This window comes from Neoarius graeffei, chromosome 7 (assembly GCF_027579695.1).
Source record: "Neoarius graeffei isolate fNeoGra1 chromosome 7, fNeoGra1.pri, whole genome shotgun sequence".
In the NCBI taxonomy this organism is placed as follows: domain Eukaryota; kingdom Metazoa; phylum Chordata; class Actinopteri; order Siluriformes; family Ariidae; genus Neoarius; species Neoarius graeffei.
The window spans coordinates 78,138,461-78,208,085 of record NC_083575.1 but is presented as its reverse complement, the minus strand read 5'-3'; the positions used below and the strand labels follow the sequence as shown (position 1 = coordinate 78,208,085).

The following is a 69,625-nucleotide window of genomic DNA, read 5'->3' as shown; positions in this document are numbered from 1 at the left end:
CTGATTCATGAGTCTGCTTCCTGGTTTGGATCCATTTATCAGTGTTTTTAATAAAACTCCCAAAACCTACATTTGCATCCATCTCGACTCAGTCTTCTGACACTGCTGTGTTGAGCACAAAATAAGAAAAGAGGAAAAGAATGAGGAAAAATATTTACTTGGGTCTCCCTTTTTCTTTAAAGCTATACTGCCTTTCAGATTTTTCAAGTTTAGGTCATTAAAAGAATTTTCCCTGACACCCAATTATTTTTGTTTAGTGGACTGAAAGCTACTAAATTCAAATCACAGACTTCCAATTTTATTAGGCTTTTTACTAGAACAATTAATGAATTTAGGACCACATGGCCCTAAATTCGCCGCTATTTTTTTCTGCTTCACCGTGACCCAATTCAAGATACTATGTCATGCATCATGTGGTGGGCTTTCCCCATTCACGCAAGGCATTGTGGGATACAAATTTGTAACAGAAGAGAAAACTGGAAGACATAAGTGTGCGAATGAAACATTAAAGATTGACTACAGTAACGGAAAGCGAGAGGAAAAGACGTTATGTTGCTAAGGAAAGGAAACGCAGGACCAAACTAATAAATATTGGCAGTCAGCGAGCACCTTGGTGTGATCAACTGTTTGTTTAGCGACAGAATGCTACAACTCTCAGTGCACAGTCAAAGTAAACCTGTAGATGGCAGTAATGCAACACTGGATGCCAGCTGCCATGAAACCCAAAAGAAGAAGGAAAAGAAGAAGAAGAAGCAGGCAAACCTTCGCATGCGCACACCGGACTTCCCCTGTCTGCCTGACTGCGCGAAGCAAGCGATTTCATGCACATAATTTGCGAGGGAATCCCCTCAAATTAAATAACTTCCCAGCTGCACAATGGCCTGGGTTTTTTTTAGATATTGCAGAAATAAACATATATCACAATGACCAAATTTCAGAGGGAACTAAATTTAACTGATTTTATGAAATTGAAAGGCAGTATATCTTTAAGTACATCCCAGATAAGGATTCTGGTGCAAATATGCTTGAATTTAGACATACTCTATAAGGGTCTAATGAAAAATTAACTAAAGGTGTTCTTAAGCAAGCGTATTTAAGATCTTTACAGCAATTAATTTACTCTCATTAATTTCACTATGGTATCTAACTACCCAAAACATGTCCAAATTAGCCAGCAAGGTTTCAGACAATTTTAGGCAGACTGACTTAGGCCCTGTCCACACGGCAACGGATTCAGGTGACTCCGATACAATTGCTTATCGTTTAGGCCTGGCGTCCACACGGCACCGGCGTTTTGGGTGCCCAAAACGCAATCTTTTTGAGAACGGGTTCCAGAGTGGAAAGATCTGGCAACGTTGCCGTTGTGAAGTCGTCTGGATGAGTAAAACGGATTTGTTTACGATGACGTCACAACCACATGACTGTGAGTGCTTCACGCCGGGTAGAAGTGTAACGAATATCACCAGGAAAAAGCCTTACAGAGCACTAGTGAGAGTGAAACACGAGCTTAGATATTATTATTATTATTATTATGTTCAGTGTTAGTTCACAGTAGTAATGCAAGAAGCAGAATAGTGACAGTAATAGTGAAGCAAAAACATGCAATTGTACAAACACTGCAGCTCTACAGCAAAATATTCATTTATGAAATGGTCTGATTCTTAACACCAGTAGTGCCAATGATCTTCTCATTGTGATGCGAGTTGTCAACAAATCCTATAACTTGGTTCATGAAACGCGCTTACAAAATATTTTCACTGTGAATATTTATTGTGTAATGGTGCAAAGTGAGAGAGAGAGAGTCAATCCCGCCAGCAAAAATAGAGAAAAAAAGAGCAATCTCACCTCTTCAGATGTGGGTTTAAGTCCTACAATACATTCCTCAAAAAGGGCGTAGAGGAGCAAATTAATCATTATTTAATTAGCATTCAATTTATTCCGGACCATTAAAGACACCGCCTTCCGTGTAGAATCATAGGTCATCCTCGCCGCCATTTTGGAGAGGTCAAAGCGGAGAATAAAGATTAGCTGCGTTTAACTGTACCAACAGGTTTGCCATCCAAACGAGATCACATGAGATTACCTTTCACAGGTGAGACTGGAAAAATACTTTTCATTGTATTTGGTCATTATAATGTAATTTTACAAACAGATTTTCCTGACTTTGTGGCTAATATGCATCCTTACTTCTTCTATTGTTCTGGTGTCTCCGAAGGGACCGTCTTACAGCGCCCCTAGAGGTGTGGCATGTGTATTGCATCGTTTTCAGCAAGCGTTGCGTTGCCATATGGACCTGATATTTTACTGATTGTTGCCCATTTGGACGCGATATATTTTTAAATAACATCTCGTTGCCGTTGTCGTGTGGATGTAGCCTTAGGCTACATCCACACGACAACGGCAACGAGATGTTATTTAAAAATATATCGCGTCCAAATGGGCAACAATCAGTAAAATATCAGGTCCATATGGCAACGCAACGCTTGCTGAAAACGATGCAATACACATGCCACACCTCTAGGGGCGCTGTAAGACGGTCCCTTCGGAGACACCAGAACAATAGAAGAAGTAACGACGCATGCGCATAAACTATTATGCGCAAGACTTCATATCAGCCACAAAGTCAGGAAAATCTGTTTGTAAAATTACATTATAATGACCAAATACAATGAAAAGTATTTTTCCAGTCTCACCTGTGAAAGGTAATCCCATGTGATCTCGTTTGGACAGAAAACCTGTTGGTACAGTTAAACGCAGCTAATCTTTATTCTCCACTTTGACCTTTCCAAAATGGCGGCGAGGATGACGTATGATTCTACGTGGAAGGCGGCGTCTTCAATGGTCCGGAATAAAGTGAATGACACACATTGATGGAATTAATTTGTTGTTTCTCACCTGTGAAAGGTAATCCCATATGATCTCGTTTGGACGGTAAACCTGTTGGTACAGTTAAACGCAGCTAATCTTTATTCTCCGCTTTGACCTCTCCAATATCACGGCGAGGATGACGTATGATTCTACGCAGAAGGCGGCGTCTTTAATGGTCCGGAATAAATTGGATTAATTTGCTCCTCTACGCCCTTTTTAAGGAATGTATTGTCGGACTTAAATCAACATCTGAAGAGGTGAGATCGCTCCTTTTTTCCCCTATTTTTGCTGGCGGGATTGCACCATTACACAATAAATATTCACAGTGAAAATATTTTGTAAGCGCGTTTCATGAACCAAGTTATAGGATTTGTTGACAACTCGCATCGCAATGAGAAGATCATTGGCACTACTGGTGTTAAGAATCAGACCATTTCATAAATGAATATTTTGCTGTAGAGCTGCAGTGTTTGTACAATTGCATGTTTTTGCTTCACTATTACTGTCACTATTCTGCTTCTTGCATTACTACTGTGAACTAACACTGAACATAATAATAATAATAATAATAATAATAATAATAATAATAATATCCAAGCTCGTGTTTCACTCTCACTAGTGCTCTGTAAGGCTTTTTCCTGGTGATATCCTGGTGATATTCGTTACACTTCTACCTGGCGTGAAGCACTCACAGTCATGTGGTTGTGACGTCATCGTAAACAAATCCGTTCTACTCATCCAGACGACTTCACAACGGCAATGTTGCCAGATCTTTCCACTCTGGAACCCGTTCTCAAAAAGATTGCGTTTTGGGCACCCAAAACGCCGGTGCCGTGTGGACGCCAGGCCTAAACGATAAGCAATTGTATCGGAGCCACCTGAATCCGTTGCCGTGTGGACAGGGCCTTAATGTACCATTGCATTTTATACATCCACCTCCATGCCAACAGATTATTTGGAAGGTGTTAGGTTTATTATTATGTAGGTTTATAAATAATTGTAAACATTTATTCTTGACCAAGAAGCCAGCAGTTTATTTGTCACAAAATTATATTCTTGATCGTAAGGCTTAAAGGATTTATTTCTGTTCAGTTAAAATGACCTTCTGTCTCAGCTAAGACATTGTTTTGGGAACATTTTGTTTATGTTTGATATGAAATGTGTATTATTGATCAGAGATGTGTTTGGATAACGCCAAGGTCTGCAATGATATCACACACAACTACAGCTGCACAGAGAGTTAAGACTTTAAATATCTTTATATTTTTGGTATCCTTTGTTGTTTTGGACTGTTGCATATATTATGTGTTAGATTTAAAGCCATAATTTAAGTTAGTTTATAGCTAGGATTGTGATTTAAGATTGTTAGAGGTAATCAGATTCTTTAATGTTGAATCTGAAGTTAAAATGATTGAATGTTGGATTTGATTGTTAGATCTAAGATGCATTTAGTGATTTAAGTTAGTTTTATAGTTTTAAGTTGGTTTTATAATTACAGAATATAATTAGGATTGTTAAGACTTCATGATTCTAATGTTAAGAATGTTTGACCTTTCTCTGGTGAAGTAGCATTTCTTTGTTTTTCCAGACATATTCTTATGACTTTTTCACATGACTGTCTTTGTTTAAGTTGGTTCTTATTCTTTGTTTACTTCCTTATAACATATCTTTGTTTACTACATATTGCTGAATCAAGATGTAATTTGTTGACTTAGCCCAAGACACACATTCATGTGTTAAGAATTATGATTTTAATATTTTAGCTTTTTCATCGTTTAGCTTTTAGATTCTTTAAAACTATTTCTGTTTAAATTGGCATGTAATTTCTGTTTCTTTGACTAGACTTTGTAGACTAGATATATTATCTGTGTTTAAAAATTCCATCACCATCTTAAGTTCATAGTGCCCTGACCTGAAGACTTTTTAAATCTGTTTGTACCTTGCTATCATGTCATATCATCAGAAATATGTCATTATGTTATGATTTACACACACACATACATTTGAACATTCCATCAGAACAATGATGTAATTAAAATGTGACCTGCTCATACACACACACACACACACACACACACACACACACACACACACACACACACACACACAAATAGACATAGATATCAAAATGATGTCATTTATACACAGATAACACTCACATATAATAACCCTCTGTATTCTTGTCTAATTGGGGAACTTGCGAATAAAGATGTGAACTACATTGGGGTTCCTGTCTTTCTTTGCGACTGACCCCCAGACGTCTGGGTGGTACGAGGGCGGTGGTCCCGAGAAGTAAGTTGACCTTTCTGACTGGGTTTGAACCTAACAGAAGGTATACCAGAAAAAAGGCTTTTCTGTCAGTTAACCACAAGCATAAGCACCCGAAGTTTGTGAAATGCTACGACAACTTGTTTGAACACTTTATTAAAATTTTATTAAAACTTTATTAAACTGGTGTCTCTCATCTGGCATTGATGAAACAATGCAACTGCATCAGCATTACAGTGAAAACTAATATCATGTTTACAAATCATTTTACTCCGAGGTTGCATCCATAGGGAAAAAAAAGAAAGCAGTGACCCTAAAACAGAACCTTGTGGAAGATGTTGTGGAACACCAACATTTACTTTAGCATGCATAGAGAAATCACCATTTATATCTGCAAACTGATAACAATCAGTCAAATAAGACCTGAGCCAGAAGATGGTCGTTCCCTTAATTCCAACAACATTTTCTAGTCTATCAAGGAAAGTAATATGATCAATGGTGGCAAAAGCTGCATTAAGGTCAAGCAACAGAAGCATGGAGACACAATCCTGATGAGAGGCCAGGTCATTTACTACTTTAATCAGCACTGTCTCAGTACTATGATGAGGCTTAAATCCTGATTGATAAATTTCAAGAATGTTCTTCTTATGCAGGTATGAGCATAACTGCTGTGCTACAACCTTTTCTAAGATCAGTATGAGTATAAAGCAACTGTCATATAATAACAAAATATGACAGTTACAAATCATTATACAGCTTAAAGATCCATGCGTCCTTGTCATTTTTGCCATTAATCTGGAAATAAGTGTTTCCATACTAGGGTACAAAATAACTTTTATACTGTCTGGCACGGATTAAAAAAAGTTTTAGTACATGGCTACTTGGAATTGTGACTTGATTGCATTGCAGATACTGAGATATGCCCGCCATTTTTTAAGTAATAAGGTTTTAAAAAATTAACAAAATAACGTGGGATTGAGCTGAAGAGTTTACTGTATAAATTTGTAGGTCCTAACTTAAGCTTTTTCACTTGTGACACGAATGCAGTGAAAAGCAAGCTAGGCGAGTCCTGCTGGATTTTAACAGGGCAGGAACTCTGTGCATCGACATAATAACATACTGTGTTCTCAGACTGCACTGTAGACTACATGTAAAGGGTGTGTGCCATCCTTTTATGTTTATAGTATCAGTAACACACATGTTCACAAGCCAAAATGATAAGATTCTGCAGCAGGCTTACTGCATACACACGTCAGCTGTCTGTCTACTGCTCGTATTCATTAATAGGGTATCCCTGTACTCACTATACCCTGTGTATGTACATGGTACCGTACACGTGCCATTTTGGGGGTGAGCCTCACTTTGATTTTTATGACAGCAGTTGGATAGATCTGTGTGAGATGTTGATCTTTGCAACGGCTCTGAAGAAAATCTGCTTGAAATCCACTGAGTCTTGGGAACTAAGACTTATTACAGGACTTGTTCACATGCAACTTACACAATCATTGTATCGTTTTCTCAGTTTATTAGACTCAGGAGCTCAGATTGCAGTTCTGGCTTTGTATTACAGACATGCAACTCTTGCAATCTTTGTTTATAGTTATCTCGATATTAAAGCTAGACAGCCTTTTGATTTCATAAAATCGGTGAAATTTAGTTCCCTCTGAAATTTGGTCATTGTGATACATGTTTATTCCTGTAATATCTCACAAAATATCAGGCCATTCTGTGGCTGGGAAGTTATTTAATTTGAGGGGATTCCATAGCAAATAATGTGCATGAAATCACTCGCTTCACGCAGTCAAGCAGACAGAGGAAATGCACAGGTTTACCTTGACCGTGCACTAACAGTTACATCATTTTGTCGCTAAACGAACAGCTGATCACACCGAGGTGCTCTCTGACCACCGATATTTATTAGTTTGGTCCCGTGTTTCCTTCCCTTCGCAACATAACATTTTTTCTTCTCGCTTTCCGTTACTGTAGTCGGTCTTCCACATTTCATTTGCACACTCACATCCTCCATTTTTCTCTTCTGTTTCAAATTTGCATCCCACAATGCCTTGCGCAAACGGGGAAAGCCCACTGCATGATGCATGACGTAGTCTTGAATTGGGTCATGGTGAAGCAGGCAAAAATAGCGCAGAATTTAGGGCCATGTGGCCCTAAATTCATTAATTGTTCTCATCTCATCTCATTATCTCTAGCCGCTTTATCCTGTTCTACAGGGTCGCAGGCAAGCTGGAGCCTATCCCAGCTGACTATGGGCGAAAGGCGGGGTACACCCTGGACAAGTCGCCAGGTCATCACAGGGCTGACACATAGACACAGACAACCATTCACACCTATGGTCAATTTATGGCCCTTTTCCACTACCCTTTTTCAGCTCACTTCAGCTTGCTTCAGCTCACTTCAGCCCGACACGGCTCGCGTTTCGACTACCAAAAAACAGCACGACTCAGCTCGCTTCAGCCCTGCTTAGCCCCTAAAACTCGCACCGTTTTGGAGTGGGGCTGAAGCGAGCCAAACCGTGCCGAGTGAGGCTGGGGGCGTGAGCAGACACTCCCCTGTGCACTGATTGGTGAGGAGGAGTGTCCTCACATGCCCACACACGCCCCGCGAGCACGCTGGGATCTGTAAACACCGCAAACCCGGAAGAAGGAGAATTATGAGAATTATGAAGCCTTATGCGCCTCGCCTCATCTATACGCTCTTGCCAGTATCTGTTGGCGTTGTCGGTGACAACAAGCCACAGAACCAAGACCAGCAACACTAACGACTCCATGTCCTCCATGTTTATTGTTTACTATTCGGGTCGTGAGACTACTGCTTAAAAGCTCACTGATGTCACTGTTTGCGCTGCTTAACGACATCACGTGACGTCCACCCACTTTCGCTAACTCCACCCAATGTGTCCACCCACTTCCAGCCAGCACGGTTCAGCGCGGTTGTAGTCGAAATGCAACTTTAGAGTCGCCAGTTAACCTAACCTGCATGTCTTTGGACTGTGGGGGAAACCGGAGCACCCGTGTTAGGACTAGGACTGTTTTGGCCTCTAGAGGCCGCTGTTATTTCCTTTTCATGTCGTGTTTATTTTGGCCTCTAGAGGCCGCCACTGTTCCTGTGTTTTGTGTTTGTGTTAATTGCCTAATTATCTTCACCTGTGTCCTTAATTAGTTTGTCTATTTATACCCCTGAGTTCAGTCCTCTTGTCACGGAGTCTTTGTGCTGTTATGTTTATCTCCAGTTTCCTTTGTACTGTGTTTTTTGATCTTCTTAGCTTTTGAATTTTTGCACTTTGCTTTTCTTTTGGATTATACTCTTTGGTTTTTTTTTTTGTCTTTTGTTTTGCCCTGTATATAGTGTATATAGTTTAAATAAACCTTTTGATTCTTTTTCTACTTCCGCCTCACGCCTCTGCATTTGAGTCATCCCCCTGGTGGCCTAGTGGGGGTTTGCTGGATTATCACACCAACGAACCAGGTTCGAATCCCAGCAAAACCCTAACAGAAAGACTCCGTCATGACCGACTCAGCAGAGGCTGCTTCAACTGTCTACCCGGCCAACCTTCAGGGAATTATGGCAGCTTTGACACGCTTCGGAGCGACCATGGACGCTCATGGACGTACGCTCACCAGCCAACGTGAGGCCCTCGCTCGCCACGAGGAACTGCTTCAGCAAATTGGGAAAACCCTGGCACAGCTGACATCTCTGCCTGCATCTCCTGCTCCTGATCCAGTTCCTGCTCCTGATCCAGCTCCCACTCCTGCTCCAGTGCCTCCTGCAATGCTGCCTTCACCTCGCGAACCCAGCCTTCCTGCACCACAGAGGTATGACGGCAAGCACAGTGAGTGCCGAGAGTTCCTTACCCAGTGTCAACTCACCTTTGAGCTTCAGCCTACCACCTACACTACGGATCGCCGCAAGATTGCCTTTGTGATCACCTTATTAGCTGGTAAGGCGCGAGCCTGGGCTACTGCTATCTGGCAAAGACAGGGACCTGAGTGCTTTGATTTCCAGCTGTTTTCTGAAGAGATGCTTCGGGTCTTCGATCAGGCAGACATCAGTACCGACGCAGCCCGAAAGCTCATGTCCATCCGGCAAGGAGGAAGCGTCGCAGATTACGCCATCTCGTTCCGAACACTCGCAGCAGTAAGTGGATGGAACGAGACTGCCCTGGTGTCAGCCTTCCACCATGGTCTGTCTGACCCCATCAAGGACGGTCTGGCCTCTATTGGATGCCCAAGTGACCTCGAAACCCTCATCTCACATGCTATTCGTCTGGACAACAGGATGAGAGAACGCCACCAAGCCTTGAGCCCCCCCAGCCTCCCTACCTCTACCTGGAGACCGTCTACCTCCTTCAGTGACTGTCCAGAACCCATGCAAGTGGGTCGTACTCGCCTCTCCGCATCTGAGAGGGAGCGCAGAAGGAGGGACAAGTGCTGCATCTACTGTGGCAAGCCTGGTCACTTCCGAGCATCATGTCCCGAACTCTTGGGAAAAGGACCACCCCGTCCAGCCGAGGGAGGGTTGTGACGGGGCCTACCCTCTCTCCCGGACTCCCTGGCCAAGGAATCTACATCCCGGTCTCCATCTCCTGGGGTGAGTCTGTCCACTCTTGTCAAGCTTTGATAGACTCAGGGGCGGCTGGGAACTTTATGGATATTCACTTCGCCCAAAGCATCAATATTCCGACTGCACCTCTTGAAGTCCCACTGTCTGTGTCTGCCCTCGATGGCCAAGCGTTAGGTGATGGAAGAGTCACCCAAGTTACTTCTCCAGTTTTCCTCCAGTCTCAAGGTCACAAGGAAGAAATATCCCTGCACCTGATTCCTTCACCTGAGTTCCCAGTTATTCTAGGCCTTCCTTGGCTTACTCGCCACAACCCTCGCATAGACTGGGTAACAAGCCAGGTTGTGGAATGGGGCCCTGCATGCCATGCCTCTTGTCTGCTCTCTAGCTCTCCTGTGTCTCCTGCCGAGCCCCCTGATCTCACCGAGTTATCTCAAGTTCCCACAGAGTACTGGGATCTCAAGGAGGTGTTCAGCAAGAGCAGGGCCGCCGTTCTTCCTCCGCACCGGGCCTACGACTGTGCCATCGACTTGCTCCCTGGGACTACCCCTCCTCGTGGCAGACTGTTTTCACTCTCTCAGCCAGAACGCAAGGCCATGGAGGAATACCTCAAAGATGCCCTGGTCTCTGGGTTTATTCGACCCTCCACTTCACCTGCTGGAGCCGGCTTCTTCTTTGTCGGCAAGAAGGATGGGGGGCTCCGACCATGTATTGATTACAGGGGCCTGAATAAGATCACTGTGCGCAACCGATATCCCCTTCCGCTGATGTCCACAGCTTTCGACCTGCTCCAAGGCGCCACCGTCTTCACCAAGTTGGACCTACGGAACGCATACCACCTCATCCGTATCCGACAGGGAGACGAGTGGAAGACTGCCTTTAACACCCCGTCTGGGCACTACGAATACCAGGTGATGCCCTTCGGACTCACCAACGCACCAGCTGTTTTTCAGGCCCTAATCAACGACGTCTTAAGGGACATGATTAACCTATACGTTTTTGTCTACCTCGACGACATCCTTATCTTTTCCAAGACCGTGCAGGAGCACCGCCACCATGTCCGCCAGGTTCTCCAGAGGCTGCTACAGAACAATCTGTTCGCCAAGGCCCAGAAATGCGAATTTCATGTTCCCGAGGTCTCCTTTCTGGGATTTATTGTACGGACAGGCCAACTCCAAATGGACCCTGCCAAGACCCTGGCCGTCCGGGATTGGCCTACTCCCAAGTCCGTTAAGGAGGTTCAGCGGTTCTTAGGATTCGCTAACTTCTACCGCAAGTTCATCAGGAACTTCAGTTCTGTGGCAGCACCCATGTCAGACCTCACCAAAGGGACAGGTGGATCTTATGGCTGGTCTCCTCAGGCAGAAAAGGCGTTCAAAGACCTCAAGGACCGCTTCTGCATGGCACCCATTCTGGTTCTCCCGGACACCTCCCAACCATTCATCGTGGAGGTGGACGCCTCGGACAGTGGTGTCGGCGCGGTGCTCTCTCAACGTTCGGAAGGAAAGCTGCACCCCTGCGCTTACTTCTCCCACCGCCTGAGTCCTGCTGAGTCCCGGTACGATGTGGGGGATCGAGAACTGCTAGCGGTCAAACTGGCCCTTGAGGAGTGGAGGCACTGGCTGGAGGGAGCACAACATCCATTCCTGGTTTGGACTGACCACAAGAACCTGGAGTACCTCCAGCAAGCCAAGAGACTGAACCCTCGACAGGCTAGGTGGGCCCTGTTTTTCAGTCGGTTTGACTTCACCCTCTCATACAGACCTCCAGAACCAACCAGACTCAGGCCAACCGCCATAGAAGACCTGCACACGCTTTCCGCCCTGGGCAGCGTGTTTGGCTGTCCACTAAGGACCTTCCACTGTGGGTGGAGAACCGCAAGCTTGCTCCTCGCTACATTGGCCCCTTCAAGGTGGTGCGCAGGGTGAACCCTGTCTCCTACCGGCTCCAGTTGCCCCGGACTCTGAGGATCAACCCCACTTTCCATGTTTCCCTGTTACGGCCCGTACTGACGTCTACGTATGCCCCTGCCCCTAGGAACCCCCCACCCCCCCGCATCTTCCAGGGGCAGACTGTGTTCACTGTGAATCGCCTGCTTGACTCCCGCCGGGTCCGCGGCGGGTTGCAATATCTGGTGGACTGGGAGGGCTATGGTCCTGAGGAGCGCTGCTGGGTTCCTGCTCGGGATGTCCTTGATAAAGAACTATGTCGGGACTTCCATTCGGCCCATCCGGATCGCCCTGGGAACGTCAGGAGACGCTCCTAGAGGGGGGGGTCCTGTTAGGACTAGGACTGTTTTGGCCTCTAGAGGCCGCTGTTATTTCCTTTTCATGTCGTGTTTATTTTGGCCTCTAGAGGCCGCCACTGTTCCTGTGTTTTGTGTTTGTGTTAATTGCCTAATTATCTTCACCTGTGTCCTTAATTAGTTTGTCTATTTATACCCCTGAGTTCAGTCCTCTTGTCACGGAGTCTTTGTGCTGTTATGTTTATCTCCAGTTTCCTTTGTACTGTGTTTTTTGATCTTCTTAGCTTTTGAATTTTTGCACTTTGCTTTTCTTTTGGATTATACTCTTTGGTTTTTTTTTTTGTCTTTTGTTTTGCCCTGTATATAGTGTATATAGTTTAAATAAACCTTTTGATTCTTTTTCTACTTCCGCCTCACGCCTCTGCATTTGAGTCATCCCCCTGGTGGCCTAGTGGGGGTTTGCTGGATTATCACACCAACGAACCAGGTTCGAATCCCAGCAAAACCCTAACAACCCGGAGGAAACCCACGCGGACAACATGCAAACTCCACACAGAAAGGCCCTCGCCGACCACAGGGCTCAAACCCGGACCTTCTTGCTGTGAGGCGACAGCGCTAACCACTACACCACCGTGCTGCCCCATTAATTGTTCTATTAGGGAAAAAACTAATAAAATTGGAAGTCTGTAATTCAAATTCAGTAGCTTTTGGTCCACTAAACAGAAATAATTGGGTGTCAGGGAAAATTCTTTTTATGACCTAAACTTGAAAAATCTGACAGGCAAGCTACCTTTAAGCTCTGTCTGAAGTGGCCACTTACATTCCCTCAGTTTACCTGGGTATATTCAATGTTTTGTTCATTGAATGTCCTGAGCAGGAGCTCGGATTGCAGTTGCTAAAACAATAATAATTTATTGATATAAGGTGTTTTGTGGTCAATGTACAACACTGTAGTGCATCATGTGGTAATGCATAAACCAAAATATACACATCAAATAAAAACATATAAACAAAATAAAACAGTCACAATGTATCACTGTCTGTTTTAACATAAATCCTAGCTCACACATTTACATAAGCAACATATTTTGTACACCAACAGTAACATTTAACACTACATACACATGTTAGCAACAACATACCTTCCGCGACCGAGTACTAGTAGTGCTAATTAGCCGACATGCTAGCTATTTATTAGAAGAAAGAAGAAACCTTTATTTGTCACATGCACACTTCAAGCACAGTGAAATTCATCCTTTGCATTTAACCCATCTGAAGCAGTGAACACGCACACACACCCAGAGCAGTGGGCAGCCATACAACAGCACCCAGGGAGCAGTCAGGGGTTAAGTACCTTGCTCAAGGGCACTTCAGCCCAAGGCCACCCCATGTTACTGCATGTCTTTGGACTGTGGGGAAAACCGGAGCACCCGGAGGAAACCCACGCTGACAACATACAAACTCCACACAGAAAGGCCCCTGCCAGCCACTGGGCTTGAACCCAGAACCTTCTTGCTGTGAGGCGACAGTGCTAACCACTACACCACTGTGCCTACAAACTGTCTCTACACAATCTTTACGCTCTTAGGTAACAGATTTAAGCCTATTAATTTGAGTAGCTGACCTGCAAAATATGGTATTAAACTAGTTTACTGATGTTGCTCTTTATTGTGTTTTCACAGAGCTGGTCATTACTAACAGATCACCCCACTCCGGTCTGAGCAGCAATCAGAAACAGTGGCATTACTACCACCTGCTGGCTAACATGCGCAACTACACTCTACACCACATTTACAAACAAACAGAGCTACTAGTAAACACATGAAACACCGGAAAATAATAAACTAAAAATAAAAAAAATTATTGCTGAACTTGAACTTAACTGGAATGCTTGAAAATTAAACAGACCCCTATTTATACATCCTACAATGACAATGCAACTTTCATAAATATTACCGTATATCAGTTGTAATTATGTTCTATGCATGTACAGTACCTGCAACTTTGACAATATAACTTTCAGTGAGCTATAAAATGGTTTTGAAAGTTTATACTTTTAAAACATTTTGATATGGTAATTTTCTTTAAGAGATTTCATTTACACCATGTCTCTAAGAGCTCAAAATGCATCTCTGGGCATTTAAAAACTGCAGAGCTTCTGGGGGCCTCTGGTGACCCCGGGCCCCCCAGCCTTACTGGGTTGATCCCCCCTTCCCATTTTCCTGGATCTGCCCCACCTGTCTTACAACTTTCCAATAACAATGATGACAAATTATTTTTCTGGCAACAGGGTTGTACTTTAAATGTATTTACAGTAAGGTACTGTAATATCTTAAATAGTAATATCATAGATAGTAGTAGTATATAATAACACATAATCCTGTACATTTGGCTGATGGTAAAAAAAAAAGGCAACTTATAATTGAAGCAGTGTAGCTCATTTTGATTAACCATTGAATCTATGTGAGTTAGTTGTAGTGGCAGCATTAGTATTAATGCTTTGCGTTACAGATCAGCAGGTTGTGTGTTCAAATCCCTGTACTGCCAAATTGGTATGTTATTAGTTATAAATAATCATGCAGTATAGCACATGGCTTTATAATGAATAGTTACACTTGCATTATTACATGGTTATATGTTATGAAGGAATTATAGCACAATATTAGGACTTCATAATGCATTATTAGAGTTTTTACAATGCTTACTGCTTACAACTTACAAAGTATTTTAAGCACACATATTGATTTATGAATATAGGTTTTATAGAAAGTTTAGGTGTGAATGTGAGTGTGAATGGTTGTCTGTGTCTATGTATCAGCCCTGTGATGACCTGGCGACTTGTCCAGGGTGTACCCCACCTTTTGCCCGTAGTCAGCTGGGATAGGCTCCAGCTTGCCTGCAACCCTGTAGAACAGGATAAAGCGGCTAGAGATAATGAGATGAGATGAAGTAATAAATTGCTATATAACCAATGTAGATTTCTAACACTACTAATAGTTATTCATAAAAATAACCAAATGGGAACAATTATTAGCCATTAATAATAATTTTTCAATAATAAGGTCAAGGTAAAACTCACGATTTTTTTTACACAGTTCTCTCTGTATGTGTGTATGTGTAATTCGAGAGATTATTAGTCTCATCTCATTATCTCTAGCCGCTTTATCCTGTTCTACAGGGTCACAGGCAAGCTGGAGCCTATCCCAGCTGACTACGGGCGAAAGGCGGGGTACACCCTGGACAAGTCGCCAGGTCATCACAGGACTGACACATAGACACAGACAACCATTCACACTCACATTCACACCTACGGTCAATTTAGAGTCACCAGTTAACCTAACCTGCATGTCTTTGGACTGTGGGGGAAACCGGAGCACCCAGAGGAAACCCATGCGGACACGGGGAGAACATGCAAACTCCGCACAGAAAGGCCCTCGCTGGCCACGGGGCTCGAACCCGGACCTTCTTGCTGTGAGGTGACAGCGCTAACCACTACACCACTGTGCCGCCCAGAGATTATTACTATATGTTTTTATTGTTTAAATTTGTTCAGTAGCTGGTGCTATGCCTGCAGTAAATAAATTTTTTTCATGTTGACTGCAAAAAGTTGTGACATAAGCAGTGCCTTAGGTATGCAGTAACTCCACCCCATCATTCATTCGTGCACTGGCAGGTTTCAGGTGAGTTTACATTCCTTTTCGCTCTCTGAATTTTTACATTTTGTCATGACTGCATTTAGTTTTGTACTGTACATATTCAAAATACACAGAAATCATATAAAAATCAAAATACAGTATTTAATATCCTTTAAATGGTAACTTAAATGCAAAGAATGGTTTACTCAGTCATGCTATGGTGTTGAATATAATGCAGATTTTTGTCAGACAATAAAAATATATTTTTCCTTTTGTTTCAGAAGTGTATTGCTAAATTATATATTTTTAAGTTCCGGCCCACAAATTAGATTATACAAGCAACAAGAGTTCAAGAGCGCTAAGATTTAATATAACAGCACTGGTACATTTTACTGTTTGTATCATTTCACTTGTCGGTGTTTGTTACACGAAATGAGCTCAGTTTGAGCAATAGCTTGTTGCATTAAAATCAATACTACACTTACTACAGTTTGTGCATTGTATTGCCATATACAACCTTCTCTCCAGCTGTGGCTTCTTTGGGAACTATTTTTAGTGATGTCACTTAATAATAATAAAACTTTATTTGCCAGGTATGTGAACACACACGAGGAATTTGACTCCGGTTTCACTTAGCTCTCTTAGTACAAACAGATAAAAAGCATAGACAAAAACAAAAAGCTATGTACATGTAGAAGGGTAAACAGAATAGAATAGAATGGAATAGAATGCCTTTAGCTCCGGTTTCCCCCACAGTCCAAAGACATGCAGGTTAGGTTAACTGGTGACTCTAAATTGACCGTAGGTGTGAATGTGAGTGTGAATGGTTGTCTGTGTCTATGTGTCAGCCCTGTGATGACCTGGCGACTTGTCCAGGGTGTACTCCGCCTTTCGCCCGTAGTCGGCTGGGATAGGCTCCAGCTTGCCTGCGACCCTGTAGAACAGGATAAAGCGGCTAGAGATAATGAGATGAGATGAGATGAGATGAGATGAGATGAGAATGCCTTTATTGTCACTATACCCATGTATAATGAGATTAAAAGCAACTCCAACAACAGTGCAAACAGCGTGTAGAGAAGAAGAAAAAAAAAGGTGAGGGTGTAAGGTGCACAGTCATGAGGCGTATGTGTTGTGTTTCACGTTATGGAGTGAGGTATTGCACATTATAAATTATTGCACGAAGAGAGTCACATTATAAAATAAAATATTGCACATTATGAGGTATTGCACAGGGGGGTTAGACAATAAAGTCAGAGCATATATGTATAGACAGTATAGTGCAAGGATGAATTAGTAAATATAAATATACAGTGTGCACAGAATGACGGTATGAGTGTGCAGATACAGTGGTGCTTGAAAGTTTGTAAACCCTTTAGAATTTTCTATATTTCTGCATAAATATGACCTAAAACATCATTAGATTTTCACACAAGTCCTAAAAGTAGATAAAGAGAACCCAGTTAAACAAATGAGACAAAAATATTATACTTGGTCATTTATTTATTGAGGAAAATGATCCAATATTACATATCTGTGAGTGGCAAAAGTATGTGAACCTCTAGGATTAGCAGTTAATTTGAAGGTGAAATTAGAGTCAGATGTTTTCAATCAATGGGATGACAATCAGGTGTGAGTGGGCACCCTGTTTTATTTAAAGAACAGGGATCTATCAAAGTCTGATCTTCATAACACATGTTTGTGGAAGTGTATCATGGCATGAACAAAGGAGATTTCTGAGGACCTCAGAAAAAGTGTTGTTGGTGCTCATCAGGCTGGAAAAGGTTACAAAACCATCTCTAAAGAGTTTGGACTCCACCAATCCAGAGCAAGGCATGTAATAGTCGGCGAGGTCACAAAGGACCCCAGGGTAACTTCTCAGCAACTGAAGACCTCTCTCACATTGGCTAATGTTGATGTTCATGAGTCCACCATCAGGAGAACACTGAACAACAATGGTGTGCATGGCAGGGTTGCAAGGAGAAAGCCACTACTCTCCAAAAAGAACATTGCTGCTCGTCTGCAGTTTGCTAAAGATCATGTGGACGGGCCAGAAGGCTTTTGGAAAAATGTTTTGTGGACAGATGAGACCAAAATAGAACCTTTTGGTTTAAATGAGAAGCATTATGTTTGGAGAAAGGAAAACACTGCATTCCAGCATAAGAACCTTATCCCATCTGTGAAACATGGTGGTGGTAGTATCATGGTTTGGGCCTTTTTCATTGCATCTGGGCCAGGATGGCTTGCCATCATTGATGGAACAATGAATTCTGAATAATACCAGCGAATTCTAATGGAAAATGTCAGGACATCTGTCCATGAACTGAATCTCAAGGGAAGGTGGGTCATACAGCAAGACAATGACCCTAAGCACACAAGTGGTTCTACCAAAGAATGGTTAAAGAAGAATAAAGTTAATGCTTTGGAATGGCCAAGTCAAAGTCCTGACCTTAATCCAATCGAAATGCTGTGGAAGGACCTGAAGCGAGCAGTTCATGTGAGGAAACCCACCAACATCCCAGAGTTGAAGCTGTTCTGTATGGAGCAATGGGCTAAAATTCCTCCAAGCCGGTGTGCAGGACTGATCAACAGTTACCGGAAATGTTTAGTTGCAGTCATTGCTGCACAAAGGGGTCACACCAGATACTGAAAGCAAAGGTTCACATACTTTTGCCACTCACAGATATGTAATATTGGATCATTTTCCTCCATAAATAAATGACCAAGTATAATATTTTTGTCTCATTTGTTTAACTGGGCTCTCTTTATCTACTTTTAGGACTTGTGTGAAAATCTGATGATGTTTTAGGTCATATTTATGCAGAAATGTAGAAAATTCTAAAGGGTTCACAAACTTTCAAGCACCACTGTATTTCACAGTTGATGTTACTGATATTTGAGTCTGGTTTTAGCTGTTCATCACAGAGACAGCCTGAGGGAAAAAACTGTTCTTGTGTCTGGTTGTTTTTGCATACAGTGTTCTGTAGCGTCTCCCAGAGGGGAGAAGCTTAAACAATTTGTGACCAGGGTGTGATGGGTCTGCAAAGATGTTACCTGCCTGTTTCCTGACTCTGGACAGGTACAGGTCTTGGATGGAGGGCAGGCTGACACCAATAATTTTCTCTGCAGACCTTATTGTCCGTTGCAGTCTGTTCTTGTCCTGTTTGGTGACCGATCCAAACCAAACAGTGATGGAAGAGCAGAGAACAGACTGAATGATGGCAGAATAGAATTGTGTCAGCAGCTCCTTAGACAAGTCGAGCTTCCTGAGCTGGCACAGAAAGTACAACCTCTGCTGGGCCTTTTTGATGATGGTGATTGTGTTGGTCTCCCACTTCAAGTCCTGGGAGATTGTGGAACTCAGAAACCTGAAGGTTTCAACAGCAGTCACAATGTTGTTGGTGATGGTGATGGGCAGCAGGGTGGGGGTGGGGGGGGCTCCTCCTAAAGTCCACTGTCATCGCCACAGTTTTGAGCGTGTTCAGCTCCAGATTGTTCTGACTGCACCAACAGACCAGCCGTTCAACCTCCCGTCTGTATGCAGCGTCACCGTCTCGGATGAGGCCGATGACCGTTGTGTCGTCTGCAAATTTCAGGAGTTTAACAGACGGGTCTCTTGAGGTGCAGTCATTGGTGTAAAGGGGGAAGAGCAGTGGGGAGAGCACACACCCCTGGGGGGCGTCAGTGCTGATAGTCCGGGTGCTGGATGTGATGCTCCCCAGCCTCACCTGCTGCTTTCTGTCAGTCAGGAAGTTTATTTCCACTGACAGGTGGAGGAGGGCACAGTGAGCTGGGTGTGAAGGATATCTGGAACGATGGTGTTGAACGCCGAACTGAAGTTCATGAACAGGATCCTGGCGTACGTCCCTGCAGAGTCAAGGTGTTGCAGGATGTAGTGCAGTCCCATATTGATTGCATCATCCGCTGACCTGTTTGCCCGGTAGACAAACTGCAGGGGGTTCAGCAGGGGGTCTGTGATGTCCTTCAGGTGTGACAACACCAGTCTCTCAAAGGACTTCATGACTACAGATGTGAGAGCTACAGGCCTGTAGTCATTCAGTCCTGTGATGGTGGTTTTCTTGGGAACCAGGATTATGAGTACTTGATTACTTGAGGTAATGAGAATGAGTATCACTAAATGGGAAAAAAGTAAAATGCACCCACTAAAGTCACTGTTGGTGGTTAACAAAATTGCACCTGTTCATTGTGTGAAGTTATTTTTTATGTGTCACCGTTGCTTGACACAGTGTGATTTTGTGTTATGAAGTTTGCATGATGCCATGTCATGCCTGTTCATTGTGTGAAATTATGAATATTCTTATTTTTAAACATACAGTTGAGTGTCACTATTGCTTGGCTCAGTGGCATGTGGTGTTACATCTAAAACTAAATAAAAAAGGAAACACAAAATAAAAAGTAAAATGCACCCATAAAGTCATTGTTGGTGATAAATTGTCACATTCATCTCATTATCTTAGGTGTAGCAGTGGGTTTAAAAACAGGCTGATGAATATATGGACTAGTTCAATGAGGACTTATTGTTGAGTCTCTAAAATAGTCATTGAATTAAGTGACTTTTGTAGGTAAAATTAGGTGTTTAACAACCTGTTAAAAATACACCAGAATGCAGGAAATGGCATCTAATTAATTAAAAATTTTATGGGGGAGGACCCCCAGACCCCCCGCCAGTGTGTCCCTCCCACATTAAAAATGCTTCTGACGCCCTTGGTCGTACTGAATACATCAGTACAGCTATGAAAACTGTCTGTTTGTGCTAGCTGTCTTATTTACACTGTCTTTGTTGTTTGCACTTTATGTTTTTTGTGTAATCTATAGTCTGCAATGTTTGCACTCGCTGCACTCATGCACTTATGTCGTTATCTCATCTCATTATCTCTAGCCGCTTTATCCTTCTACAGGGTCGCAGGCAAGCTGGAGCCTATCCCAGCTGACTATGGGCGAAAGGCGGGGTACATCCTGGACAAGTCGCCAGGTCATCACAGGGCTGACACATAGACACAGACAACCATTCACACTCACATTCACACCTACGGTCAATTTAGAGTCACCAGTTAACCTAACCTGCATGTCTTTGGACTGTGGGGGAAACCGGAGCACCCGGAGGAAACCCACGCGGACACGGGGAGAACATGCAAACTCCACACAGAAAGGCCCTCGCCGGCCCCGGGGCTCAAACCCAGGACCTTCTTGCTGTGAGGCGACAGCGCTAACCACTACACCACTATGCCGTCCCTTATGTCGTTATATGTATGATATTTGCAGTCCTGTGATGTTTAATATAGTACCATGGTCCTGGAGAAATTATGTTTCGTTTTAACTGTGTACTGTACCAACAGTATATGGTTAAAATGACAACAAAAAAGGCCTTGACCTTGATTATTTATGGCCAAATCACAGCCATGTTGATAGTCAGTATAACAGCACTTTTGCTGGTGCAAGAAATCTTTGACTAAGTTATGCTTTTCTATGATGTAATGCAGATTTTTGTTAGACAATCAATAAATAATGTATAAGTCACTGCTCTATAGTTAGAGCAGTGAAATCTGAATGCTATCTCAGATAACATTTTTTTCCTTCTTTTTTTCTTTCTATAACTCATTATGAGTCAACAGCACCTTCAATTTTGTTGTACCTTTGGAAAAGTGACAATGACAATAAAGACTTATATTTGAATTTAACATCTGGTGGTGTTTGTTTAACTTCCTTAACGATTGTGTTTGAACAGCCTGAAGACAGAAATTTCCTGGAAGTGGAGCTCAAAGTAAAAGGTAAAACTGCTGATCCAATTTTGTTCATGTAATACTGGCAGGGCTGTTACACCATTTACCTCTAACTGTATAGCTTGTATTATAAGTAGGCAACTGTATGGACTACTTCATTTCACGTGAGTGTACATTACATTAATTTACGTACATGCCTATATGGTATTATGTATATTTTCATTTAAAGACCTTTGTCTAAGCTAGAAAAAAATGTGAGGAAAGCAGTACATGGCCCAACATTTATTTCTACATCATACTTGCCAACCCTCCCGATTTTGGCGGGAGGCTCCTGATTTTAACCTCCATCTCTCGCCTCCCGATCATATTTGTTAAAAACTGGATAATCTCCCAGTTTTGGGAAATCCCTATCACCAAGTTAAAAATACTCCCGATTATGTCCAATCAGAATCATATGAGAAACACTGCTGACGTCAACTGATTTTTAATCAATCAACGAACAGAATGACAGTCACTTCCGTAATGTAGGATTCACCCAGGCTGTCCGACATTTTTTACAAGCAGTCATTCATCATGGCCACTAAACCCAATACCAAACGGCAAAAATATGAATGCAAATACCAGGTTGCATGGGAGAATGAATTTCCATGGATAAGCAAATGTTCGACCAGCCAATTACACATTTTAAGGTAAAGACACCTTATATCAGAATATGATGGACATTTGAGTGTGAAATTAAACTAGTCTTCCATACCATTTCAGAAACAAACTGTACAACTTCTAAAGTGTTTAGTGAAATTTTGCATGACTGAGAATTTGTTTGGTGAGTGTATTTGAATAGTGTGGTAGTGTCTTAGTGCTATTTTGAATTTATGTTTGAAAGTTTTAAGTGAAAGTTTACAAGTGAATTACCTGGAAAGTGATTGATTTTGATAGTTTTGAGGTTTTAAGTGAAAGATTACTAGTAAGTGTATTTTGGTAGTACTAAAATTTTGCATTCGAGTGAATTTCTTTGTGGAGTATATTTTGGTAGTATGGTAGTATTTATAGTGCCATTTTTAAATTTTGTTTGAAAACTTTCAGTCAAAGTTTGCAAATGAGCAAATTCCTTTGACGCATTCCGATAGGATTTGGATAGTATCTAGTGCTTTTTAAAAATTCTGTTGGAAAGTGTTTAGTGAGAGAGATGCATTTTAGTAGTACTAAAACAGTGCAGTATTTATTTAATTGAGTTGTTACTATTTTGGTTAAATCTTATTAAAATGTAATTTATATATGATATTATAGTTCTCTGTATTTTTACATGAGCTTACAGAAGGAAAACACATTTGATGCAATCCAATAATACTTTCATTCACTGTGACTATTTTAAGAAATTATAAACATTCTTCTAAAGCATCACTTGTGTTATTTTCTGTGGGTCTCTGTATGTATACAATATTCAGGAATGAGATTTTTCAGCTAAAACTCTGATTTAAGACTTCCCTTTCATTATTATTATATTAAAATTCAAGACGAGTATTATTTCAGATGTTTCACTCTGAGCTCTCTCATGCCTGATACATGAATCCCATAACCTATAGTAATTGATAGAACAATATCAACAATTCAAAAACTCTTTAATTGTATGAATTTCAAATGGTTTGCAATTAATTGGGATTCGCTGTTTTTATCGTTTCAACCGCGCATCATACCCTCGTCCAATTGAAAATGTCGTTCACGCACTTTTCTCCCCCATGAGAATTTTGAAAAGTTGGCAAGTATGCTACATTGAATACAAAACTGGAGTTTTGTTGTGAAAGAAGGTTATTTTTAAAGCAGGATTCATGTCATAACATGTAAGGAAGTTTTTAAGACCGATGTTTCATTAGATTTAAGTGTACTACTGTATGACCAAAGGACACTGATTCAGTATCATCTGTGGTCCTTGTGCAGTTTTCTCTGGGGAAGCATAGTCTTTATTTTTCATTTGCATTCACCAATACCATGTGTTTACATGCATTATAATATATTTAAGAACCAATACATCCTACCTCATACCCATCCCTGAATAGGCTCTGGATCCACCACAACCATGACCAGGATAAACTGGTTACTGAAGAGGAATTAATTAATTAATTACACAATACATTTCTGTTGTGTAAGGGAATTCAATTAATTAATCAAATTGATTGACTGATCAATCATGGTGCCTCAACCTCCTTCAGCTATATGAAGCAGTTCTCTATGGACTATGAAATGAAATGTACAGTTTCCATGTAATGAAACTGTAGATTTCACTTAAAACAGTTATATCTGTTGCTTCTGTCCAAGAATCTGTTCATGATGTTTATGATAGACCATTATATCTGACCTCCTTAAATGTTATATTTTTGCTGGATTTATTCTGGTTTATCTGCTCAAATAATCAAACCTCCATTGAAGTCTTTGAGTCTTATTGCAGAGTTAGATGTATATAATTCTGTGCCTGTTGTGGAAGTCTGAAAGTAGGCAAAAATACTCGTCTCGTCTCGTCTTCTTCCGCTTTATCCGGGACCGGGTCGCGGAGGCAGCAGTCTAAGCATGGAAGCCCAAACTTCCCTTTCCCCAGACACCTCGGCCAGCTCCTCGGGAAGAACACCGAGGCGTTCCCAGGCCAGCCGAGAGACATAGTCCCTCCAGCGTGTCCTGGGTCTTCCCTGGGGCCTCCCCCCGGGGGGACATGCCTGGAACACCTCCCCAGGGAGGTGTCCAGGAGGCATCCGAAAAAGATGCCCTAGCCACCTCAGCTGATTCCTCTCGATGTGGAGGAGCAGCGGCTCTACTCCGAGCTCCTCCCGAGTGACTGTGCTTCTCACCCTATCTCTAAGGGAGCGCCCAGCCACCCTGCGAAGGAAACTCATTTCGGCCGCTTGTATCCGCAATCTTGTTCTTTCAGTCATTACCCAAAGCTCATGACCATAAGTGAGAGTCGGAACGTAGATCAACCAGTAAATTGAGAGCTTCGCCTTTTGGCTCAGCTCCTTCACCACAACGGACCGGTAAAGCGACCGCATCACTGCGGAGGCTGCACCGATCCGCCTGTCGATCTCACGCTCCATCCTTCCCTCACTCATGAACAAGATCCCGAGATACTTAAACTCCTCCACTTGAGGCAGGACTTCTCCACCAACCTGGAGAGGGCAAGCCACCCTTTTCCGGTCGAGAACCATGGCCTCGGACTTGGAGGTGCTGATTCTCATCCCAGCCGCTTCACACTCGACTGCAAACCGCCCCAGTGCATATTGAAGGTCCTGGTTTGAAGAAGCCAACAGGACAACATCATCCGCAAAAAGCAGAGATGAAATCCTGTGGTTCCCAAACAGGATTCCTTCCGGCCCCTGGCTGCGCCTAGAAATTCTGTCCATAAAAATTATGAACAGAACTGGTGACAAAGGGCAGCCCTGCTGGAGTCCAACATGCACTGGGAACAGGTCTGACTTACTGCCGGCAATGCGAACCAGACTCCTGCTCCGTTCGTACAGGGACCGGACAGCCCTTAGCAAAGAGCCCCAAACCCCATACTCCCGAAGCACCCCCCATAGAATACCATGGGGGACACAGTCGAATGCCTTCTCCAGATCCACAAAGCACATGTGGACTGGTTGGGCAAACTCCCATGAACCCTCGAGCACCCTATGAAGGGTATAGAGCTGGTCCAGTGTTCCACGACCAGGACGAAAACCGCATTGTTCCTCCTGAATCCGAGGTTCGACTATTGGTCAAATTCTCCTCTCCAGTACCCTGGAGTAAACCTTCCCCGGGAGGCTGAGAAGTGTGATTCCCCTATAATTGGAGCACACTCTCCGGTCCCCTTTCTTAAAAAGAGGGACCACCACCCCAGTCTGCCACTCCAGAGGCACTGTCCCTGACCACCACGCGATGTTGCAGAGGTGTGTCAACCAAGACAGCCCCACAACATCCAGAGACTTGAGATACTCAGGGCGGATCTCATCCACCCCGGTGCCTTGCCACCGAGGAGCTTGCAAACCACCTCAGTGACTTCGGCTTGGGTAATGGACAAGTCCACCTCTGAGTCATCAGCCTCAGTCTCCTCAATGGAAGACACAATGGTGGGATTGAGGAGATCCTCAAAGTATTCCTTCCACCGCCCGACAATGTCCCCAGTGGAGGTCAACAGCTCCCCACCCGCACTGTAAACAGTGTTGGCAGAGTACTGCTTCCCCCTCCTGAGGCGCCGGACGGTTTGCCAGAATTTCTTCGAGGCCGACCAATAGTCCTTCTCCATGGCCTCCCCGAACTCCTCCCAGTTCCGAGTTTTTGCCTCCGCAACTGCCCGAGCTGCAGCACGCCTGGCCTGCCGATACCCGTCAGCTGCCTCAGGAGTCCCGGAGATCAACATGGCCCGATAGGACTCCTTCTTCAGCTTGATGGCATCCCTTATTACTGGTGTCCACCACCGGGTTCGGGGATTGCCGCCACGACAGGCACCGGAGACCTTGCGGCCACAGCTCCAAACAGCTGCGTCCACAATGGAGGCAGAGAACATGGTCCACTCAGACTCAATGTCCCCTGCCTCCCTCGGAAGCTGGGAAAAGCTCTCCAGGAGGTGGGAGTTAAAGACCTCCCCAACAGAGTGCTCGGTCAGACGTTCCCAGCAGACCCTCACCATACGTTTGTGCCTGCCAGGTCTGTCCAGCTTCCTCCTCCGCCAGTGGATCCAACTCACCACCAGGTGGTGATCAGTTGACACCTCAGCCCCTCTCTTCACCCAAGTGTCCAAGACATAGGGCCGGAGATCAGATGAAATGACAACAAAGTCTATCATTGACCTCCGACCTAAGGTGTCCTGGTGCCACGTGCACTTATGGACACCCCTATGCTCGAACATGGTGTTCGTTATGGACAAACTGTGACTAGCACAGAAGTCCAATAACAAAACACCACTCGGGTTCAGATCGGGGAGGCCGTTCCTCCCAACCACGCCCCTCCAGGTGTCACTGTCATCGCCCACGTGAGCATTGAAGTCCCCCAGTAGCACAATGGAGTCCCCAGTCTGAGCACCCCTCAGTACCTCTCCCAGGGACTCCAAGAAGGCCGGATACTCTATACTGCTATTCGGCTCGTAGGCACAAACAACAGCAAGAGCCCTCTCCCCAATCCGAAGGCACAGAGAGGCGACCCTCTCGTTCACTGAGGTAAACTCCAACACATGGCGGCTGAGCTGGGGAGCTATAAGCAAGCCCACACCAGCCCGCCGCCGCTCACCATGGGCGACTCCAGAGAAGTGGAGAGTCCAGCCCCTCTCGAGGAGCTGGGTTCCAGAGCCCAAGCTGTGCGTGGAGGTGAGCCCGACTATCTCTAGCCGGTACCTCTCAACCTCCCACACAAGCTCAGACTCTTTCCCCCGCAGCGAAGTGACATTCCATGTCCCAACAGCTAGCCACTGTGTCCGGGGATCAGGTCGTCGAGGCCCCTGCCTTCGACTGCCACCCAATCCACACTGCACCAGTCCCCTACTGCTACCTCTGTGGGTGGTGAACCCACAGGAGGTCGGGCCCACATCACCTCTTCGGGCTAAGCCCAGCCGGGCCCCATGGGCAAAGGCCCGGCCACCAAGCACTCACAAACGAGCCCCAACCCCAGGCCTGGCTCCAGGGTGGGGCCCCAGCTGCGCCATACCGGGCGAGGTCACGGTCCTCGATGGTTTCTCCATAAGGGAGGCAAAAATACACTTTCATGAAAAAAGTTACCTTGAAGCACCTTTATTGTATAAAACAACTTGAGCACTGAGTAATACCCAGGCTATACACTCATCATCTCTAGCCGCTTTATCCTGTTCTACAGGGTCGCAGGCAAGCTGGAGCCTATCCCAGCTGACTACAGGCGAAAGGCGGGGTACACCCTGGACAAGTCACCAGGTTGGGGCTGACACATAGACATAGACAACCATTCACACCTACGGTCAATTTAGAGTCACCAGTTAACCTAACCTGCATGTCTTTGGACTGTGGGGGAAACTGGAGCACCCGGAGGAAACCCACGCGGACACGGGGAGAACATGCAAACTCCACACAGAAAGGCCCTCGCCGACCACGGGGCTCGAACCCGGACCTTCTTGCTGTGAGGCGACAGCGCTAACCACTACACCACCATGCCGCCCCAGGCTATACACTGGAGGTCTAAATTTCTACCTTTAGCTTTTGTGTCCCACTATGAGGGACCCACTCTAGGACTGCCCCAAAACAAAATGGCAGCTCCTATTAAAATAATTGAAAAAGGACTTCTCTTTGTTTGAACACAGACTTATGATTGGCTGCCCAATACATGCTTCTCATTGGTGAAAACATACCTTCTATTAGCTTCAAAAGAAAACAGACCTGCTCATATTTCTTACTGTATGACATTTTAAGGGTTTTACAATGAATGACAAATCTGTGTTTGCACACGAAATGCACGTACAACAATAACAATCAGTGGTGAAGAACACAAGATGGTTATACAAACATGTGCACGTGCACGTGCACGCACACACACACACATACACACACACAAGATACTTTAAATATTTCAACTCAGAAATTGTTCTTAGGCTCAGCTTAATGGAGACTGTTGTCAAAAAACCTCCTAAGTATAATATAAATTCAGGGTAAATAATACAACAATTTCACCATGATCTTAGAAAAATAATTGTCACAAACTAATGCAGTTGTGTGTATGTGTCAGGCCCGTAAAATAATTTCACATCTTGTATTTAAAAAATTATATGATGTGCTTTTGATTGTGAGCAGAATTAATTCACCAATGGCGTACAAGATGGACCACAAGAGGCGAGGTTTGGCGTTAATCTTCAACCAGGAAAACTTTAGCTCTTCCCTGAAACGCCGTGGCACAAATAAAGACAGAGACAATCTCACAGAAAGGTGCACACTCACAAACATTAAAAGAAATATGATCATTTCATCATTAGAAAAAAAACGATTGAGTAGATACCTGTTTTCTTTGCACACGTAAATATTTCAGGTGTCCTGAAAGTCTCTGGTAAATTGTTCTTTTATTTTGAAATCAGACCATGAATTTTCTAATTCAGATTTGAAAGCCAGATTTGTAAATCCCCCTAATTCTATATATTTTTGTACTGTGTTTAAAATTGCATGTCTATGCTGTTTTTCTTTGAAAATACTATAGCTTTAAAATCAAAGTACATAAAATTACCATCTCTTTACATCTTTGGCTACTTTCCATTTTTATTTCAGATTTCAAGTCTTAGGGTTTGAAGTAAACACTCACAATGACAAAACTAAGAAGGAGGTGCTAGTGGAATTACGTAAAGGTACAATTCTCAAACTCCATCATGTTTTTGAAAACTGATTTGTTTTCTGTAAATGTTGTCATATCAACATTAATAACTTTTAACCACAGCTGCTGCAGCCAACCATGCAGATGCCGACTGCTTTGTCTGCATTTTCTTGACTCATGGGAAAGAAAAGAAAATTTCCGTCTTCGATGATGACATTGATATTAAGGATATAACAGATCTGTTCAGAGGAGATCAGTGCAAGAGCCTTGTCGGGAAGCCCAAGATCTTCATCTTTCAGGTAAGTGTGATGTCACTCAACAACAACAACAACAGTTTATTACTCCTCATTAAGACACTTCATCCACTTTTATTAGAGTAAACTGTAAACAAATTAACACAGCAATTTATTGGGAACTTGGATTTCCAGTTGATTACTGTAAACAACTGTAAAACAGTAAACAAGATATTACATTACAGTAAAGGAATGTAATGTCTTGCACAGTATAAAATAACATATAATCTAGTACAATTGCTCTTTTGGCTGATGCAGGACACACTGAGCTGATGGACCCAATCATGGCAGTTTGGAAGTTCTGGGATTTGAACACGTAACCTTCTGATCTGTAACACCACAACTAGGTCAGTGGTTAAGGCTTTGGGTTACAGATTGGAAGGTTGTGTGTTTAGATCTTAGCAACCAGGTTGCCAGTAAATTACTGTAAAATGTAGAGTAATATACAGAGCCCTCTACAATTATTGGCACCCTCATCAAATGTTGATGAGTCCCTTGCTGAAGTCCCTTGATGAGAGACTTTTTTCTCTAAATAAATTAATTTCAATTAAAAGTTGGATTTTTCTCATTTTTTGAGTGTGAGATGAAGCCACTTCACCAGAAGGTGGATTGTTCCAACCCCCCCCCCCCCTTTTTTTTACTAACCTTTACAAAAGGGTGCTAATAATCGTTGGAACAAGGCAAGTTTAACAATGAAAAAAGAAACTGAGAAAACAAAATTAAGCAAAGTAATACATTAAATACATATTTATACCTTGAATAAATATGCGAGTGTATATAAATTTACATGAATTTATATATAAAGAGCACATTAGCAAAGAAGAAATAAATAGCTTTATTGAAATTATCCAAAGTTTGAAGTTTTATTTTATTAACAGTTAATTTGTACACTGCCTTTTGATTCAATGTAATGCATCACTATTTATTATAATGGCATGTGCAATACTACACAAGTTTTTTAGTTTTGGCCATGCTCCTACCCGAACCAATAATCGCGTCATCAGTTTTTCTTTGGCTAATCAGACACAAGGTACACCACCACTCTTGCCAGAGCAGTTGGGGGTTACAGTGGTGCTTGAAAGTTTGTGAACCCTTTAGAATTTTCTATATTTCTGCATAAATATGGCCTAAAACATCATCAGATTTTCACACAAGTCCTAAAAGTAGATAAAGAGAACCCAGTTAAACAAATGAGACAAAAATATTATACTTGGTCATTTTTTTATTGAGGAAAATGATCCAATATTACATATCTGTGAGTGGCAAAAGTATGTGAACCTTTGCTTTCAGTATCTGGTGTGACCTCCTTGTGCAGCAATAACTGCAACTAAACATTTGCGGTAACTGTTGATCAGTCCTGCACACCGGCTTGGAGGAATTTTAGCCCATTCCTCCGTACAGAACAGCTTCAACTCTGGGATGTTGGTGGGTTTCCTCACATGAACTGCTCGCTTCAGGTCCTTTCACAACATTTCGATTGGATTAAGGTCAGGACTTTGACTTGGCCATTCCAAAACATTAACTTTATTCTTCTTTAACCATTCTTTGGTAGAACGACTTGTGTGCTTAGGGTCGTTGTCTTGCTGCATGACCCACCTTCTCTTGAGATTCAGTTCATGGACAGATGTCCTGACATTTTACTTAAGAATTCGCTGGTCTAATTCAGAATTCATTGTTCCATCAGTGATGACAAGCCGTCCTGGCCCAGATGCAGCAAAACAGGCCCAAACCATGATACTACCACCACCATGTTTCACAGATGGGATAAGGTTTTTATGCTGGAATGCAGTTTTCCTTTCTCCAAACATAACGCTTCTCATTTTAACCAAAAAGTTCTATTTTGGTCTCATCCGTCCACAAAACATTTTTCCAATAACCTTCTGGCTTGTCCACGTGATCTTTAGCAAACTGCAGATGAGCAGCAATGTTCTTTTTGGAGAGCAGTGGCTTTCTCCTTGCAACCCTGCCATGCACACCATTGTTGTTCAGTGTTCTCCTGATGGTGGACTCATGAACATTAACATTAGCCAATGTGAGAGAGTCCTTCAGTTGCTTAGAAGTTACCCTGGGGTCCTTTGTGACCTCACCGACTATTACACGCCTTTCTCTTGGAGTGATCTTTGTTGGCCAACCACTCCTGGGGAGGGTAACAATGATCTTGAATTTCCTCCATTTGTACACAATCTGTCTGACTGTGTATGGGTGGAGTCCAAACTCTTTAGAGATGGTTTTGTAACCTTTTCCAGCCTGATGAGCATCAATAACGCTTTTTCTGAGGTCCTCAGAAATCTCCTTTGTTCATGCCATGATACACTTCCACAAACATGTGTTGTGAAGATCAGACTTTGATAGATCCTTGTTCTTTAAATAAAACAGGGTGCCCACTCACACCTGATTGTCATCCCATTGACTGAAAACACCTTACTCTAATTTCACCTTCAAATTAACTGCTAATCCTAGAGGTTCACATACTTTTGCCACTCACAGATACAGTATGTAATATTGGATCATTTTCCTCAATAAATAAATGACCAAGTATAATATTTTGGTCTCATTTGTTTAACTGGATGCTCTTTATCTACTTTTCGACTTTGTGTGAAAATCTGATGATGTTTTAGGTCATATTTATGCAGAAATATAGAAAATTCTAAAGGGTTCACAAACTTTCAAGCACCACTGTAGGTGCCTTGCTCAAGGGTACTTCAGCCAGTCCTGCTGGTCTAGGGAATCAAACCAACAACCTTTTGATCCCAAAGCTGTTTTAGATAGGCCTAATCATGGCTTCCCCTAACTATTGTACTACACAACCATTATGGCTAATAACAACCTATGCATAGTTATAAAGCATTAAAAGAAAATATTAAAAGCTACATTTAAAAAATAAATAAAATATTATGCTCCTCATAGGTAGGTTGATAAACATTATTAACTTGAATTTTGTCGTTTATTGTGGAAGCAATTCTGGATTAATTCTGAAATGGTGATGACACACATGTAGCATGTAACACACTTATAATGGTTAATGAATATAAATACCAAAATTATAAACATATTATACACTATGAATAAAACCTAAGGCAGCCTGGTGGTGTAGTAGTTAGCACTGGTGCCTCATGGCAAGAAGGTTCTGGGTTTGAGCCCAGTGGCCAACAGGCAACTGTTCTATGTGGAGTTTGCATGTTCCCCCCATCTGTGTGGGTTTCCTCTGGATGCTCTGGTTTCCCCCAAAGACATGCATGTTAGGCTAATTGGTGGCTCTAAATTGACCATAGGTGTGAATGGTTGTTCTCTCTATGTGTCAGCCCTGCGATGACCTGGTGACTTGTCTTGCCCAGCTGACTATGGGCAAGAGGCGGGGTGGTGTACCACACCTCTTGCCCATAGTCAGCTGGGATAGGCTCCAGCTTGCTGGCAATGCTGCACAGGCAGGATAAGCGGTTACGGATCATGGATGAATGGATAAAACCCAACTGACGTGACTATTATCAGACGGTAGGTAAGCATGACGGGTGAAATCAGGAAAATGACAACCTCTTACAGGAAATTCTCTTTTATTTACTCTGGATTTTGAAATAACTTGAACTTTGGTTGGTTCACCAGAAAATCATATGACTGTAAATGATTCATATCATTGTGACTCATAGTCTTTAGCTTTGGCCATAAACAAAGTCCTGAGAAATCTTTGCCCTTTCAAAATATAAGTGAAATTGAAAGTAATTGCCAGCTTTCCAAATCAACCATGAGACATGAATCCTGAACTTACTGAACAACATTCTTTTATTTGTCTACAATTATAATGTCAGGATTTGGGTAGGAGATTGATGTAAGTGCAGAATAGGTTTTATTAAGAATAGTGAAAAGAGGCAGACAATCCAAATTGGCAAGCAGAAATCAAACACAGTAAACAAGTAAAAGGTCACGTGAGGCACAAACAGGTTATCACAAGAACACAGAGATCAGGTAACCAGGAATGCAAACAAGGAAGTAAGGCTCGGTAAAGTGTCCACAGAGTAATTATTATGCAAAAATTATGCAAATCTAACCTCAGGTGTAAAGCAACACACAACAGATTCCACCATGTCATTATTTATTTAACAAAAATTAAGTGAAAATGCAGAATCCATGTGTGAAAAAGTAACTATACCCCATTATTCAATAGCTTGTAGAACCACCTTTTGCAGCAATAACTTGAAGCAATCGTTTTCTGTATGACTTTATCAGTCTCACATCGTTGTGGAGGAATTTTGGCCCACTCTTCTTTACAACATTGCTTCAGTTAATTCATGTTTGAGGGCATTTGTTTATGCACAGCTCTCTTCAGGTCTCGCCACAGCATTTCAATTGGGTTGAGGTCTGGACTTTGACTTGGCCATTCCCAACACCTTGATTCTTTTCAATTTCAGTCATTCTGCTGTAGATTTGCTGATGTGCTTGGGATCATTGTCCTGTTACATGACCCAATTGCAGCCAAGCTTTAGCTGTTGGACAGATGGCCTCACATTTGCCTCTAGAATACTTTGGTATACAGAGAAGTTCATGGTTGACTCAATGACTGCAAGGTGCCCAGGCCCTGTGGCTGCAAAACAAGCCCAAATCATCACCCCTCCACCACCGTGTTTGATGGTTGGTATGAGGTATTTGCACTGATATGCTGTGTTTGTTTTTTTTGCCAAACATGGCACTGTGCATTATAGCCAAACATTTCTACTTTGGTCTCATCTGTCCAAAGGACATTGTTCCAGAAGGCTTGTGGCTCGTTCAGATACATCTTTGCAAACCTAAGCTGTGCTGCCATATTCTTTTAGACAGAAGAGGCTTTCTTCTGGCAACCCTTCCAAACAAGCCATACTTGCGCAGTCTTCTTCTAATTGTACTGTCATGAACTTTAACATTTAACATGCTAACTGTGGCCTGTAGAGTCTTAGGTGTAGTTCTTGGGTTTTTTGCAATTTCTCTGAGCATTGCATGGTCTGACCTTGGAGTAAATTTGCTGGAATGTCCAGTCCTGGGAAGACTGGCAACTGTCTTGAATGTTTTCCACTTCTGAATAATCTTTCTCATAGTAGAATGATGGATTTCAAATTGTTTGGAAATGGCCTTATAACCCTTCCCAGACTGATGTGCAGCAACAATTGCTTCTCTAAGATCATTGCTGATGTCTTTCCTCCTTGGCATTGTGTTAACATACACCTGAGTGCCCCAGACCAGCAACCTGCCAAAACTTCTGCTTTTTAAGAGGTGGCCACACTTGCTGATGATCAATTAATCAAATTCAGCAACACCTGCCTGCTAACTGCCTTCATAATTTCTATGGAAGCAGTAAGGGTGTACTTAATTTTTCACACACTGCTACTGCATTTTTTGCTTACTTTGTGTTAAATAAATAATGACAGGGCAAATATGTCATGTGTTATTGGTCATCTGAGGTTGTATTTGCCAAATTTTAAGACCTGGTAAGGATCAGATGATTTTTTTATTATGTCCTGACACTTAAAATCTAGACTTGAAAGAGGGTGCACTTTCTTTTTCACATGACTGTATATAGTCAATGTCTAAAAGCAGAGCTCCTGATGAGTGTATGAGCAAAATATTTGCAAGGGCACAAAATAAACCTGAATAGAATAATAATATTATAGCATATGAACCATTAAATTGTGTAGTGTAGTGTATTTCGCGTCAGTAAATTGCTGCATTGTCTAGTGACAGTGACACCAGTAATGAGATACACATCACAGTTATGAATATGTATTTATTCCTTTCTTTGACACTGCATGCCAGAAACAACACCATGACATTTATTATGGTATGATTCTGCTGGGTGCCTGGTGGACAGCACTTTATATCATTACTATATAGTTACAATCCAATATTATCGGACATAAGAACTAATCGATATCGATCCACGGTACTTTTAGATTGTCACAAACTAAGGAAAGATGCTCATAATTGCTATTGAACTATCCAATAATGCCATGATTCATCAGGCTGAAATTGTGAAAGAGTGGTTCAGGGAGCATGAGGAATCATTTTCACACATGAATTGGCCACCCCAGAGTACTGACCTTAACCTGACTGAAAGTCTTTGGAATGTGCTGGAGAAGACTTTAGAGAGTGGTTCAACTCTCCCAACATCAATACAAGATCTCAGTGAAAAACTAATGCAACTCTGGACAGAAATAAATGTTTTGACTCTGCATAAGGTTGCTGAAACAATACCATGGTGAATGTTCACTGCAATCGAAGCTAAAGGCGTCCAATGAATTCTTACTGTGTGACTTTTTTGACAACACAGATGGACAGTACATGCTGTACTTTTGCTATATATATGATACCTGTGCAATGCTCGAAAAACCTCATGTCCGATCATCTGAGACGACTAAACGCTGTGCAAGGACGAGTAAAACTTTAATGGTAATCGTCCGATCGGATGACAAAAGTTAGTACTGGCAACCTAAGCAACACAGGCACACAGGCACTAAGGGGGCAGGGAACCAGTCTAAAGTAGCTCATCTCATTTCATGGGAAATGCATTAAAAAGTTTAATTCATCAACATGACAATATATAAAAGTACAAAAATATTTTGAGGAAATCATTCAAATTTCCTTGTTTTTGGTTATAATTCGTCAAAGTATGTGTGTGTTCGGGTGTACTGGAAAAGCTTGGTTCAGAGGGGTCCACATAATGATGTAATTATACCAATTGGCTAAGGGCAACGAGGGTCAAAGACATCGTGTGCCAGCAGCGCAGTTGAAGTGGACATAACGGGGGAAAATTGCCCCCCCCCGAAAAAAATTCAGGAGCCGCCACTGGAGTTGAACCACTCTCTAAAGTCTTCTCCAGCACATTCCAAAGACTTTCAATCAGGTTAAGGTCAGTACTCTGGGGTGGCCAATTCATGTGTGAAAATGATTCCTCATGCTCCCTGAACCACTCTTTCACAATTTGAGCCTGATGAATCATGGCATTATTGGATAGTTCAATAGCAATTATGAGCATCTTTCCTTAGTTTGTGACAATCTAAAACTACCGTGGATCGATATCGATTAGTTCTTATATTATTGGATATACCTGTGCAATGCTCGAAAAACCTCATGTCCGATCACCTGAGACGACTAAAGTCTGTGCAAGGACGAGTAAAACTTTAATGGTAATCTTCCGATCGGACGACAAAAGTTAGTGCTGGCAACCTAAGCAACACAGACACACAGGCACTAAGGGTGCAGGGAACCAGTCTAAAGTATCTCATCTTTTTTTGTTGTTTTTTAATTTAACTTCGCCTAGTAAATACAATGACGGATAGGCAGGGACACCACAACAGTAAAAACCAATTACTGTGGGCCCATAAAAACAAAAAGTATATTACAGTAAAAATATAAAAATACAACATTAATAGCAGCAGGTAATTTGGCTCGCTAGACTTCTTGCAGTATTACATTTCAAACAAATTGACTTAAAGTTACGAGGATCCTTATAATTGTAATTGGAAAGAGCGTCATTATAGTATTTCTTAAGTAATGTTTTAAATTGCAGCAGATTTAGGTTCTTGCATCTTAAGTTAGATGGTAGACAATTCCAGACACATGTAACTCAGACAAGATAGGACCGTTGAAAAGTTGCAGTCCTACATTTGCGTGGCCGAAAGAGAATCGTGTTTGTGTTGGACGTAGATCTTGTCACTCGTCTAGGAATATCAGGGGATGGTAGCACATCAGCAGACAACTGAACAAGGCCATTTGTAGCTTTAAAGAAGAAGACAAGGTCCATGTATTCATGCCAGTATGAAATTGGCATCAGCTCCAATGTGGTAAGCCTGTCTGTGTATGACTCACAACAGAGGAAGGGAAGATTCAGTATGAATTTTGAAGCCCGTCTTTGGATCCTCTCAGTACGCTTGATCAGCTCGATGGTCTGAGGACACCAAATCTGACTTGCATAACCAAGGATAGGGCGAACCACAGCAAGATAAAGGGCATGATGAGTCCTTATGCTTGTGATTTCAACTGCACTTCTTCGTAAAATCCCCAGTAATTTGTTGGCCTTGACACATCTATCCAGTACGTGCTTGGTCCAGGTGAAATCATTTGATACCCAGATTCCGAGGTCTTTTTCAGCTGTGGGAGTGTCCAGGGCATCTCCCTTGATCCTGTATGGATGAAGGATGGGTTTAATTTTCCTTGTGACTCGCAGACACTTGCACTTGGCTTGGTTGAAAGTGCGGCCATTGGTGGAAGACCAAGAGACAAGATTGTCAAGGTCCATTTGCAAGAGATCAGCATCCGCGACAGAGTCGATACACTGGTAGATTTTGGTATCATCAGCAAAGGAAGATATTTGACAATTATCGACGATGTCTGGAAGGTCGTTAATGTACAGCAGGAAGAGAATAGGCCCCAAGATTGAGCCCTGTGGAACTCCTGAGACGACACATTTTTCTGAACTAGTTGTCCCAAGGATGGTCACACACTGGTGACTGTCGTGTAGGTATGATCTGAACCATTCAAGGAGCATCCCAGAAATATGGAAACCCTTGAGTTTGTTAACAAGAGCAACATGGTTTACTTTATCAAATGCCTTAGACATGTCCATAAAGACAATATCAGTTTGTTTGCCACCATCCAGTAAGGAGACGATGTAGTCCAATACCTCCACAAGCTGGGTAGTACATGAGCAGCCTGGAATGAACCTGTGCTGAGAGGAATTGATCAACTGCAACAGATGGTTGCGTAAGTTGCTGAGCACACATCTTTCAAGAACCTTAGACAGAGTAGTGAGACAGGACGGTAGTTCTCAACAAAACTCTTATCCCCCTTTTTAAATATGGGCATTATATTAGCAAGCTTTCACTCATCTGGGAGTGATCCGCATGCAAGAGACTTGTTGAATAGGAGACGCAACGAAGGTGCTATTTGCAGAGCAGTGTCCTTGAGTAACCTAGCCGGGATAGTATCTGGTCCGGTTGCTTTGTTAACGTCGAGCGATTGTAGTGCCTTTAATACTTCTTCAATGGAGAGCTGTAGGTTTGACAGAGTGGAGCTTAGACTAATTACAGTTACAGGAGGGTCTATAGTCATCATGTTCAAATCAATGTCGTTGAACACAGATGTAAAATAGATGTTAAAAAGTTCTGCAATGTCACGAGGTGTGGAAGCATTGCGAACAGCAGCTGGATCTAATCCTTCCTGTAGACCCATTGATAACTTATCAGGAACACTAGATTGCTTGCCGTTCAGTCTGAAGAGTGACCAGAATCTTTTAGGATTGTTTACAAAGTCAATATCTAAAGAATCATAAAACATAGCACGACTATCACAAACCAATAATTTGATATTGGCCCGCATTTCTTTGAATTTCTTTTCCATCGTGTCAGTCAGCGAGACCTTTAGTTTCCGACGGACAGCTTCCTTTTTCTTTATGGCATGAATGATATCGCCAGTAATCCAAGGAAGGTTGTTCCTGCCTTTAATCTTTTTCATTGGTATGTAATCCTGAACGGGGCGGCACGGTGGTGTAGTGGTTAGCGCTGTCGCCTCACAGCAAGAAGGTCCTGGGTTCGAGCCCCGGGGCCGGCGAGGGCCTTTCTGTGCGGAGTTTGCATGTTCTCCCCGTGTCCGCGTGGGTTTCCTCCGGGTGCTCCGGTTTCCCCCACAGTCCAAAGACATGCAGGTTAGGTTAACTGGTGACTCTAAATTGACCGTAGGTGTGAATGGTTGTCTGTGTCTATGTGTCAGCCCTGTGATGACCTGGCGACTTGTCCAGGGTGTACCCCGCCTTTCGCCCGTAGTCAGCTGGGATAGGCTCCAGCTTGCCTGCGACCCTGTAGAAGGATAAAGCGGCTAGAGATAATGTGATGTGATGTGATGTAATCCTGAACTGCCGCGAGGAACATATCTTTCCATTTAGTCCAACAGATGTCAATGTCGGACTCAGAGTTGATAGCGTTCGATAGATCAATAGCTTCCAGGGCAGCACAAAGACCATCAAAATCGCCTCAACTATAGTCATACACTGTTCTCTTGAGCCACGGCGCTGCTTTGATTGACATCTTGAGGTCAAAAACAACTACTGAATGATCCGTTATTAGTCCGCTCTGTTCTGGACTAAAAGCTGATAAATTTGTAATGTGATTTGGAACGTTAGTAAGGACAAGATCTAGAATATTCGCTTCTCTTGTGGGAAAGGTGTTGAGTTGAGTAAGATGATAATCATTCAACAATTCAGTGAATAAGACTTCATCAACACCTATAGTGAGTTCTGGTGAATCCCAGTAGACTTTAGGGAAATTGAAGTCGCCACATATTAACATATTTGAATATCCAGAACATGAATTTGCTAAAAATATTTTAAATTTATCCATCCACTGTCTGTTAGCATTTTGTTGGGACTTGTAACAGCAACAGATTAAGTATTTTAGGTTCGAGCTTGATCTCGTTTCACGGGAAATGCATTAAAAAGTTTTATTCATCAACTTGACAATATATAAAAGTACAAAAATATTTTGAGGAAATCATTCAAATTTCTTTGTTTTTGGTTATAATTTGTCAAAGTATGCGTGTGTTCGAGTTTACTGGAAAAGCTTGGTTCAGAGGGGTCCATGTAATGATGTAATTATACCAATTGGCTAAGGGCAACGAGGGTCAAGGACATCATGTGCCAGCAGCGCGGTTGAAGCGGGCAGGTGTCAAACTTGGAACTTTTATATCACGATTGGAGTTAATAATAAACAATATCACTGAATAATGTTCCTTACCTCTAACCAGTATATACATAAAATGATTTTTTATTGTTTTTGATGGTTTCATATATTTCATAATGATATCATTTTTATTTTCTAAATATTTATCAACATACCGCCATTGTGGCACAGGAGCCCATGATTGGTGGACAGCTAACAAAGGCTGTCTCCCATTGGTTGTAAATCGTGACATAAAAATCGTAAACACATACGGGACCCGCTGATTGGCTGTTCACATACTGAAGTCAAGCGGAGATGTCCGGCATCTGTTGCTGTTGTCCGAAGGAAACTACAGCTAAAAGACCTCTACTACCGGATTACTTGGGCAATCTTAGTCAGAAAGAAGCGCAGGATAGATACACATGGAAATTAGAGTTTATTAGTGGTTATGACCCGTACAAAATTCCTCGAAATGACTGGAGTGATGGTGCAGATTTGTGGCCTAGCATTAGCATTAGCTAAATGTTGGAATATGCCTTCTTTTTCCCGAAAAGTCCCGACACAGAAGAACAGTTTTTAAAAACTACAAAAGCAAGAAAACCTTCTTTGTGTAAAGACTTTTTCCCGACATCAGCTTTTGGGAACAGAATGTTGCAAAAGCCAGAGCATTTACTCTCAAAGGGCTCTGACCTAAACTGTGGGCTAGATGGTATCCCCACCCATCCATGTCTCATCAACCCCAAGGACATGTACAGTAGTTACAAAGCTATCTGCATTCTATCATTTATACAGTGATGCTTATTATTGTTAAAACAATATCTGAAGTGCTATTATTTGTAAAATAACAAAATATCTTTCTCTAGACTTTCAAACAATATTGTAAGATTTTATTTTAATTTTATCTAATAGTGGATGGTACAATAATTACAAACACTAACAGAATCAGCACATTTCAGTTGTAGCTGTAGTCATATAGTAACTATAATAATTCTTGTAATAATAATTTCAATAAACGGTTAATGTTCAGTTCCCTTTTCATTAATTCTCGATTCAAAGGCACAGCTGAGTCACACAGGTTGATCAGTGTGTAACAGACAATAACAATTTTATGCAAAATAGTTTTTCCTGCCTTAGTCGATTTATTTCCATTTCACATGCATGCAGCTGTTGTAAAGTTCAGTGTGTTTGTGTAGAACTCTCTCGAACTGTAGGTTCATTTCTACACTCTGGTTCCACAGTGACATTTTGCACAGGACTGTGTTCCTTTAACAAAGCTCCAGCATTATTATTATTATTATTATTATTATTATTATTATTACTCATTCAAAACTCTCCACAGGTTAATATAGCCTAAATTATTCATTTCTCTGGTATTAGAACTTCTTTCTTTCTAAATGTGTCTGCATATATTGGTGCTATGGTTTTGTGGATTTATGATAATTATGCTGCTTCACCTACAGTGGGGCAAAAAAGTATTTAGTCAACCACCAATTGTGCAAGTTCTCCCACTTAAAAAGATGAGAGAGGCCTGTAATTTTCATCATAGGTAGACTTCAACTATGAGAGACAGAATGGGGGGAAAGAATCCAGGAAATCACATTGTAGGATTTTTAATTAATTAATTAGTAAATTCCTCTGTAAAATAAGTATTTGGTCACCTACAAACAAGCAAGATTTCTGGCTCTAACAGACCTGTAACAACTTCTTTAAGAGGATCATCTGTCCTCCACTCGTTACCTGTATTAATGGTACCTGTTTGAACTCGTTATCAGTATAAAAGACACCTGTCCACAACCTCAAACAGTCACACTCCAAACTCCACTATGGCCAAGACCAAAGAGCTGTCAAAGGACACCAGAAACAAAATTGTAGACCTGCACCAGGCTGGGAAGACTGAATCTGCAATAGGTAAGCAGCTTGGTGTGAAGAAATCAACTGTGGGAGCAATTATTAGAAAATGGAAGACATATAAGACCACTGATAATCTCCCTTGATCTGGGGCTCCACGCAAGATCTCACCCTGTGGGGTCAAAATGATCACAAGAACGGTGAGCAAAAATCCCAGAACCACACAGGGGGACCTAGTGAATGACCTGCAGAGAGCTGGGACCAAAGTAACAAAGGCTACCATCAGTAACACACTATGCCGTCAGGGACTTAAATCCTGCAGTGCCAGACGTGTCCCCCTGCTTAAGCCAGTACATGTCCAGGCCCATCTGAAGTTTGCTAGAGAGTATTTGGATGATCCAGAAGAGGACTGGGAGAGTGTCATATGGTCAGATGAAACCAAAATAGAACTTTTTGGTAAAAACTCAACTTGTCGTGTTTGGAGGAGAAAGAATGCTGAGCTGCATCCAAAGAACACCATACCTACTGTGAAACATGGGGGTGGAAACATCATGCTTTGGGGCTGTTTTTCTGCAAAGGGACCAGGACGGCTGATCCGTGTAAAGGAAAGAATGAATGGGGCCATGTATCATGAGATTTTGAGTGAAAACCTCCTTCCATCAGCAAGGGCATTGAAGAGGAAACGTGGCTGGGTCTTTCAGCATGAAAATGATCCTAAACACACCACCCGGGCAACGAAGGAGTGGCTTCGTAAGAAGCATTTCAAGGTCCTGGAGTGGCCTAGCCAGTCTCCAGATCTCAACCCCATAGAAAATCTTTGGAGGGAGTTGAAAGTCCATGTTGCCCAGCGACAGCCCCAAAACATCATTGCTCTAGAGGAGATCTGCATGGAGGAATGGGCCAAAATACCAGCAACAGTGTGTGAAAACCTTGTGAAGACTTACAGAAAATGTTTGACCTCTGTCATTGCCAACAAAGGGTATATAACAAAGTATTGAGATGAACTTTTGTTATTGACCAAATACTTATTTTCCACCATAATTTGCAAATAAATTATTTAAAAATCAGACAATGTGATTTTCTGGACTTTTTTTCTCATTTTGTCTCTCATAGTTGGGGTAAACCTATGATGAAAATTACAGGCCTCTCTCATCTTTTTAAGTGGGAGAACTTGCACAATTGGTGACTGACTAAATACTTTTTTGCCCCACTGTGTGTGTGTATATATATATATATATATATATATATATATATACAGTGGTGCTTGAAAGTTTGTGAACCCTTTAGAATGTTCTATATTTCTGCATAAATATGACCTAAAACATCATCAGATTTTCACACAAGTCCTAAAAGTAGATAAAGAGAACCCAGTTAAACAAATGAGACAAAAATATTATACTTGGTCATTTATTTATTGAGGAAAAAGATGCAATATTACATATCTGTGAGTGGCAAAAGTATGTGAACCTTTGCTTTCAGTATCTGGTGTGACCTCCTTGTGCAGCAATAACTGCAACTAAACATTTGCGGTAACTGTTGATCAGTCCTGCACACCGGCTTGGAGGAATTTTAGCCCATTCCTCCGTACAGAACAGCTTCAGCTCTGGGATGTTGGTGGGTTTCCTCACATGAACTGCTCGCTTCAGGTCCTTTCAGAACATTTCGATTGGATTAAGGTCAGGACTTTGACTTGGCCATTCCAAAACATTAACTTTATTCTTCTTTAACCATTCTTTGGTAGAACGACTTGTGTGCTTAGGGTCGTTGTCTTGCTGCATGACCCACCTTCTCTTGAGATTCAGTTCATGGACAGATGTCCTGACATTTTACTTAAGAATTCACTGGTATAATTCAGAATTCATTGTTCCATCAATGATGACAAGCTGTCCTGGCCCAGATGCAGCAAAACAGGCCCAAACCATGATACTACCACCACCATGTTTCACAGACGGGATAAGGTTCTTATGATGGAATGCAGTTTTCCTTTCTCCAAACATAACGCTTCTCATTTTAACCAAAAAGTTCTATTTTGGTCTCATCCGTCCACAAAACATTTTTCCAATAACCTTCTGGCTTGTCCACGTGATCTTTAGCAAACTGCAGATGAGCAGCAATGTTCTTTTTGGAGAGCAGTGGCTTTCTCCTTGCAACCCTGCCATGCACACCATTGTTGTTCAGTGTTCTCCTGATGGTGGACTCATGAATATTAACATTAGCCAATGTGAGAGAGGCCTTCAGTTGCTTAGAAGTTACCCTGGGGTCCTTTGTGACCTCACCGACTATTACACGCCTTTCTCTTGGAGTGATCTTTGTTGGCCAACCACTCCTGGGGAGGGTAACAATGATCTTGAATTTCCTCCATTTGTACACAATCTGTCTGACTGTGTATGGGTGGAGTCCAAACTCTTTAGAGATGGTTTTGTAACCTTTTCCAGCCTGATGAGCATCAATAACGCTTTTTCTGAGGTCCTCAGAAATCTCCTTTGTTCATGCCATGATACACTTCCACAAACATGTGTTGTGAAGATCAGACTTTGATAGATCCTTGTTCTTTAAATAAAACAGGGTGCCCACTCACACCTGATTGTCAACCCACTGACTGAAAACACCTTACTCTAATTTCACCTTCAAATTAACTGCTAATCCTAGAGGTTCACATACTTTTGCCACTCACAGATATGTAATATTGGATCATTTTCCTCAAGAAATAAATGACCAAGTATAATATTTTGGTCTCATTTGTTTAACTGGATTCTCTTTATCTACTTTTCGGACTTTGTGTGAAAATCTGATGATGTTTTAGGTCATATTTATGCAGAAATATAGAAAATTCTAAAGGGTTCACAAACTTTCAAGCACCACTGTGTGTATATATATATATATATATATATATATATATATATATATATATATATATATATATATATAAGCTGCATTCTGTCCTCCAGAATAAAATAAAGCTCTGGGTAAGTTGCATTTTTTTTCAGGCAAGTAAGTTTTGGGTGCTGCTTGCCCATTGGGCAAGTAAGGTTGGGAGATTTGTTTCGAGGACTGCTGTGTATGTCTAAACCTACAGGCATGTGCTGGTAAGAAATATGAACATGCTGTGACCGGCATGATGGCAGGAGACAGTGATGATGAGGAAGAGGTAGAGGAAGCAGCTAACATCTACACTGTCCCAGCAGGGGCAGATTTCCTCATGTGTTACTCGGTAGCAGAGGGTGAGTATGAAAGAAACGAATGAAAAGTGTGACTCCCACACATTTTATTTTGTCAAGAGTGTATTTACTACATCTACCTTATCATATTGGATGTTCATTAACTAAAATGCTGGTGCGCCATTTACATTTAAAATGATTTTGAAGCAAATTTGTTACATTGCAATCAAGTTGCTATCACACACTCAGTATATAGAAGGCAGCCATTCACCAGTGACATTACTGACTCTTAGTTACCTTGGGCCCAGTCGGGATGTAAGTAAATATGAATAAATTATTCAGAATGATCAGACAGTGTGTTTTTTATGAGGTATCTGGAGGTGTACTATTTAAATAATATTGGCTGGCGTCGGGCGGCACAGTGGTGTAGTGGTTAGCGCTGTCGCCTCACAGCAAGAAGGTCCGGGTTTGAGCCCTGTGGCTGGCGAGGGCCTTTCTGTGTGGAGTTTGCATGTTCTCCCCGTGTCCACGTGGGTTTCCTCCGGGTGCTCTGGTTTCCCCCACAGTCCAAAGACATGCAGGTTAGGTTAACTGGTGACTCTAAATTGACCGTAGGTGTGAATGGTTGTCTGTGTCTATGTGTCAGCCCTGTGATGACCTGGCGACTTGTCCAGGGTGTGCCCCGCCTTTCGCCTGTAGTCAGCTGAGATAGGCTCCAGCTTGCCTGCGACCCTGTAGAACAGGATAAAGCGGCTAGAGATAATGAGATGAGAGATGTCACCTCAGTGAATCATTTTCATATCCATAAAATAAAGTAGCAATCAAATTTTCATTTATAACACTTACAAACCATTACTATATAATAATTAAGTGAATAGAAATGGAATAAATAGTTCATAGAAAATGTCTTAAAGTTTTATGAATGTGCTGTTTGTAAAAATAGATATTTTCATTTGGAAGGTAAGGATAAAACTCTATCCATAAAATGATTAAGGGCTCTTCAGACATTTTTATTTTGTATACATATTATACAACCCCAATTCCAAAAAAGTTGGGATGCTGTGTAAACTGTAGCTAAAGTCAGAATACGATAATTTGCAAAACATGGAAACCCTATTTTTCATTGAACATACAGTAGTACAAAGACAACATTTCACATGTTGAAACTGAGAAATTTCATTGTTTTTTGAAATATATATGCTCATTTTGAATTTGATGTCAGCAACACATTTCAAAAAAGTTGTGACAGGGGCATATTTACCACTGTGTTGCATCACATCTACTTTTAACAACACCCGGTAAACTTTTGGGAACTGAGGAGACCAATTGCTGTAGTTTTAAAAGAGAAATGTTGTCCCATTCTTGGCTGATGTACAATTTCAGTTGCTCAACAGTTCGGGGTCTCCTTTGTCTTATTTTGCACTTCATATTACACCAAATGATTTAAATGGGAGACAGGTCTGGACTGCAGGCAGGCCAGTTTAGCACCCGGACTCTTTTACTATGGAGCCATGCAGTTTTAATATGTGCAGAAAGCAGTTTGGCATTGTCTTGCTGAAAGAAGAAAGGCCTTCCCTGAAAAAGATTTTGTCTGGATGGCAGCATATTGCTCTGAAACGTGTATATATCATTCAGCATTAATGATGCCTTCCCAGATGTACAAGCTACCCATGTCATGTGCACTAATGCACCCTCATACCATCACAGATGCTGGATTTTGAACTGTGCACTGATAACAAGCTGGATGGTCCCTCTCCTCTTTAGCCTGGAAGACATGGTGACCCTGATTTCTAAAAAGAATTTCTACTTTTGATTTGTCAGACCTCGGGACAATTTTCCACTTCGCCTCAGTCCATCATAAAAGAGCTCGGGCCCAGAGAAGGCACCGGCGTTTCTGGATATTGTTTATATCTGGTTTTAACTGGATGCAGTAATGAACTGTTTTCACAGACAATGGTTTTCTGTAGTGTTCCTGAGCCCATACAGTGATTTCCACTACAGACACATGTCTGCTTTTAATGCAGTGTCGCCTGAGGGCCTGAAGATCACAGGCATCCAATGTCAGTTTTCAGCCTTGTCTCTTGCATACAGAGATTTCTCCAGATTCTCTGAATCCTTTAATGATATTATGGACCATAGATGATGTGATCCCCAAATTCTTTGCAATTTTACATTGAGGAACGTTATTCTTAAATTGTTGCACCGTTTGCCCATGCAGTCCTTCACAGAGTGGTGAACCCCTCCCCGTCTTTACTTCTGAGAGACTCCGCTTCTCTGGGATGCTCTTTTTATACCCAATCATGTTACTGACCTGTTGCCAATTAACCAAATTAGGTTTTTTTTACACAACTTTTTCAGTCATCTGTTGCCCCTGTCCCAGCTTTTCTGAAACATGTTGCTGACATCAAATTCAAAATGAGCATATATTTTTCAAGACCAATAAAATTTCTCAGTTTCAACATTTGATACGTTGTACTTGTACTATTTTCAATGAAATATAGGGTTTCCATAATTTACAGATCTTCACATTCTGTTTTTATGTACAGTTTACACAGCGTCCCAACTTTTTTGGAATTGGGGTTGTATAAAACTTTTCCATGAACTCCATATGAAACTTAAACGCACACGAATACATGATGAAGTCTTGGTGTAGGAACTCTTCAAATAAAGAACTAAAGGTTTCTCAGTACAGAGGTTACAACATTTCTATTTTCTGTCAAGGTTAGCTTGTTTATCACTTCTAGATCATATAGAATTATTGGCTGTTCACTTTTAAACACTGATTTTCATTTATTTTCTGAATAGGATTCTTTTCATTCCGTCATGTTGAGTCTGGAGCGTTCTACATTCAGGATTTATGTGAAACACTGCAAGAGCATGGCTCAACTATGGAGTTCACCGAGCTCCTGACACTGGTCAACCTGAAGGTCTCCAGACGTGAAGTCACCTGTAATGGTGAAATTAAAAAACAGATGCCCTGCTTCACCTCTTTGTTGACTAAAAGACTCTACTTTACATGCAAGAAATAGTAAAGCATACTCCCAGTGCATTACTTAATGATCAATAAACATTTCTGGACTTTTTTTTTTTGCAACATTAACTATGAGATGACACTTAACATAACTCCAGGATTGAGCTATTAATCTAACCACTAAACCACCACTAAACATGGATGATTGTTATATAATTTTTAAAAATGTTTTTACAGGATTTTTCAGAAACCTAGAGGAGGTTATTAAGAGACATAGCTTTGATAGTAGTGATATATGAACTATGGATGAGACTAGTGTTATAACTGTCTAGGCACTTGCCTGTGTAGTTGCATGTCATGGAGTGAAGCAGGATGGCTGTGCACCAAAAATAATGTTGATGAAAAGACCTAAATGATTCTTTCCATGCTTCAGTATACTGTATGATGTGTCTTGGTTTAAATGGGTTGGTTTAAAATGCTCCATGATATGTTTCCCAGTCAAAGACACACACATAGACATTGACTGGCAGCCATGTTGTTCTTTCTTTTCATAACTTCATTAAAGTTCTTCTCATGCAAATGGTATAATGTGGGCTCAATTTGTGCCTCTTAATAAGTTAATAAGAATAAAAAGTACATCTTGTCTTGTTACTAAGGAATCAGAAAATGCAAAATCCTCTGTCCTGAGCAAAGCACCAACACCCAAGACTCCTTCCATAAATGGGTGTTTCTTCAAATATGTGCACCTTTGGCCTTTTGAAGTTGAGTTAAAAAAAGATTCTCCAAATTCTACTCACACAGCTTCATATGTTTAAATAACCACTATAGAATTGAGATCCACAAGATTTCACACTGAATTTACAAGACAAATTGTTTTTTTTTTTACATTTTATCTGACCCGGAATAAGCAAATGTCATTTCCACCACATTTCATTAAACAAATATAAATTAAAAAGTATGATAATTTAAATATCCTAGAACTTTCTAGGACCATTAGTTTAACTAGTTGTATCAGTTACCATTATTTACAACCAGGGCCGCTGACAGCTTTGGCTGGGCCCGAGACAAAATGCTCTGAATGGGCCCCCCCCGAACGCCATTAAATGTATTCCGTTACGCCCCAAGCCTGCATGCGAAAGGCCCCGCAATGCCTTCCTAAACTCATGGATAGTCTACTATAATCACGCGATTGGGGTGCTCTTGAAGGAGCAGCGATGGACGGGGGATTTCGGGCAGGGCTGGGGGCGAACATAGTATACTGTGGTCTAATTTTTTTCACATCAGAAAAACCTATAATTTTAATGGGGAGTGTACACATTTTTATATCCACTGGAGCTCATGCATTTTTTTTTTTTTTTTACCAACACCATGTCATTTCAGATTTTCTATGAGCTGCTTAGGGCCAGTTTAGACACAGCATTTACTAATTTACAGTATCAATGCATTTACATATACTGTGATTGTATATTAATTTGTACTGTTTATGACTACACAACTATAACATAAAATTACCCATAATGTTACATTATATTGGAAAGATGAATTGTCAAGAATACTGCACCATTATTCCTTCAAAAATTCAACAAATGAAAATATGCACTGAAGATACAGTATAAGGAAACAGCATTTTCCTTTGCAACAAAAAAGCAAAGACGCAATAAAAATACTAATACAATAAAAACAAGTGTTGCCAGGCAAAACAAAGCTCGCCCGATAGCACTTATGATGAATATGAAGGAAGATATCGTGAAAAAACAATTTTGACCTTTTTGGTGACTTTGACCTTGATTTTGACCTTATGTGTGGACATACTCGGCCAATAAACATGGTTCTGGTTCTGATTCTCTGCTGCTCTCAGCCAATCAGAACACACCGTACTGCTCTCACATTGTACTGCACGATTGTTACACTCTGAATTGCTGACTTTAATATGTAAGGGCATTTAGTTTGTGAAGGCTTTTATTATCTATCAGTAGAGGCTAAGGTATAACAGAAGTTTTTGACTTGGAGGTTAAGGTGGTTTCCTTTATGATTCCTATCATCATTTGAAATCTAAAATAATCAGGGTAAATGATAAGAAGGGTGACCAGTAAATTTTATAAAAGATTTCAAAATTAGTTATCTTCATTTCCTCTATTGCATGAAGCCCTACACTGAGGTACAACTGTGATATAATTGAACAAGAGTGTATTTCTTCTTTGTTAAATTCACTGTCAAAAACAATAAAACAGTACATAAAGTCACACGTTGCAATCCGTTTCCTCTTCCTGTCATTTGAACACACTTCCTGCACAGTGTCCGTTGTTTGTAAGTTACATTTTATCCATGTACGCTCTCAAAAGAAACTTTTTGAGCTTTTAAAGGCCATTTTTTCCAGGCACAGAGGAACAGCTGCGACTGGTGTTGGTCGGCCTTCAGGGTGTCGGGAAGAGTGCAGCAGGGAACACCATTCTTGGCAGTGAAGAATTTCAATCAGACATCAGCTCCAGTGCTCTGACGCAGCGGACTGAAAGCAGGGAAGGTCTGGTATGTAGAAAATATGTGATGGTGGTGGACACTCCAGGTCTCGGCACACTCTCAGATACAGAGATGAAGCAGGAGATGGAGAAAGCTGTAACCCTCTGCCATCCTGGACCCCATTCCTTTCTCATTGTCATCCAGCTGGGACGCTTCACGGAGCAAGAGAGGAGCGTGATGGACATGCTGGTTGAAATGTTAGGCTCAAATATTAATCTCTACTGCATGGTGTTGTTTACTTATGGAGACAAACTGAAGAACAAAACAATAGATGAGTTTGTGAAAGAGGACAAGAACTTGATGAAACTGATTGGCAAATGTAAGGGTCAGTACTATGTGTTCAATTATTCTAACACAGAAAATAAAGTTCAGGTCAGTGAGCTCTTGGAGAAGATAGACGCCATGATCAGGAAGAAACAGCCATTTTATGTAAAGAGTGCAAAAAAGGCACAGTATCCTTGGGCAAACTTATTCTACATTGCTGTGCCTTGTGTGGCATTCTTAGCAATTACAATGGTTTGTCTCAAGAAGCAAGTACCAGCAGAGCCACAATCACAGTCATCCTCATTAGAGAATGCTGTCCCTAAAGCACTGATTTCTGTAGCTATAGGGTTAGGAACTTGGTGGATCCTGAGGAAATTCCAGAAATAACTTCTGCAATGTAATGCCTATGGCAATGCCAATGTCCAACTGCTAATGAAATCACCAATAACTCATGATGATTACCCACATTTTCGTCTTATGAAACGTTTAATATAATCTCACTAATTTAGAAGGAAATGCCTATATAATTTAAATCAGAGTGATAGGTTTTTGTTCAGATTGTTTTTGTCTTAGTCTAGACTCTAGAGGAATATTATTTGGCACATGCTGTTCTCTTGTTTATATGTCTATTTCATAATCTATGGCATAAAATGTAAATTAAGTGAAAATGTACTGATCAAGATATCCATGTGGTGAAATAAATGCAATATCAAGTAAAATGTGTGTTTGGATTTGTTCAGCATGCACTGAGAACTTGTTTGCACTATATTCAATGTTAGTGATGTCAGAGATATTATGATATTACCGTACATTGTAAATTAGGACTCATAAATAAGATTAGCTTGACAGTTGCAACAATCTGTTTTCTCTGAACAGTGCATGAGCAGCAGAAACTTCATGAAGATCTCCGGATTGTTGTTTTGGGGAAAACTGGAGTTGGAAAAAGTTCTGCTGGAAACACCATCCTGGGTGAAGAAGCCTTCAAATATGACATATCAGCATCACCTGTGACCAAGGAATGCTGCAAGGACATCAAACAAGTAAATGGCAGGAAAATTGCAGTGATTGATACTCCAGGCCTGTTTGATCCAAACTTTACATTAGAGGAGATAGTAGATAGGATCAAGTTCTGCATCCCTCTCTCTGCTCCTGGTCCACATGTCTTCCTGTTCGTGGTTCAGCCTGGCAGATTCACTGAGGAAGACAAGAAGACAGTGGAGATCTTTCTGAAGGTATTCGGGGAAGATGCCATTCACCACACTATGGTCTTGTTCACCCAAGGAGACAAGCTTGGTAAAAGAAACATGCAAGAGTTTGTTCGTCAAAACCAAGATCTGGCAAAATTCTTCAACATGTGTAACCAGAGGCACCATGTTTTCAACAATGAGGTGAAGGATCCTACACAGGTGTTTCAGCTGCTGGAAAAGATTGACAAAATGTTGTCAGAAAATGGAGGAAATTATTATACCAATGAAATGCTGCAGATGGCAGAGCAAGCGATTGAGGAAGAGAAACAGCGGCTTCTGAAGGAACGTGAAGAGCAGAGATGCAGGCAGTTTGAGGCTCTGAAGCAGGAAGCTCTGTTTGAAGCTTACACAGAGTTTCAGGAGAAGCAGGAGAGAGAGGCCAGAGAGCAAGCAGAAAAGAAAAACAAGTATATTGACATCATCACACAGGTTTTGTGGAGTCTCCTTGAGAACTTCCTCACGAAGCGATTACAAAATGCAGGAAAAAATTAAGCAGAATTCATCTGCGTCATTATTTAATGGGGTTGTTGCATTTTTCTAAAGTGTAATCCTCATTTACTCAGATACTCTTTCTTATCGTCTGACACAAACAAATATACTGATAAGATTCTGTTCTGTGACTGAATGTCATTCAGTAATCTCTGTTCCTGTGTGTGAATAAGAAAATGGTAGAAAATAGAAAAGTAGACAAATAAAGACAAGATGTTGTACTTTGGAATAAGTTCTGTTCTACCTGTCAAAAAATAAAATTCTTAATTCAAATGTCATGTTATTTCATGGGATGTGTAATATGGACACAGTTTTAAATCAGACCCTCCAGGATTTCGTGATGTTGTGATTTGCAACTTCAACGCAAATTCAACCAATCCCCACGAATTCAGGGCGGTGTTGCAATCATATCCAATCACCTCAACTTTCCCGCAAATTTGACCAATCGTTGGCGTCGTCTTGAGGTGACATCACAAACTACCTTCCGCCTTACTTCCGTGTATACGTTCAAGAGAAGCAGCATGTGCGCAGTGTTGCCAGATTGGGCGGTTCCAGCCCAATTGGGAGGTTTTAAGTGCATTAAGGCGGGTTTTGAACATATTTTGGGCTGGAAAACGTCAGCAGTATCTGGCAACACTGCATGTGCGAATCAGTGTTTATGTAGGCTTAAATTCTGTTACTGAAAGTGTGTGATGTTTACAGCGAAGGACTGTGTGCACTTTACATTATTTTTTTTACTTAATACAAGAAATTAATGGATGCCAACGTTTTTGCCAAAATGGTATTTTATTTTCCATTGTTTAGGCAGCTTCAGCATCATACTGTGAGATTCTGTTCAAATAGTTTTTTTTCTTCTATGAAGCCTGGGCCATTTATTTTATTAGTTTATAATTATTGTTTAATTTAGTCTTCAGGAGAGACTGCCTGCACACAGTACTAGTATTAAAAGTTTTTTTTTTCTTACATGAAAGCTGAGGCATTTATATTATATTTTAAGGTAACTTCATGTTGTGCTGTGAGGTTCTATGCACTTTAACTTTTGAACCAACAGGAGCATTTGGATAAGTAAAGCCTATTTTTCTGCATTTTTGTAGTCCTGGTAATCTTTTATATTGGTAAAGTTGTTTATAGGACCATTTCTCAGTGTCTTTGTTTTTTTAATCAATAGTTTTTCAGTAATAACTTAATATTTAACATATCACTCAATTTTAATCACAAAAAGAGAAAATCGCAACAATTTCTCGCAACTTTCACTTCTTCCCGCAATGTAATCGCAACAGAAACCTAAAAAACACCACAACTTTCATCGCAATTATTTTGGAACCCCCCCCCACAACAATCACAAAAAAGGCCTGTGAAATCCTGGGGGGACTGTTAAATGATGGAGCCAACGGTAAGACTGGGTCAGTGTGGGTTAGGGTCAGACAACTTTATTCAGTAGAAATGAATGGGAGACATGAGACAGGTGGTGCAGATGTGAACAGAAACATCCATGATTCAAGAGAAGGAAAAAAACAAGAACACAAGGACTAGGGGACTAATAATGACAAGTTGGGGTAACTTAACACCGACAAGTAATGGGGTACAAAGGACACCAGATTTAGTTATAATAAATATGGGGTTAGATACAGATGAAAACAGACTGGGGCAGAAAAAAAGATTAAAGCAGATGTCAGAATGGAAAACACCCCAAACATAGAAACTACTACCACTATCCGGTTTTATGTCAGTTTCTCCACCGGGAGGCAGGTACGACATTGCATGGTAATTTTGTTTTTTCTTTCCCATCCCCATCTATCTAATGTGTCAGAATTTAAATTCTGACCTCCAGCTTGTATTCACGGAGGTCACTCCGGATGACCTCCCAGGTTTTCCGTGGCCTGTCCCTAGGCACCCGTCCCTCCACGCTAAGGCTGGTCACCTTGGCCATTCACGAATTGCTGCATTGCACATGCCCAAACCATCTTAGGCATCTGCCTGAAATGGCTGCCTTTGGGTCCACAATTTTAAGCCATTCAAGCAGAGAAAAGGTTGGGGTGTCATTGTCTCATCTCACTTCGCAAATCCACTTGACCATCGATTGCTCATTCCTTTGCAATCTACAAAAGTCAGCCTTCTTCAGGGCCCAGCACTCACTGGCATATAGCATTGCACCTCTCACACAGATGTTATAAATACTGCCTCGGGTTCTCATGGAAAGGCTTTTGCTTGTCAGGATGGGTAGAAATTGGCAAAAGAAAAGACCTAGAACTAATCACATAATGACAAAATGAGAGTAGAGGTGGAGCATCTAAACTGGGAATTTGTGGCAGCGGGGGCATGGCCAAGCAGCAGTCTGTGAATGGAGGGCGGGGTCGGGGAAGGTAAGTGGCTAAGTCATTCCACCTGCTGTCAATTAATGTGTGTGTGTGTGTGTGTGTGTTACAGGGATGGAGCATAAAAGGAGGGAGAAAGCAGAGAAAAGGGGCTCCCTCCTGACCACAACGCTTGTTTGCGTGTTGAGTGAGTGAAAGCTGAAAAGCTGAAATCAGTGAAATAAAGCGTTTGTGTGTGACCATAAACTCTCGCCTGCTGTGCTTCTGTGCTCCACCCACATCAGAACTGCTACAGTGGTGCCGAAACCTGGGTTTTCTCCATGTGAATTATTATATGGGTGTAAGCCGCGTGGCATTCTGGACATGCGACAGGAAAATTGGGAGGCGGGACCTTCACCTAGCAAAAACGAAATCCAGTACGTTCTTGACCTGCGCGCAAAACTCCACACCCTCACGCACCTAACCCAGGAGAATTTGCAGCAGGCACAAGAACATCAAATCCGGCTGTATGACAGGGGCACACGCCTTAGAAAGTTCACGCTGGGAGACAAAGTGCTCGTATTATTGCCCACATCGAGCTCCAAATTAGTCGCCAAGTGACAAGGGCCCTTTGAGGTCACACGGCGAGTCGGGGACGTCGACTATGAGGTGAGGCGAACGGATAGGGGCGGGGCATTGCAAATCTACCACCTCAACCTTTTAAAAGGCTGGAATGAGGGGGTCCCTGTGGCGGTGGCATCAGTAGTTCCGGAGAAGGCGCAGCTGGGGCCGGAGGTGAAAAAGAAAACATCTCGGACCACTCCAGTCCCTTGTGGAGACCACCTCTCACCGGCCCAACTCACAGAGGTGGCCAAGTTGCAAAAGGAATTTTCCGACAAGTTCTCGTCCCTTCCTGGTCGTACCCGCCTCATAGAATAAAGTTAAGTTAGTTAAAGTTCTTTCCACGCCGTGTGGCACATCGGGTGGTGCCGATCTCCGTTTCTGCAGCCCTCGCCCTCTCGCCTATTACCTAGCTAGGGTTACAGTGGGGGGTTAGTCCTCTGGTAACCACGAGAGTTTAACTTCCCACTCGCATCTGTATTGCAGCATGCCTTGCCAGATGGTAGTAGGTACCATTTTTATGATGGTCTTTGGTATGACCCGACCGTGAATAGAACTCCCGATCTCCCGATCGAGAGGCGGACACGCTACCACTAGGCCACTAGTGGTAGAAATTTTCTGACTTGTTCTCGTCCCTTCCTGGTCATACCCACCTCATAGAATACCACATCGAAACACCCCCGGGGGTGGTAGTGAGTAGCTGCCCTTACCACTAGCCCGAACACAAGAAAAAGGTGGTTCGGGGCGAACTCGAGGCCATGCTCGAAATGGGCATAATCAAGGAGTCCCACAGTGACTGGAGCAGCCCAGTGGTCCTGGTTCCCAAGACCGACGGGTCGGTCCGGTTCTGTGTGGACTATAGAAAGGTCAACGCAGTGTCTAAATTTGGTGTATACCCAATGCCTCGCATTGATGAGTTGCTTGATCGGTTAGGCGCTGCTTGCTTTTATTCGACACTGGATCTAACAAAGGGATATTGGCAGATCCCCTTGACTCTTCTATCATGAGAGAAAACAGTCTTTTCCACACCGTTTGGTTTACACCAATTTGTCACGCTCCCTTTTGGGTTGTTTGGGGTGCCCGCTACGTTCTAGCAGCTTATGGACAGGGTCCTCTGCCCTCACGTTGCCTACACGGATGCCTGTCTGGACGATATAATAATCTACAGCCATGATTGGCCGTGGCACTTGGAACACCTAAGGGCCATTCTAAAGTCGCTGAGGCGAGTGGGCCTCACAGCTAACCCAAAAAAGTGTGCAATTGGGCGGGTAGAAGTACGGTATCTGGCGTTCCACTTGGGTCATGGGCAGGTGCATCCCCAAATTAACAAGACTGCAGACTGATGCATCGGACAAGGGACTGAGGGCCGTTTTGTCCCAGGAGGTGGAGGGCGAGGAGCGCCCCGTGCTGTACATCAGCCAGAAACTGTCAATGTGTGAAAGCAAGTACAGCACAATTGAGCAGGAGTGTCTTGCCATCAAGTGGGTGGTCCTTGCCCTCTGATACTACCTGCTGGGGTGACCTTTCACTCTCTGTTCAGACCACGTGCCCCTCCAGTGGCTCCACCGCATGAAGGATGCCAATGCGCAGATCATCCGTTGGTATCTCGCCCTCCAGCCATTTAAGTTCAAGGTGATCCAGAGGCCGGGGGCACAGATGGTGGTGGCAGACTTCCTGTCCCATCTGGGGGGGGGGGGGGAATCAGCTTCAGGCTGGATGGCTCCCCGGCCTCAGTCGGGCGGTGGGGGTATGTGGCAGCTGGGGCGTGGCCAAGCAGCAGCCTGTGAATGGAGGGCGGGGTCAGGGAAGGTAAGTGGCTAAGTCATTCCACCTGCTGTCAATTAATTTGTGTGTGTGTGTGTGTGTGTGTGTGTGTGTGTTACAGGGATGGAGCATAAAAGGAGGGAGAGAGCAGAGAAAAGGGGCTCCCTCCCGACCACAACGCATGTGTGCGTGTTGAGTGAGTGAGTGAGTGAGTGAGTGAGTGAGTGAAAGCTGAAAAGCTGAAATCAGTGAAATAAAGCGTTTGTGTGTGACCATCAGCTCTCGCCTGCTGTGCTTCTGTGCTCCACCCACATCAGGAACTGCTACAGAATTATTACAAACTGAGATTTAACAGGAAAAATATTCCATTGAAGCATTTACTATTTAAAGTTCTTCCAAATTATTACTAATTTTACTATCATCATATTTATTAGCAATTACCATGATATTGACCAAGAAGCACATACCAGCAGAGTCATCATCCCAACCAGAATCACTAACAAGCATTATCCTTCATGAGGTGACTGAGAATGGGAATTAATTTAATTATACAGGGCTGATTCCTATAGCTATAGGATTATGGGCAGGTTGGTGGATCCTGAGGAAATTATAGAAATACCTCCTATAATATAATGATGAAAATATCAACCTCAATATGCTAATGAATAGCTGATGGTGGCTTTAAATGATCATCCTTATCTTCTTCTTCTCATACATTTAGTTTAATACCACTGATTTACAAGAGATGGCTGTTAACTTTTAATTCCAAGTTCTAGGTTTTTGTTCAGATTGTTTTGTCTCAGCATAGTGGAAGATATTTCACACATTCTCTTCTCATGCATAAAGGTCTACTTTGGAATATTTAGCACACAATATTCTAAAGCACTTGTAGTGAAAAGGGATCTCTCGTGAAAATGTTTTCATAATGAAATAAAAACAAAGTCAAATAAAAGTTCTTTTGGAATTATTTCCAAATGTTGTTAACACCACAATATGCACCCAATTTTAGCAATCTGTTTGGGAAAGACTGGAAAAGTTCTTCACAACACAAAATTCTGGGGGAAGAGGCTTTCGATTGTGATATACGGCTTAATCAGTGAAAACAGCCTGTTGTAAAGTCACCCTGTAACTGAGAGGAAAATTTGCAGTGATCAACATACTGGGACTTTATGACTTTACTGTACTGATGTTTTACACTAGAAATATTCTCTAACAATCATCTCTGCTTGATAAGATCAAGCTCTCTCTTCTCCTGGTCTACATGTCTTCCTGGTCATGGTTTAGCCTGGAAAGTTACCTGAGGAAGACAAGAAGAGAGTGAAAATATTTCTGAAGGTATTTGGGGAAGATGCCTCTTCACTCAAGGAGGCAAGCTAGGTGAGAGAAACATGCCGATAAAGAACTCAGAGCTGGCAAAATTCTTCAAAATGTGTAACTAGAGACACAATATTAACAATACTGAGGACAAGGACCTCACACAACAACAAGGATCCCATAGAGGTGGGTCAGCTACTTCAAAAGAGCTACTAGAAAAGTCCATCTTGCTCTATACAGCCATGTGAAAAAGAAAGTACACTCTCTTTCAAGTCTAGGTTTTAAGTGTCAGGACATAATAAAAAATCATCTGGTCCTTACCAGGTCTTAAAATTAGGCAAATACAACCTCAGATGACCAATAACACACGACATATTCACCCTGTCATTATTTATTTAACACAAAGTAAGCAAAAAATGCAGTAGCAGTGTGTGAAAAATTAAGTACACCCTGACTACATCCATAGAAATTATGAAGGCAGTTAGCAGCCAGGTGTTGCTGATCAAATTAATTTGATTAACTGATCATCAACAAGTATGGCATTCTATTAAAAAGCAGACGTTTTGGCAGGTTGCTGGTCTGGGGCACTCAGGTGTATGTTAACACAATGCCAAGGAGGAAAGACATCAGCAATGATCTTAGAGAAGCAATTGTTGCTGCACATCAATCTGGGAAGGGTTATAAGGCCATTTCCAAACAATTTGAAATCCATCATTCTATTGTGAGAAAGATTATTCAGATGTGGACAACATTCAAGGCAGTTGCCAATCTTCCTAGGAGTGGACATCCCAGCAAATTTATTCCAAAGTCAGACCATGTAATACTCAGAGAAACTGCAAAAATAAAAAATAAAAAATAAAAGCTACATCTAGGACTCTACAGGCCACACTTAGCATGTTACAGTTGTGCTTGAAAGTTTGTGAACCCTTTAGAATTTTCTATATTTCTGCATAAATATAACCTAAAACATCATCAGATTTTCACACAAGTCCTAAAAGTATATAAAGAGAACCCCGTGAAACAAATGAGACAAAAATATTATACTTGGTCATTTATTTACTGAGGAAAATTATCCAATATTACATGTCTGTGAGTGGCAAAAGTATGTGAACCTCTAGGATTAGCAGTTAATTTGAAGGTGAAATTAGAGTCAGTTGTTTTCAATCAATGGGATGACAATCAGGTGTGAGTGGGCACCCTGTTTTATTTAAAGAACAGGGATATATCAAAGTCTGATCTTCACAACACGTGTTTGTGGAAGTGTATCATGGCACGAAAAAAGGAGATCTCTGAGGACCTCAGAAAAAGCGTTGTTGATGCTCATCAAGCTGGAAAAGGTTACAAAACCATCTCTAAAGAATTTGGACTCCACCAATCCACAGTCAGACAGATTGTGTACAAATGGAGGAAATTCAAGACCATTGTTACCTTCCCCAGGAGTGGTTGACCAACAAAGATCACTCCAAGAGCAAGGCATGTAATAGTCAGCAAGGTCACAAAGGACCCCAGGGTAACTTCTCAGCAACTGAAGGCCTCTCTCGCATTGGCTAATGTTAATGTTCATGAGTCCACCATCAGGAGAACACTGAACAACAATGGTGTGCATGGCAGGGTTGCAAGGAGAAAGCCACTGCTCTCCAAAAAGAACATCGCTTCTCATCTGCAGTTTGCGAAAGATCACGTGGACAAGCCAGAAGGCTATTGGAAAAATGTTTTGTGGATGGATGAGACCAAAATAGAACTTTTTGGTTTAAATGAGATGTGTTATGTTTGGACAAAGGAAAACACTGCGTTCCAGCATAAGAACCTTATCCCATCTGTGAAACATGGTGGTGGTAGTATCATGGTTTGGGCCTGTTTTGCTGCATCTGGGCCAGGATGGCTTGCCATCATCAGTAAACTGTAAACAAATTAACACAGCAATTTATTGGGAACTTGGATTTCCAGTAGATTACTGTAAACAACTGTAAAACAGTAAACAAGATATTACATTACAGTAAAGTAATGTAATTTCTTGCAGAGTATAAAATAACATATAATCTAGTCCAATTGCTCTTTTGGCTGATGCAGGACACACTGAGCTGATGGACCCAATCATGGCAGTTTGGATGTTCTGGGATTTGAACACGTAACCTTCTGATCTGTAACACCACAACTAGGTCAGTGGTTAAGGCTTTGGGTTACAGATTGGAAGGTTGTGCGTTTAAATCTTAGCAACCAGGTTGCCAGTAAATTACTGTAAAATGTAGAGTAATATACAGTGCCCTCTACAATTATTGGCACCCTCATCAAATGTTGATGGGTCCCTTGATGAGGAACTTTTTTTTCTCTAAATAAATTAATTTCAACTAAAAGTTGGATTTTTCTCTTTTTTTTTGAGTGTGAGATGAAGCCACTTCACCAGAAGGTGGATTGTTCCAACACCCCCCCCCCCTTTTTTTTTTTTACTAACCTTTACAAAAGGGTGCCAATAATCGTTGGAACAAGACAAGTTTGACAATGAAAAAAGAAACTGAGAAAACAAAATTAAGCAAAGTAATACATTAAATACATATTTATACCTTGAATAAATATGCGAGTATATATAAATTTACATGAATTTATATATAAAGGGCACATTAACAAAGAAGAAATAAATAGCTTTATTGAAATTATCCAAAGTTTGAAGAATTATTTTATTAACAGTTAATTTGTACACTGCCTTTTGATTCAATGTAATGCATCACTATTTATTATAATGGCATGTGCAATACTACACAAGTTTTTTAGTTTTGGCCATGCTCCTACCCGAACCAGTAATCACATCATCAGTTTTTCTTTGGCTAATCAGACACAAGGTAGGCCACCACTCTTGCCAAAGCAGTTGGGGGTTAGGTGCCTTGCTCAAGGGCACTTCAGCCAGTCCTGCTGGTTCAGGGAATCAAACCAGCAACCTTTTGATCCCAAAGCTGTTTTAGATAGGCCTCATCATGGCTTCCCTTAACCATTGTACTACACAACCATTATGACTAATAACAACCTATACATAGCTATAAAGCATTAAAAGAAAATATTAAAAGCTATATTTAAAAAATAAATAAAATATTATGCTCCTTATAGGTAGGTTGAAAAACATTATTAACTTGAATTTTGTCATTTATTGTGGAAGCAATTCTGGATTAATTCTGAAATGGTGATGACACACATGTAGCACATAACACACTTATAATGATTAATGAATATAAATCCTAAAATTATAAACATATTATCAGAGGTGGAAAAACCCGGGTGCAGAAAGTAAAAACCCTGCCACATTTTTGCTCCAGCCAATTCAATGAACCAGCTGATCCTAATTACCACATCCCCTAAGCCAGGTTGATGAGCTAATTGGTGAAATCACCTGTGTTGAGAGCACAGGCAGAAGGAAAACCTAAGCAGGACTTTACTTTGTCAATCCAGTTTTTTCACCTCTGCATATTATACACTATGAATAAAACCTAAGGCGGCCTGGTGGTGTAGTAGTTAGCATTGGTGCCTCACGGCAAGAAGGTTCTGGGTTTGAGCCCAGTGGCCAACAGGCACTGTTCTATGTGGAGTTTGCATGTTCCCCCCCGTCTGCGTGGGTTTCCTCTGGGTGCTCTGGTTTCCCCCAAAGACATGCATGTTAGGCTAATTGGTGGCTCTAAATTGACCGTAGGTGTGAATGGTTGTTTGTCTCTATTGCCGCTTTTCCACTACCAATGCGGCTGAGTTGGGCTGAGCCGTGCCGTGCTGAGTTGGGCTGAGTCGAGCTGAGTCGGGCTGTTGGAGTTGCATTTCGACTACAACCGTGCTGGCTGGAAGTGGGTGGACACATTGGGTGGAGTTAGCGAAAGTGGGTGGACGTCACATGATGTCGTTAGGCGGCGCAAACAGTGACATCAGTGACCTTTTAAGCGGTAGTCTCACGACCCGGATAGTAAACAATAAACATGGAGTCGTTAGTGTTGCTGGTCTTGGTGCTGTGGCTTGTTGTCACCGACAACGCCAACAGATACTGGCAAGAGCGTATAGATGAGGCGAGGCGCATAAGGCTTCAGAAATTCTCGTAATTCGTAATTCTTCTTCTTCCGGGTTTACGGTGTTTACAGATCCCAGCGTGCTCGCGGGGCGTGTGTGGGCATGTGAGGACACTCCTCCTCACCAATCAGTGCACAGGGGAGTGTCTCCTCACGCCCCTAGCCCCACTCGTCTCGGTTTGGCTCCCTTCAGCCTCACTCCAAAACCGTGCGAGTTTTGGGAGCTGAGTAGGGCTGAAGCGAGCTGAGTCGTGCTGTTCTGAGGTAGTTGAAACGCGAGCCGTGTCGGGCTGAAGTGAGCTGAAGTGAGCTGAAAAAGGGTAGTGGAAAAGGGCCATATGTGTCAGCCCTGTGATGACCTGGTGACTTGTCTAGGATATACCCTGCCTCTTGCCCATAGTCAGCTGGGATAGGCTCCAGCTTGCTGGCAATGCTGCACAGGTAGGATAAGCGGTTACGGATAATGGATGAATGGATAAAACCCAACTGATGTGACTATTATCAGACAGTAGGTAAGCATGATGGGTGAAATCAGGAAAATGACAACCTCTTACAGGAAATTCTCTTTTATTTACTCTGGATTTTGAAATAACTTGAACTTTGGTTGGTTCACCAGAAAATCATATGACTATAAATGATTCATATCATTGTGACTCATAGTCATTAGCTTTGGCTATAAACAAAGTCCTGAGAAATCTTTGCCCTTTCAAAATATAAGTGAAATTGAAAGTAATTGCCAGCTTTCCAAATCAACTCTGAGACATGAATCCTGAACGTACTGAACAACATTCTTTTATTTGTCTACAATTATAATGTCGGGGTTTGGGTAGGAGATTGATGTAAGTGTAGAATAGGTTTTATTAAGAATAGTGAAAAGAGGCAGACAATCCAAATCAGCGAGCAGAAATCAAACACAGTAAACAAGTAAAAGGTCGCGTGAGGCACAAACAGGCTATCACAAGAACACAGAGATCAGGTAACCGAGAACGTAAACAAGGAACTAAAGCTCGGTAAAGTGTCCACAAAGTAATTATTATGCAAAAATTATGCAAATCTAACCTCAGGTGTAAAGCAACACACAACAGATTCCACCATGTCATTATTTTTTTAACAAAAATTAAGTGAAAATGCAGAATCCATGTGTGAATAAGTAACTACACCCCATTATTCAATAGCTTGTAGAACCACCTTTTGCAGCAATAACTTGAAGCAATCGTTTTCTGTATGACTTTATCAGTCTCACATCGTTGTGGAGGAATTTTGACCCACTGTTCTTTACAACATTGCTTCAGTTCATTCATGTTTGAGGGCATTTGTTTATGCACAGCTCTCTTCAGGTCTCGCCACAGCCTTTCAATTGGGTTGAGGTCTGGACTTTGACTTGGCCTTTCCAACACCTGGATTCTTTTCTATTTCAGTCATTCTGCTGTAGATTTGCTGATGTGCTTGGGATTATTGTCCTGTTGCATGACCCAATTGCAGTCAAGCTTTAGCTGTTGGACAGATGGCCTCACATTTGCCTCTAGAATACTTTGGTATACAGAGGAGTTCATGGTTGACTCAATGACTGCAAGGTGCCCAGGCCCTGTGGCTGCAAAACAAGCCCAAATCATCACCCCTCCACCACCGTGTTTGATGGTTGGTATGAGGTGTTTGCACTGATATGCTGTGTTTGGTTTTTGCCAAACATGGCACTGTGCATTATAGCCAAACATTTCTACTTTGGTCTCATCTGTCCAAAGGGCATTGTTCCAGAAGGCTTGTGGCTCGTTCAGATACATCTTTGTAAACCTAAGCTGTGCTGCCATGTTCTTTTAGATAGAAGAGGCTTTCTTCTGGCAACCCTTCCAAACAAGCCATACTTGCGCAGTCTTCTTCTAATTGTACTGTCATGAACTTTAACATGCTAACTGTGGCCTGTAGAGTCTTAGATGTAGTTCTTGGGTTTTTTGCAATTTCTCTGAGCATTGCATGGTCTGACCTTGGAGTAAATTTGCTGGAATGTCCAGTCCTGGGAAGACTGGCAACTGTCTTGAATGTTTTCCACTTCTGAATAATCTTTCTCATAGTAGAATGATGGATTTCAAATGATTTGGAAATGGCCTTATAACCCTTCCCAGACTGATGTGCAGCAACAATTGCTTCTCTAAGATCATTGCTGATGTCTTTCCTCCTTGGCATTGTGTTGACATACACCTGAGTGCCCCAGACCAGCAACCTGCCAAAACTTCTGCTTTTTAAGAGGTGGCCACACTTGCTGATGATCATTCTCATCTCATCTCATTATCTCTAGCCGCTTTATCCTTCTACAGGGTCGCAGGCAAGCTGGAGCCTATCCCAGCTGACTACGGGCGAAAGGCGGGGTACACCCTGGACAAGTCGCCAGGTCATCACAGGGCTGACACATAGACACAGACAACCATTCACACTCACATTCACACCTACGGTCAATTTAGAGTCACCAGTTAACCTAACCTGCATGTCTTTGGACTGTGGGGGAAACCGGAGCACCCGGAGGAAACCCACGCGGACACGGGGAGATCATGCAAACTCCGCACAGAAAGACCCTCGCTGGCCATGGGGCTCGAACCCAGGACCTTCTTGCTGTGAGGCGACAGCGCTAACCACTACACCACCGTGCCGCCCTGCTGATGATCAATTAATCAAATTCATTTGATCAGCAACACCTGGCTGCTAACTGCCTTCATAATTTCTATGGAAGCAGTAAGGGTGCTCCTGCTAGATTTGGCTTGGTTAACGCCAGATCACTTGGAAATAAAGCTTTTATCCTCAAAGACTTCTTCATTACTCGGGAGCTGGATTTCCTTTTTATCTCTGAGACCTGGCTGAGTGCTGGTGAGTCCGGAGTCTTTTCTGATCTTCTACCTGACGAATGTTCCTATTTTAATTCTCCCCGGTCGTCTGGTCGAGGAGGAGGAATTGCGACTGTTTTTAAGAGTGATTTTAAATGCAAACAAATATCGCGGCCATCCCCCGCTAGCTTTGAACTGAGTTTATTTGAGCTGGGTCATCCACACACTGTGATGTGTGCGGTGATTTATCGCCCTCCCAAATATAACAAAGACTTTTTGTTGGACTTTTCTGTATTCCTGTCGGATATTTTGCCTAATTATGACCGGGTCCTCATCGTGGGGGATTGTAATATTCACGTCTGTTGTCCTGAGAAGAACCCATTAGCGAGAGACTTTTTAAATATCATTGACTCTTTTGATATTGTCCAAGCTGTACTTGGGCCGACACATGAACGTGGTCACACACTTGATCTCGTCCTATCCTATGGTTTGCCTATTTGTAATCTAGAGATCTGTGATGCCTTTTTCTCTGATCATAGGCCTGTTCTGTTTGAAGCTGCTGTTTACTGTCAGACAGCTAAATCCTGCGCTGCCGCTCGCAAAGGTCGGGTTATTAACCCCTCCACTGCCGCACATTTCTCCACTGTTTTCAATCAAGACTGTGTTATCCCTGAAAATGTGTCCAGTGATACTGAGTTACTGAACTGTTGGTTTCTCAACGCCTGTCAAACTGCCTTAGACATTGTGGCTCCACAAAAAATTAGACGGCAAAATAAATCGGAGGCAGAACCCTGGTTGAATGAAACCACCAGGGCTTCTAGGCAGGAGTGTCGAAGAGCTGAGAGAAAGTGGAAAAAGGACAAATTACAAGTGTCTTTTCAAATTATGCAAGATTGCTGGCGTCATTACCAGTCCACTGTGAGAGAGGCCAAAAGAAAATATTTTTCTGAGATCATCCTGTTAAATTCTCACAAACCTCGTGTATTGTTTAAGGTTATTAACTCTGCTCTGAATGCACCACAGGCGTTGCAAATTGAGGTGTCTCCAGCTGTGTGTGAAGACTTTCTCCGTTTTTTCATTGATAAAGTGACTTCTGCTAGAGCACTTATTTCTCCCCCTGGTATTGATCCCTCAGTCTCTGCTCCGTGCTCTGTGTTCTTTGAGATGTTTGAGCCTGTAACCCTGTCCTTTGTGAAGAAGATTGTTGATCACTTGAAGCCCTCAGGTTCTCCAGCGGATACTGTTCCTCCTCGACTTTTTAAGGAGGTTCTTTCAACTATTGGACCATCATTTACTGCTGTTATAAACAGTAGTCTATCATCTGGAGTGGTGCCAGCTCAATTTAAACATGCTGTTGTGCAACCGTTGTTAAAGAAACCTGGACTAGATCCTGCTGTTGTGGCTAATTTCAGACCTATTTCCAAATTGTCTTTCCTATCTAAAATCTTGGAAAAGATTGTTTATTGTCAGCTCATGGACTTTATAAATGGACAGAACATTATAGAGACTTTCCAATCTGGTTTTAAAACATTACACAGCACCGAATCAGCGCTGCTAAGAGTTTTTAATGATATCTTTTTAGCTACTGACTCTGGCCATAGTGTTGTCCTTGTGCTCCTTGACTTGACAGCAGCCTTCGACACAGTAGACCATGACATCCTCATTGCTCGTCTGGAGCAGTGGGTGGGTGTCAGAGGCACAGCACTACAATGGTTCAGGTCGTATTTAACGCAGCGGTCTTTCTGTGTTAGCTTTGCTGATCATGTATCCTCCACTGTTCCTTTATTACATGGGGTTCAGCAGGGTTCTGTGCTTGGCCCTCTTTTATTTTCTCTTTATCTACTCCCACTTGGCTCAATTCTTAGGAAGCATGATATTTCTTTTCATTGCTATGCCGATGACAGTCAGATTTATGTACCTCTTAAGAAGTCAGAATCCTACATTATTAAGCCTCTGTTAGACTGTCTGGAAGACATCAAGGCTTGGATGTCTCTAAACTTCTTAAATTTTAATGAAAAAAAGACAGAAGTTATGGTTTTTAGTGGCTCTGCTGTGTCCCCCCTGATTGACCTAGGCTACCTGGAACAGTTTTGTAGGCCAATCATTAATAACCTGGGGGTTAAGGTGGACACTGACCTCAAATTTGACACCCAGATAAAAGCTGTGGTGAAGTCCAGCTTTTTCCAGTTAAGGCAGCTGGCTAAAATTAAACCAGTTCTTCAGAGGCGGCATTTTGAAACAGTAATCCACGCCTTTGTGACTACCCGGCTGGACTACTGTAATGCCCTATATATGGGAGTTAGTGAGTCCTCCATTGCCCGTTTGCAATTAGTGCAAAATGCTGCCGCTCGCCTCTTAACAAACACCAGAAAGTATGACCACATTACACCTATTCTGGCCTCACTGCACTGGTTACCTGTTCATTTTAGGATTCATTTTAAAATACTTTTGTTTGCTTTTAAAGCTTTAAATGGCCTTGCCCCACCATACCTCTCTGAGCTGCTACAACCCTACATTCCCAGCCGTTCTCTTAGGTCAGCTGACCAGTTGCTTTTGGCTGTACCCCGAACCAGGTTAAAAAACAGAGGAGAACGTGCCTTTGCTGTAGCAGCCCCAAAATTGTGGAATGCTTTGCCACTCCACATTAGACAAGCCCCATCTTTGTCTCTTTTTAAAACTATGATAAAAACCCACCTTTTTTATTTGGCCTTTGGATACTGGATGGTGTGTTGATGTGATGTAGAAGTGTTGGGTGGGTTATGTGTTTTTACTTATTTTATACTTATTTTACTGTTTTTACTTATTTTATACTTATTTTACTTATTGCTGATTTTATTCATTTATTTATTTTTGTCTACTGTTTACTGTTGTGGTGTACAGCACTTTGGAAACCCTGTGTTTGTTAAAATTGTGCTATATAAATAAAGTGGATTGGATTGGATTGGATTGGGTGTACTTACGGTAATTTTTCACACACTGCTACTGCATTTTTGGCTTACTTTGTGTTAAATAAATAATGACGGCAAATATGTAATGTGTTATTGGTCATCTGAGGTTGTATTTGCCTAATTTTAAGACCTGGTAAGGATCAGATTATTTTTTTTATTATGTCCTGACACTTAAAACCTAGACTTGAAAGAGGGTGTACTTTCTTTTTCACATGACTGTATATTGTCAATGTCTAAAAGCAGAGCTCCTGATGAGTGTATGAGCAAAATATTTGCAAGGGCACAAAATAAACCTGAATAGAATAATAATATTATAGCATATGAACCATTAAATTGTGTAGTGTAGTGTATTTTGCGTCAGTAAATTGCTGCATTGTGACCAGAGGTGGAAAGTAACGAATTACATTACTCGCGTTACTGTACTTGAGTAGTTTTTTTGTGTACTTATACTTTTTCAAGTAATTTTTAAAGAGTGTACTTTTACTTAAGTATGTTTTCTTTTAAGTAGTGTACTTTGGTACATTTTACATCACAACCGTTACTGAGTAAAAAATAAATAAATACAAAATAAAAAAAAGGCTAAAACGGAGAAGGGGAAATGTACGGAAGCGTATTAGGGCCACTTGGAGAAATTTTTTTTTTCTAAATTCCGAGATTAAAAGTCGGAAATTTCAAGAAAAAACTCGAAATTCCGAGATTAAAAGTCGAAATTTTCGAGAAAAGAAAGTCGAAATTTTCGAGAAAGAAAGTCGAAATTTTCGAGAAAAGAAAGTCGAAATTTTCGAGAAAAGAAAGTCGAAATTTTCGAGAAAGAAAGTCGAAATTTTCGAGAAAAGAAAGTCGAAATTTTCGAGAAAAGAAAGTCGAAGTCACAAATCTACCAGAGAGCAAGTGGAGTCACAGCGCTTTTGAAGGAGACGTGTTTGGTTAGGCTCGTTGCTGAAATGGATGACTTAATTAAATGCTATTTCGAGATTGGCTTGAACAACAAAGAGATCCTTGGAGTCTTGGCTCAGAATCACAATTTTGTGATTTCTGTACGGACTTTGAAGAGGCGTTGTCGCCAACTTGGTCTTTTCAGGAGGCGAAATCAGACCGAGATCGACAGTGTGATAGCCTTCGTGCAAGAGGAACTGCGTGGGAATGGCCAGATGCAGGGCTATCGTTGGCTGCATGTTCGAGCACGTCAAAGGGGGTTAGTGGTCTCGCAAGAAAGCATTAGGAAGATCCTCAAGGCACTTGATCCACACGGGGTGGAAATGAGACGGGCACATCGTCTGAGGCGGCGTGAGTATACGGCCCGCGGGCCTAACGCACTTTGGCATGTGGATTCATATGACAAATTGAAGCCATTTGGGATCTGTATCAACGGATGCATTGATGGTTACAGTCGCTATGTGTTGTGGATGGAGGCGTATACTACCAACAATGACCCTAAAGTCATTGCCTACTACTATGTACAGTGTGTTGAGCGTGTGGGGGGCTGTCCAGAGCGGCTGCGAGCAGACAGGGGGACTGAGAACGGCCACATCGAGGGCATGCAAATCTTCCTAAGAAGAGAGCACACTGATGCATTTGCCGGCGACAAAAGTTTCTTGTATGGCCGCAGCACTGCCAATCAGCGCATTGAATCATGGTGGGGTATCCTTCGCAAGCAGAGCGTGCAGTTTTGGATGAACCTTTTCAAATCATTGCAAGATGCTGGCCACTTTTCCGGTGATTTCCTGGATAAGAGTCTTATGCAATTCTGCTTCCTCGAACTAGTTC

General features: G+C 41.9%; 2 protein-coding genes across 2 annotated transcripts; both read left to right on the top strand.

Annotated features, from left to right (window-relative positions):
• The first annotated feature begins 15,601 nt into the window (after positions 1–15,601).
• LOC132889694 (caspase-6-like) lies at positions 15,602–48,130 on the top strand. The gene is made up of 7 exons (XM_060926445.1): positions 15,602–15,636; positions 21,335–21,377; positions 28,100–28,231; positions 28,565–28,641; positions 28,731–28,906; positions 44,498–44,642; positions 47,385–48,130. Exons 3-7 carry the CDS (start codon positions 28,113–28,115, stop codon positions 47,606–47,608), a joined length of 741 nt encoding a protein of 246 aa, XP_060782428.1. The 5' UTR covers positions 15,602–15,636; positions 21,335–21,377; positions 28,100–28,112; the 3' UTR covers positions 47,609–48,130.
• Positions 48,131–49,620: 1,490 nt separating this feature from the next.
• Positions 49,621–52,070, top strand: LOC132888927 (GTPase IMAP family member 7-like). The gene is made up of 3 exons (XM_060925017.1): positions 49,621–49,639; positions 49,928–50,503; positions 51,208–52,070. Exons 1-3 carry the CDS (start codon positions 49,621–49,623, stop codon positions 52,068–52,070), a joined length of 1,458 nt encoding a protein of 485 aa, XP_060781000.1.
• The last annotated feature ends 17,555 nt before the right edge of the window (positions 52,071–69,625 follow it).

Bases quoted from the DNA above. Each gene is read 5' to 3' on its own strand.
- LOC132889694 (XM_060926445.1), top strand. From the start codon at position 28,113: ATGGCGTACAAGATGGACCACAAGAGGCGAGGTTTGGCGTTAATCTTC. The intron at 28,907-44,497 runs GTAAGTGTGATG...CTAAACCTACAG, and splicing joins CCAAGATCTTCATCTTTCAG to GCATGTGCTGGTAAGAAATA. The intron at 44,643-47,384 runs GTGAGTATGAAA...TTTTCTGAATAG, and splicing joins GTGTTACTCGGTAGCAGAGG to GATTCTTTTCATTCCGTCAT.
- LOC132888927 (XM_060925017.1), top strand. The intron at 50,504-51,207 runs GTGCAAAAAAGG...TTCTCTGAACAG, and splicing joins ACAGCCATTTTATGTAAAGA to TGCATGAGCAGCAGAAACTT.